This window comes from Lutjanus erythropterus, chromosome 4, assembly GCF_056507025.1.
Source record: "Lutjanus erythropterus isolate fLutEry1 chromosome 4, fLutEry1.hap2, whole genome shotgun sequence".
Classification (NCBI taxonomy): Eukaryota; Metazoa; Chordata; class Actinopteri; order Lutjaniformes; family Lutjanidae; genus Lutjanus; species Lutjanus erythropterus.
Window position 1 is genome coordinate 24,278,567 of NC_139320.1, and position 72,089 is coordinate 24,350,655.

Genomic DNA, 72,089 nt, shown 5'->3' on the forward strand with positions numbered 1-72,089 from the left:
AAGGGTTCTTCCTGAAGGGCTGAGGTTTTACCCAGAACCATCTGCTTCTACAGAACCCTCTTTTGGAGAAAGGGTTTATCAAGGGTTCTTTAGACTAAGGGCACCATTATATCCAAAGAACCCTTTTTGGAAGAAAGAGTTCTTCAAAGATTGTTGAAATTCTTGAATAACTCTTTCATCAAGGGTTCGGTAATGTAAAAGAGTTCTCAGTAGAACCCCCTGAGTGAGGTCTAAATTGAACCCTTGGAATATAAAAACATTCACGGTAGAACCCACTGAGTATTTCTAGATATCCTTGGAGTATAAAAGGTTCTCAAGAGAACCCCCTTGGTGGGTTCTAGATAAAACACTTGGGTTTGGTGTCTACATGAAACCTTTGGAATATAAAAAGATTCCTGATAGAAGCCTGCGAGTGTGTTCTAAATAAATATGAAAGGTTCTCAGTTGAACTCCCTGGGTGGGTTTTAGATAAAATCCTTGGAATATAAAAAGGCTCTTGGTAGAACCTTCTGGGTGTGTTCAGGATAAAACCCTTGGAATATCAAAAGGTTCTCAGTAGAACCCCCCCAGAACCCCTCCATATATGGCGTGCTCTTGCGCTTTCACTCCTCGGACCAGGAGATTTGTCTCCTCACTTTGAAAATCTTTTCTCTTTGTTTTCTCCTGGTAAATCCGCCGTCATGCTGCCACTGCTTGCGGTGCTGGCGCACCTGCGTCATGAAGGTGAGCTGACTTTCTGATTGGTTTATTGCATGTTCAGACAAGACTCACCTGTGAATTAATGAATTAATGTGTATCCTGCTTTGCGCTGGTGGCGCAAAGGGCGGGGCAGGGCAAAATATCACTCCCACCCCTGGTACAAGACGGCAAAGGTGGATTTGGACACACCTTGAATAAATTAAATCCATTGCGCCTTGCGCTTTCCACTTGTGCTTTAGATCAGCATAAGATAGGGCCCTCACAGGGTGTTCTGGGTGAAACCTTTCATAGATGGTCCTAAGTATAACCTGTTATGTTGGATTCTAGGTAGTAGTCTCTGAAAGGAGTCCTAGTGGAACCTTTATAAGAAGGGATGGGCCGAAGAACACTTGATGGTTCTTGCTAGTGTAAGATGAGACTTATTTTTGAGGACATATTCAGCAGATTGTCTTATTTTTCACTGTTCATTATTTTGAGTCCACATAATTTAATTAATTGTAATTACATTTGTATTCTGCTGTTTAAGTTTGATCTGGAACTATATAATATGGCGCACCGTACGTGCAGGTAATGTGAGTTATGATAAAGGTTGGCGGAGTGCTGTGTTAGATGTGAGATGTCACTTATTCAGTTGTCCTACGTTCCTTCGGACATTAAAAGTGGTTTGAGACACACAGTGGAAGCTCTTATTTTACCCACAGTTTTATTAAGTAATAAGTAAGGCAACAGCTAAAACATTAAGAGAACCCTGCCTTACACTAGAACCTTTGTTTATTACACACCGCGTAAAGAGTTTCATTCTGAGTATCTTAGTTCCCATAATGAAGACTTTCCGGAACTGAGTTGCGAATTCCCTCTAAATTTAGTTCAGTGAGTTTAGGAGTTTAATATGGTTGTCATCATACCGTACTTCTGTTTTTCGTTCCTTTGTGTATTTATTCAGGATATTTAAATTTTTAGATGATATCATAAATTCCCCCTTGTCATAAACAAACATTAACAGGTGATTTGTTCTGTTGTGTTCTGTTGACACACAAATGATCCGCATGATCAAATTATTTCTGGACTCAACAAACTCACCTTCTCATTAAATGTCCAGGGACTGGTTTCTGGTTTCAAAACTATCTCTCAGTTATTATTCACTTCAATTGCTTATTCCTCAAAATTTCCAAGGAAACCCAAAAATAAAATTGTGTGATCATACTCCGTCATGATGTGACTGCACAATAGCTGCGTGGTGAGATACTTTACTGTGGATAGAGGAAGCAGCAGCTCATGGAGAACAGGACAGGAATTGAGAGGTAAACCTTTGAAAATGTCGACATTAGCAGGAAAAACAATTCTAAGAAAATCTATGAAATCAGACAGATGATCTGGTTATTTGGTTCATATTATAGTCATATTTGTTGTGTCATGCGATACTTTTATGACTTTTGTGATGATATTTTGGAAGAAAAAGTTAAACACGCTTCAACTGACACAGAAGGAATTACAGGCCCATCTGGTGCTCTCAGGGACAGGATCATTTTCTCACGGGAGAAACCTGGACAATTAGTCCACTGTGTACCGCAAGACACAGACTGAAGGACACAAAACTTCATTCAAAGTCTAATGTTTTTGGCCAGAGGTGACAGAAGTACAAAAGAGGTCTCTGAAATGTCCTCAAAGTATAAAAGTATCTCTCTTAACCTCTCCTTTTCTCTGTTTGAGCCTCTCTTCGTTGTCTGTTTCATGTTGCTGCATGTTTTTCATCTTGATACATTGTTTTTGTCTTATATAATTTTTTGTCTTGTGTCTTTTACGTTGTTGTACATCTTGTTGCCTAATTTTTGTCTTGTTACATCATCTAAGTCTTTTTCATTCTGTTACATCTTTTACGTCTTATGTCTGTTACACTTTTTCTTCTTGTTACATCTTTTTTCTTGTTACATCTTTTACTTTGTTTTGTGTTTTTACGTCTTTGTTTTGTTACGCCTTTTATGTCGTTTTTCATCTTGTTACATCTTTTGCATCGTTTTCCATCTTGTTACTTTTTTTGTCTTGTTTCATCTTCTTTGTTTTGTTCCATTTTTTTCCGCCATTTTCCGCCTTGTTACATCTTTTTTGTTTCGTTATGTCTGTCTCGTCTTTTTACGTCTTTTGTGTCATTTTTTAAAAAATCTTGTTACATTCTTTTTGTTTGTTACGTCGTTTATATAATTATTGTTTGTTACATCTAGCATGCTTGACATGCAGTGATGGATGTACCAAGAAATCATTTTGCAAAACAAAAATAATCAATAATTCCCCTGAAATGCATTAAAACTAAAGTAATGAGCCTGTTTTTTAAAAAATGTAAGGAATTAATATTATAGATATTTATGTTGAAATGTATTAAGTTAATGTAAAAATAAATACTTAGTTTAGTTTTTGTACTAGTTATTTTCCCACTTCTGTAGCTGGCATTGAAAAGTTAGTTACTCAAGTATACTTGAGACTAATTTTACAAGTTTCTCAGGTGACGTGTCAAAATGTTGCTCACCACTGGAGCCAGTTCTGGATCTTAATATAAATACAGAATACAGAAATGTAGGTGGTGTCAAACCTGAGCTCTGCCCCTTTGTCCATCTTGGACATGAAGCGGACGGCATCCTGGCAGAGACCGTAACTCAAGAAGAGCACAGCGTTCTCAGTGATGTTGGCAACGATGGCCGGCGTCGAGCCTTTGTAGAAACCACGCAATCCTTCTTGTCTGAAGATTGACACAAAGCAGTGGGTGAAGCTGCGGTACATTTTGGGGAATGCCTGCATCTTCACCTTTGCGGTGTCAAATGGCTGACCGCTCAGCACACAAGCTGTTCCACCTGAGGAAAGATTTCAGCAGATCGAGCTTCAATAACAGAGATAAAACTAATGTCATACAGCTAATGTTGGCAAGTAGCTATAGGTGACGTTAGCAGTTGTTCTGTGTAGCTAACATCAGCAGTTGGTCTGTTTAGGTAACCCTAACTGTTGGTCTGTGGCAGCTGGTCTGTGTAGCTAAAGTTAGTGGTTGGTCTGTGTAGCTAACATTAGCTGTTGGTCTGTGTAACTAATGTTGGCAGTTGGTGTATGCAGCTAACATGAGAGCTTGGTGTTACCTGTAAATGCTTCTTTAAATTAGATTTTAAGACAAGATAATGGCAAAATTCGACCTAAGTGAAACATTTTTTTCAAGACATAGTGAATTGGTAACTGTCAAATTAGCTGGTTTCACTGAGACCAAAGTGGTGGTGTGAGACTTATGAGGTCTTGTAATGTTTGCACAGTGCACATGGAACGTAACTGTAATCTGATTGTCTTATTTTTTGTAACTATAATGGAATACAGTTTCCTTTTTTGTATTCTAATTGCATATGCCATTACATGTAATCTGTTCCTTCCCAAGCCTACAGAAATATAAATCCTCAAGTAAAATACAGATACCTGAAAAATCTACTCAAGTACAGTAACAAAGTATTTGTACATAGTTCCTTCCCATCTCTGGTCATGACTCTCTGACCAAAGCCAACACTTGATCTCACCCTTAAGTCGAAGGGGAAGGACACAAGAAACTTTTTGTTCCAGGAACAAAAAGTTGTCATGCAGACAAATTGTGTTAACTCGGACAATAGTTAAGTTTTGATGAATAATTTTACTTTTTAATAGGCTGGATTTTACCCCTGTTTTATCTGTTGTTAATGTTTGGTCTAGATAGACAGAAAGATACATTGTTTTTCCTTTTAACTTAAAGTGCTTCTGATAATAAAATAAGCCAGCCATGAGCAAAGCATGTGCAAAATTTGGCATTAATTGCCTTTGGTAATGAATGTTTCAATTATGAATGTACAGCTGCAAAATAAAAAGAATGCAGCAGTCAGCATAGCTTTTTATTTTGCTTGTCTAAAATTTGTTTTTCCTTTTACCTCAAAATGCTTCTGCTTTCCTTCTTTAACCAAATAAAATATAATAAAAGCAGCCAGTCATGACAATGCAGCATTTTTGATATTGTTCTATTGCTTATTAATATTTTGTTTCATTGTTTTAGCCATTGAGATGTAGTTTAATTATAACAATTATTAATAATAATCCGGAAATGTTTTCAGAAATATCTTTCAACCCTCATTTTATGATAAAATGTTGGATAGAAAGACAGATGGAGATTTCATACTTAATGTTCGTGGATAGTCTCTTTCCTTCAGGATTAATAAAGTTCTGTCTTACATCTTGTTATGAGATAAGATAAACTCACCTACTGCTCCGGCGGCGAAGTCAATAATAGCCTGGGTCACTGGATGTAGAGCCATGTTGATTTAAATTATGCTGAAAATAACAAAAACATTGGCATGATCTCTTCGCACACAAACACAAAATTTAAACTACTTTTAAAATGTGGAGTCATCTGCTAAAATATGAAGCTACAATAAAGTCCAGACAAATATCATGCTCACCTTTAGTGCTGTTAGTTCTGCTGATGTAAATCCTTATTTTTCCTCACAAACGGCAACAGTAGATCATTTATTTCACTGCTGTCAGTCAGCAAGTGTCTCCATGTGGCCACAGGTTCAGTTAAAAATGGTAAAATACGGAAACCCTCCTGCATCACACAGCGTCATAAGTTTCATTCTGAGCATCTCAGCTCGAAACTAAAACTTTCTGGAACTGAGGTGCTGAGTCCGTCTAAATTTGCGCGTGTTAAGGTTCGCCGTTTAAGTTTATAAGTTCAATATATTTGTCATCATACTATACTTCCGTTTTCTTCGAACCGTCTTGTGAAATGTATTGGCCGATTGCGTCAAGTTGTTTCTTGCATGTGTCAAGGTGCACATTTTACGCAGACCAGGCGCAGACGGAGGTGTATCATACCAAAATTAAAGCATTATAATTAGGATTATAATTACGTTCTTACTTTGACATTCTCGGTGGATCTTCTGTTGAGTGTTGACACTGATGATTAAAAAAAAATCCATGGTCTCTGTCTTTCTTTAGAATTGCTCTGCCTTGAAGCATTATTCAGTTAAACGGACTTGACAGTTTATTTTGAAACTATTAATTCATGTAGCTCAGACTCTTGTCTGGTTGGAATAAAAGTAGCTTAAAATTGACGAGTTACCGCACGGAGAAGCTGATGAGTAAAAAGAAACAAAAAGAACACTCTGGTGACAGAAAGCAACCATCACCGTAAGGCCAACCGTCTTCTTTAGTGTGTGTGATAACGCACGCTGATATGGAGCTAATTGCGGAAGAGATACGATGCAGCCGTGTCTGGTTGTAATACTCAACAATGGCCACAAGATGGCAGTAGAGTCCACAGTTGGATGAATCCACAGACGTCCTCTGGTCCAATAAACCAAACCTGCAGCTGAAAACACAAACTGCTTTCATTTTCAATCAAAAATATATTTAAAATTCCTCTTTCAAAAATGGCCTCTGTGTTTTAATTTTGGCAGTTATCATACAGTGGTCGCCCCATTTGTCAGTGTAGCACCACTAGTTTTGAGAAATTGCATTTAATTTAGTATTTGTTCTTAGGTTTTGCAAACACGCTGTAAACTCTGTACTTTAAATAATGTGATTATAATTGGCTGTTGCAGCAGTGGTATTATTTTTTTCTTGGGAGTGGGGGGTGAATAATTAATTTAGAAACTGTTAACACCTACTCATAAGCAGTTGCACTTGATAAAATATGATTTGTTATCAAATGACATAAATAGTCAATCTGATGGCAGATGGGTTATCCAAGAGAAATAAATAAATAAATGTAACACTAAATTATTAAGTGATTGCGCTGCTAAATGATTTTGACATTCATGTAATTTAATCAAGCAACAGCGTGAAAAGAAATAGCAGTTTCAGACAGTGAAACACTTAGAGATGTAGGGAAAATCTTATCTTGTTATAGCAAGAAACTTTTTTATCTTCTTTTAACATGAAAAGTTTCCTGATATAATGTAATAACATATTGTTATAACGTGGCATTATAAAGATATAGACCTAAGTTATCACATCATAACATTAAATGTTTCTCATTATAATAAAAGTTTATTGTTATAACAAGATGTTTTTGACATTATAATGACATACAAACTTATAATGTTATAACCAACCTTTATTGCTATAACATTATACTGTTTATCCTGTTATAACTGAAACATTTTGTTATAAGATTATATAACTATGTTGTTATAACTTAACGTTACAAAAGTCATGTTATAACATGAAATGTTTCACATTGTGTAATGTGAAAACATAATGTTACAACAACTATTCCTGTTGTAACGTGATAACTAACGTGACATCGTAAAGATATCAGTTATAATGCTATAAAATGAGAAACATCTCGTAACAATTAAATATTCGTCTTATAATGTGATAATATGTATTGTCGTAATGTGATGGTCATGTAATGACATGAAATGTTTCACTTCATAACAAGAAAAATCATATATTGTTAAAACCAGAAACGTTTTTTGTGTTATAACGTGAAAATACCTTGTCAGAACGTGAAAAACATCATGTTATAATGATAAACTTTTTATATTATAACGTGTGTTATATGCTGCCAAATACAATAATACTTTTTGATTTTAATTTTAAAGCATTATTTCCAGAGAGAAACACGGCTGTCAGAGAAGCGTCCCCAGATAAGATGTTTACTAGACGAAAGAATGAAAACAAAGACACTTTTTTTGGTCCAGCTCTTTGATTGGTGCTCGCGCGGTGTCAGTCACATGTGGGCGGTGTCAGCTGACAAATGATAGTTCCAGTAAGTCCTCACATGCTGCTCAACACACGGAGTCAACAGGCTGCTCGTTCAGGGCGCAGACGGAACATCACTACGACTGGATAACAAAAACAAACCAGCGGGTCAACACACCGAGGACACTTTGACTTAACTTTTATTTCTCTCTCTCTCATTTTTGTAGAAACACACTTTAAAAAAAAAAAAAAAAAAAATTGTTGTTAAGTCAGATTTTCACCGGATGGGGATGTGACTTTCAGTGTAGACTTTGCGCCCAGGCGGAGCTCAGTTTTCCTGGACAGATTTATCTCGTGCTCGCTCACATTTCAAGAGGCGAAGTTTTGAGGGTCCGTCACATTTACGTGACATCGTAACTCTTTGGCTCCGTCACCTCGCGACCATGGCGGAAGCGGCGCAGCAGCAGCAGCAGCAGCAGCAGCCACACCTGGTGGAGATCGACCCGGATTTTGAGCCCCTGTCGCGGCCCCGATCGTGCACTTGGCCCCTGCCCCGGCCGGAGTTCATCAACCCGGGCGACTCCAACACGTCCTCCCCGGTGCCCTCCGTGAAGCAGGAGCCGGCGGGGACCAACGACTTCATCAACAACCTGAGCCTGCTGGAGGAGAGCGAGGACTTCACGGAGCAGAAGCCGGCCATCCTCTGCACTGATTTCCCGTGTCAGGACAACTGTGTCCAGCAGCAACCTCCACAGCAGCAACATCAGCAACAGCAGCAACATCAGCAGCAGCAGCACCCGAACCCGCAACTCCCGCATCACCACCATCAGCAGCAGCAGCAGCAGCAGGTGCCTCTGCTCTCCTCCCCGGTCGGCTCGTCCTCCTCGGCGGCCGCAGCTGCAGCCGCTGCCCAGAGGAAGAGCAGCTCCTCCCGGCGGAACGCGTGGGGGAATATGTCATATGCAGACCTCATAACCAAAGCTATCGAAAGTTCTCCCGAGAACAGACTCACTCTGTCTCAGATTTATGACTGGATGGTGAAGAGTGTGCCTTACTTCAAGGACAAAGGAGACAGCAACAGCTCTGCAGGATGGAAGGTACGTTTATTTGTTTTATTTGTGTTTTTTTATTTATTTATTTATTTTTTTATCCCGTGTTTGTCTGATAAAGCATGTTGTCTGGTGCCAGCTGTTGTGCAAAGTTTTCCAGTGGGGCGTTTGTGGTCCTTACAGTAAGAGTGGCCAACTTCACAGGGACTTTATTGTGCTTTATGCTATGTTTTTTTTTTTTTTTTTAATCTCCTGTGGTATCTCTGTAACATCCCTCCAGGGATTTATGGCTTTTCTGTGGGGTTTAATAGTCAGTTTATTGTATCTTTATAATGCTTCTTGGTCAGGGTTGTTGTTTTTTTCATCCCTATCATCTACACTGTCAAACATCATCAGAAACTTAGTGGATCCAACCAACTTTTTCGTGTTGACTCAATATAAATCAATAGGTTTTAATACTCTGAAGTTAAATCAACTTAAAATTCCATTAGTCTTTATTTCCAGACCACTTTAGAGCTTGTAAACATGAGTTGTTCTGACTTGACTTTTGAGCCAAATTGGTGTACTGCTGTGAGTTCACTCTACTCATTAAATTAAGTTTAGAAAAACAGAGCTTCCTGGGGATTTCTGGCTTTTCTATGTCATTTAAATAGTCAGCTAATTGCGACTTTCCAATGCCTTTTGGTCAGGGTTGTTTATTTTTCATTGCCATCATCTAACACTGTCAAACATCAGTGGAAATTAGTGGATCCAACTAATCTTTTCTTGCTAGCATAATGTTAAGAAATACGTTTTAATGCTCTCAAGTTAAACAAACTTAAAATTCCTATTTCTATCAGTCTTTATTTTAAGACAACTTAAGAACATGAGTTGTTTTGACTTGACTTTTAAGTCAGATTAATGTACAGCTGTGAGTTCACTCAACTCTTCAAGTTAAGTTTTGAAAAACAGCACTTCTGTCTTCTTAAATGTTTTTCTTTGGTCAGGGTTGTTTATCAGAAATGTAAATTTCTACCGTTTTTTCCTCAGAACTTACAAACATGAGTTGTTCTGAGTCGATTGAGTTCGTTCACTCAACTTGTTAAATAAAGTTTTGAAAGCAGCATATTAGAAGACTTCCCAGCATGCAATGATTGAGAGTTGAACTTCTGTTCAGATGGAAACTTGTAGTGCATCTTTAATACATGTTTGGATAAATCATGGTTGTTTATCTTCAGAATAATGAAACAGTGCTAACATAAAACATCAAACAGAAATTTAGTGGAATCTTTTTCGTCAACTTGATGATGTAAATCAACTTAAATTTTTATTTTCAGACGACTAAAGAACTTAGAAACTAGAGTTGTTCTGACTTGAAGCATTTTTTTGTTGAATTGTTGTACTGCTGTGAGTTCACTCAACTCATTAAATTGAGTTTTGAAAGCAGCATGTTAACTGACTTCCCAAAATGCACTTGTTTGTTCTCTTCAGACCCTCTGTTTTGTAGTTTGAAGAAAACATACATAATGACAGCTTGCAGTGTGTTTAAGATGATTCATGGTTGTTTCTATTCATAATAAAGAAAACAATGTTAAACGTAAAACATCATAAAATTTAGTGGAATCAACTCATCTTTCTGGTTAACGTAACCCGTATAAGAGGACTTCCCAGCATGCAATTGTTAAAAATGTCTTCAGACCACCCTTTTTGGTAATTTGAAGTAGCGCTGCAACGAATAATCAACTATAAATCGATTATTAAATTAATCACCAACTTTATTGATAATCAGTGGATCAGTCATTTTTAAGAAAAAAAGTCAAAATTTTCTGATTTCAGCTGCTTAAATGTGAATATTTTATGTTTTTCACTCCTGGGAAACATTGATTTTTCACAATTTTCGCACATTTTATAGACCAAACAACTGATCGATTAACTCAATGATGATTACGTTTACGATTGATCTCATATCTTAAGCTTATTAAAGTTGAATGTTTTCTGTACTTAACTTTTACATTTTCAAACCTCACAAGACGACGCAGAACCAATCACTCAGCCCATGGTCAGTTAGCTCACATTTTAAAGGCAACAGGGAAACTTAGATTTTTAAGTTGAACCAGCTTAACTGATTTACTGTTACATCTCATGCTGGGACTTCTGCAAATATTTGCATAGCATACTCACTTTTTTCCACACAAGTTTCTATGTCGACAAAAGAGTGTGCATGAAAAGTTAAGTCACTGTTAAAGGGTTTATCATTTGCTTATGAGACCCCGTGTCCCTTCATTGTCATCCGTGCACTTAATGGCACTTCAGTAAACTGACCAATTGCTGCCATGACCTTAGACAGTCATCTGACTTCTCCCTGCAGTATGTGATTTATATGAGTCTGCTGACTCAACAGGGTTTTCTCTCTCTCTCTCTCTCTCTCTCTCTCTCTCTCTCTCTCTCTCTCTCTCTCTCTCTCTCTTTTTGCCCTATTGCTTCCCTCAGTGTGCTGTTCAAAAATGCTGTGAGTTCTGGCTCTGGTATGTTTGACAGGGTTTCTGCAGGTCCTTAAAGGGATAGTTTGAATTGTTTGGAATGGGGTAATATGAGGTACTTATCCACAGTCAGTGTGTGAGCTGCAGTAGTTGGTGGTCTACAAGCTCAACGTTAGGAGAAGCAGGGAGGAGTACCTGCAGGGAAGCTAAGCTATGAACTGCTGTGGACAGAAAAATGTATTTTAGCCACCGAAACAAAAGCCCATCTAAAAAAAAAAAATCAACATCAGTTTAAGTGTACGCTATATTTAGAATATTTTCATCGTTTAACGTCGGTGTCAGACAGCCTTTTCTGACAGGAAACTGATGTCATAGAACATAAATGTCACTCTCTCCAAACCAACCAACTTGTGTTATTGTGTGACTTTGGTGAATCAAAACTAATCTTTTGAAACACCAAAGTCACACAATCACACAAACAAACTAACAGATCAAGGCAGCCGTGGACCAGCAACTCCTGTGCTTTGTGACATAAAATGACTGATTTCGCTTACGGAGTCTGGTTAAGCGAGAGAGAGAGAGTGATATGTGGCTTTTATAACAGCAGTTTCTCATCTGAAAAGACCGTGACCGAGACGACAAAGTAAAGTGGTGAAAATATTTTTTTGAAATAATATAGATTTTTTTTAGTAGGCACTTATTTAAGTGACTGAAATAGCTTTTGTTACTGAGCCTGTCCACAGCAGTTTGTTGCTGTAGCTTCTGTACTGGTACTCTTCTCCATTCTTCAAACCCGAGATGTTCTGACCACCATCTACTGTAGATAAAACACTGACTATCGATAAGTACATCATTAAACGCCACTTTAAATAATCCACACTATCCCTTTAAGAAGTCCTAAAAAGTCTGAAATCCAATACTCTGTATTTTAGGACTTACACATTTACACATACATTTAGGATATTACTTTTATAAAGTTGGATTTAACTTCAGTTTTGTGTTTAAATGTGTTTTTACGATACATTTTATTGATCACCCTGTAAACACAATGACCAACCATGAACAAATAAACACTAATGCAAACTGTGCTTGCACTTTTTTTTGCCAGTATGGATGTGAAATACGTTGTAAATTACGTCCCCAATGGTCTTTAAAAGTCATAAGTTTAACTTGCTGAAACCTGCAGAAACCCTGGTTTGAGACAAGTCTCCTCTCTCTGCTGTGATTTTAAATTTTCTGACAGACATTCAGGCTAAATGACAAGTGTGTGTGTGCCTTGAATGAAGTGTGTGTCGTAAGGAGATACCAGAAGCATTCATGTGTCCTGGAGACTGTCCAAAACATTACACAAGAGGGGACTTAAAATTTCTGATGTGGTGTGACAGGCCCTCCCTCTGAACACTATTGAAGGGCGTAAACCTCACTTTGGAGACACATAGTTTCAGCGCTGTCTGACAATAAATTGATGACAGTCGACTCTCCCAGCGGGATTTCATACTGAGCCTGTCGTCACACTGTGAGAGATTTATGACGGCTTCCCTCTCTTATAGGCTGTCTGGGATCAAATTTAAAGCAGTCGTCGAGTTTTTTTTTTCTTTCTTCTTCTTCTTTTGTCAGAGGAGGCTCCCATGTTTGAGTCATGTGCTGAGAGATGACACACTCACGTCAGTCACTAATGCCAGCGAGAATTTCTTGTTTAGTTGTGAATCACATCAGACAAATAAGTCATATTTTGCCTTTAACCGTTTTCTGAAGTTGACTGAGCTCTTATTCAGTTTTCATTGCTTCATCCGTTTGACCTCAGTGTTTATAAAAAGAACAAACTCATGTTTAGCTGTCAAACGTAGTCGTGAGTGGAAAATCCCCCCTGAGTGTGGTGAAATGCACACAGTAAACAAAGCAGCACTGGGCAGATGTGTTGACAGGCTGGAGGGGATGTTGTCCAAGTAGGTTTGGTCTTTTAAAGGTATAGTTTACAGGAAATGAAAAATGTAGTCATTATCTATGACCCTTACCACTCATTCTGCAGCGTTGTTTCCCTGTGAAACCCCAGCAGTGTTTTGTGGACTAAAAAACAAACAAGTGCATTGGTACTTTAGCATCTATCTTGCACTGTGGATTTTATTATTTGTCTGTAAAATGTTCTTTTGTGATCACTCCGGTAACCTGAAAGGCACACAAATCAAACTTTGAACTTTGCACCAGTCTGCTTTCTTTCAGTTCCAGTCCAATTCAGATACTTGAATTATGATATCTGCTTTATTAGAGTCGGACAATGTCTACCAACTTAGTGTATGTGAAGATGTCCACAGAGAAACATCCCCAATGGACGATTATATTGTTTAGTTTTTGTTTTTGGGAGGGTTGGCTGTCCCCTAACAGTGTCCTGTAGTTACCTTTGCTTCCTACTGTTGCTCTGACTGCAGCCTCCCAGCTGTGGAGGACACGTGGAAACCAGCAGCAACAGATTTTTTACTTTTTATCAAGTAATCTGCATGTTCCAAACTCTTGCTTCGATACTGCTTTCAACATGAACTCCTGCAGACGCTTAAGTAAATTGGTTGTATTATATGGTGCAGCACAGATTTCACCTCTCAGAAGGTTGTTTTTGCACACATTAAAAGTTGCTGCCTTGCTTTTCTGTGTTTTTTTTTTGAGACTAAAACATTTCCAAACTAAGGACATGGCAATTTTTCCAACTGTTAGCAGCTCACTCAGCTGCTGATTGTCATGTGACGGCGGGTTCACGGTCCACTGCAAGCTCCACCTGTACATGTAACTAAAAAATATGGGGACTGTTGTGTATCTTTAATCATTATTACACGTCTTTATGAAATCCTTGATTCTCATTGGTCAGTTACAGAATTCTGTGGTCTCTTTATGAATAACAGATGTGTGATGGATGCAGTAATGATCATAGACTCTGGAGGAGCAATACAAACATTTTAAAATGGATATTTTGCGTATAATTATTAATTTTTTAATGTAAACTGCCATGTAATATTTTTTAGGATAATGTACAGTGAGCAGGTCATTATTGCAAAATAAACCCTGCAGTATTTATGTCGCCATAAGGACCCACTCACAGTACATTGTCACTTACCTAATTAAATTGTACTTCATCATTTTGGCTATCGTTATATATTTATAATTCATAAAAACATCAGACTATGGAATCTGGATCAGTAGCATCAGTCTGATATCCAATAAGTGAATTATGTCATATATATCGGCACCCAATACCAATATTGGATTGAACTGTAAAACAAGAATTTGCTTTCTTGCTTGAAAAGAGCAAAGATGATGTTACCAAATGAGCAAATCCCAAAAACCTTATGGTTAATAAAAAAAAAAAAAAAAATTTAGAGAGATGCATCAGTTTGAGAAATTAAAAGAGAATACATCTGTGAGGAGGCTAGGGGTGGGCGAAATGGCTAAAATCTGTAAATTTACATCCCGGTAACGCTTTTATTTATATATTCAATTAAGAAATGGTTGAAAATAACCGTACAGAATCCTACTTTATCACATTGGATTATTTTCTTCCATTTGGAACTTCAAAAACATCTATTTACTTGAGTTAAAAACAAAAGACTCAAAACAAAATATTCTAACAAAAATCTTTCAAAATCAAAGTGCCCAAATCATGTTGCATGGATCTGGGAGAATCACAAGATCACATGGGATCACAAAATCACATGAGAATTGTTCTTGTGGTGCAAACGGTATTGCCAAATCTCTATGCCATCTTATTGCCCAACCCTAATGAGGACCAAAGGAGAATATCTGGTAGGTTTGCAGAAGCCAGTAGAGATCCTGGATAAAGACGTTATCGGCAGAGAACAGGATCAGGACTGTGTTGACTTTAAAAGATTTCCCATTATTAGTGTTTATTTTAAAATGACTCTGTAAGCGTTTCTGATGAGAAAGTAGTACCAGCAGCACCACAGCAGTCAACAGTGTCAGTCGGTTACAGAGTAATTATGAAGTTATTATATAGAAGAGTGCAGTTCACAGCGAGTTAACGATCTCCAGCATCATTACCTTCAACAGTAGATCATTTACATTTCTGTAAAGCATAGTCACAGTGACTGTGAGCATGTCTTTGTGTCCTCATTAAGTAAAAAGTGAAGTTTCTCAGTGTCGTTCACTCCATCACAGAGTTACTGTGTGATTGGCGGCTGTGAGAGGGGCGTTCAGCAGCCACCGCCTGGGCCTACTGCTTATCCTGCCATGTTGGGGGTGTAGACTGAGTAATACTGTGGGAAAGCAAAGTGCCATTCACTGCTGCGAGGGGAGTTATTCATAGAGCTCCCCTCGGCTCCACACAGGGGGGCTATCACACATTGTCTGTTCAGAGCGAGCTTGCTTATGAGCCAGGGCGACGAGGAAACATGACAATGTAGAAGAGTAATTCTGTGCCCAGACATGTGGTTTCTCTTCTGTTGTTTCTTCTTCAGTGGCCTTTTGAATTTAAAAGTAACTCCCAAACAGCTGAACTAAGAAATCAGTATTTAACTGAACTATTTTTTGTAGTGATGAATCCTTTTTTTTGTTCTTGTGTAGCTTTTTAATCTTCGACTGCCTGTTTATAGTCTGTCTCGACTGAGGTGAAATGACTGATTGGAAACATGAATATATTTTAATTGTGTGGCAGACCACAATCCAAAGTCACCAGCTTTGCAAAATGTCTCTAGACACTCTAACAAACACACTCCAAACAAATAATCCTTGATTTTAAAGAGATCATTTGAAGAAGCAGAGAGGAGCATGGACACTAAACATTGTACTGCTGTGGACTGGGTCAGCAACAAAATGTATTTTAGCCACTTAGAGAAGGTTCACCCAAAAAAATCAATATCAGTTTAAGTGTACGCTATATTTAGAACATTTTCACTGCCGTCAGACAGCCTTTTCTGGCAGAAAACCACTGTTATACAAGCCAAAGATCGCCCTCCCCAAACCAACCAAACCCCATAGGAGAAATCACTAATTTTACCTCGCAGTACAGAAGAGTTGCTGGTCTACTGCTGCCTCAATCTGTTGTTTTTTTCTGTTTTTTGTGCAACTTCAGTGGTTTTAAAGGAAGGTTTGGTGTCATCAAAGTCACACAAGAACACAAAAAAACTAACTGATCAAGGCAGTGGTACACCAGCAACTCACCAGCTCCTATGGAGTTTGGTTGGTTTGGGGAGAGCAATATTTGGCTTTTATAACAGTGATCTCATCAAAGGCTGTCTGACAGCAAAGTAAGGAGGGGGTATATTTTAGACTGACATAGCATACACTTTTTTTTTTACCAACCAAACTCCATAGGCAAACCAGTCAGTCATTTTGAAAATTTCCCCACTGTGGGACTAATAAAGGAATATCTTATCTTATCTTATTTTACCCCACAAAACATAGGAGTTGCTGGTCTACCACTGCCTTGATCTGATTGTTTGTTTGGGTTATTGTGTTACCTTGGCATTTTGCAAGCATAGTTTGGATTCACCAAAGTCACACAGTAACATGAACAAACTAACAGATTGAGCCAGCAATAGTCACGTAACTTCCATACTCTGTAAAAGTAAAATAAGTGATTCCTCCTATGGAGTTTGGTTGGTTTGGAGAGGGTGATATTTGGCTTATATAACGGCAGTTTCCTGTCAGAAAAGCCTGTCTGACGGCAAAGTAAATCACTGTAAATATTCCAAATATAGTACACGTTCAAAAAAATATGGACTTTTTTAGGTTGATGCTTTTTTAATTGGCTAAAATACCTTTCGTTGCACAGCAGTACATGGCATAGCTTCCATGCTGGTACTCCTCTCTGCTTCTCCAAACCGAAGAACTCACTGACTATCAGTAAGTACCTCATACGACCCCAATTCAAATAATCCGTTTTCTCCCCTTACCCAGGGATCATTTCTCCATGTGACTGGTCTGTCTGAGCAGACGGAGCTCACCTGAAGTGAACGGGCCGCAGCACATGAAGTTTTCATTAATCTGTGATTAAAGCTGTCTGCTCTGTAATTGTTTGAGGCCGAGCTCGTTCCTCTCAGCGCTGCTGCTGATCCTCCACAGTCGGTCGTGTCTGATCTGAGTCACGACAGCCTCCACACTTCTCAGGCCGTCTGCGACAGTGTGAGCTTTGAGGACAGTTGTGCCAGGTGGGACCAGCTTGGAGGAGCTCACTGAGTGGACGGCATGGACACTGGCCCTGGCACAGGACACCATCCAACAGGAAGATGAACAGATGGCACAAATTATGTATCACCAAACCTCTCTGCAGGGCTGCTTATTTATTCCTAATATTCTTGTTATCTCACTACAAGGCTGGGTTCAACTAACAAGGATTAATTTTTAAACCCACTTAGATGATGAAGATTCAATTTAAACCTTTTTACTTTTACTTTTGGTGACTTTTTTACTGTAGACCCAGATTAAATTTAATTCTTCGATCTAGTATTTACTTACAAATAGCTGAATTTTTTTAGATGGATTAAGAAAAGTAATGAAGTTCTTTTGAAGAAAGACTCAACCCAAATGATTGATTGCGTCTCTCTTTCTCTCCAGTTGATAATTCATCCAACAAGTTTATTTCGAACGAGAAATTAGATCTTCTCTGCTGAGCCATCATGAGTATGCTAAGTAGGCTAACTAACTTTTTAGCTAGCTAGCAAACAATATAAGATTTTGTTAATGTTTTAGCTTGTCTAGCTTGTAAACAATACATTTCTTTTTTTAAAAAAGAAAACAACACCTTTTTTGCTAGGTTTGGAACCATGTAATCTTTTGTTACCTTTTTAGCTAGCTAGCAAACAATACAACATTTTGTTAACTTTTTGTTAATGAGCACACAATATAATGTTTTGTTATTTTTTTTAGCGAGCTAGCAAACAAGGCCATTTTGTTTTTTATTTTTAGCTAGTTAGTAAAGAATGTAACAACAAAACTGAGATTAGTTTTTAATTGTGAAACAGAGCTCTGCTTGATTTTAAATCTGGATTTTCTAATTTAAACCTAGTGTTGCTAAACTCTGATTAGAACTAATCTTAAAGTAAATTAATCTTTGTCAATGCAGCCCAGTCCTTATGTTATTAATGTATGGATTTCAAGTATTACAAACAGTTTTTCAGGCTGCAGCACACATGCATCAATACAGCAGAATATATACAGTACACACTCATCCTTGCATACCAGCCAAAACTCTGTCCTTTCATGTGTTTCTTTACTACTTGTACGTCACCACAGGATAAATATTTGGTTTCAGCCAGTGGAGCTGGATGGCTCAGGTGCTCTTTGATGTCAGTATCGGGATCAATTCAGTCGCAGGATTTCTCTGTACGCGGCGCTCTCTTGACCTTAAATTCCTCAGCCTACGCTGGTAAACACTCCCACGGATCTCAAAACAAACTGTGCCGGAGCTGACAAACACGCAGGTCAGAGCAGATTGTACAGCAAGTGACACGAGGGTCATTACCACGTAAATGCACCCATTGACTCCGATCCCTCTCAGTCTTACAGTAAACACTGTGGGTATCAAACTAAGTCGGTGACACTTGCGAAGGCCTCAAAGCTAGTTTCCTGTACTGCAGTTTCAACAGCGATAATCTACAATAATATCAGCTGGTGTATCAGCCTGTACCGGCAGCACAAGTGACACCAAGATGGTCAGCAGGTTTGAGAGAAGAAGGCACACGCAATGTGATTCACCTGATCCTCGTGGTAATCACTTGATTTTTTTTTCAGATAGTCATTTTGAAACAGTGGTTTGAAAAAAAAACAAAAAACAAATAATTGCTGCCAAAGCTTCAAGACCCCTAAAAGAACCCTACAGGAGTTCAATCTCACCAAGTCACCGATGATAAATACATGCAGTAGAACAGGGCTGGATGGGGCTGGGCATCATTTAAAAAGTTAAGACTCCAGGACCAATACCAGCACAGATACCAATAGAGTAGGGCTGAAACGATTCCTCGAATAATTCGAGTAACTCGATTACAAAAAATGATCGAGGAATTTTCTCTGCCTCGAGGAATCGTTTAATTTTGCCAGCTCAAAGCATGGTATTTCGCCCAGACTACTTTTAATGCGGCACAACGCGCTGACGTCACGCACGTAAAAGAAGAAGAAAGAGGCGGCGGATATGTTCGGTTTTAACCATGGATGTAGAGGTAACGACGAAGAAGGCGACGAAAGCGAAGAGAAAGGCACAAAGAAAAGGCAGAAAATGTCAAAAGTGTGGGAGCATTTCAAGCTGGACACGTTGCGCTAATTAATGAGATTAACTTTACTGTACCTTGCTAACATAACGTTAGCCCTGCGGAGGACTAGGTTTCTATTAATTATGACTACTGTCGATGCGTGGCTAACGTGCCTTTCATACAGGCTTTATTTAATCTGTAAAAACACAGCGCTGTAGAGTGATGAGGGTGAAAAATAAAAACATAATAAAGCTAACTGGGTAGTTGTCCATTTTAGCTCAGTATGGATAAAACATCAAGTAGCACTGGTGCCTAATGTGCTCCAATACAGCAGGTATCATAATTTTATTTTGAACACTGCAAAAACTCAAAATCTTATCAAGACTTTAACTTAAAACTTAACTAGAACTTAAGATTTGCTTGACACAAATGAAAGTTCAATTGAAACACGGGGGAAAAACACCTAACCTTTTAAGTGATGTGTGTTATCAGGTGTAATGACATTTTCAGGTTAGAAATAAGAAAATTTCTTGGTAAGATCCTTAGTTTTTTGAGTGAAGGCAGTGAATTTGGTCAGCTGGTGTAAGTTCAGGGTTTTTAAACAATGTGCATCTAAAAATAAAGACATTGATTGTCTAAAAAAGGAAACCAATGGTTCATTATTAGGTGAAATGTCTTATTTTCTCATGTATATTTATAATTGCTCTTTAACTAAACAAAAATATGTTTTATCCGATTACTCGATTAATCGATGGAATTTTCAGTAGAATACTCGATTACTAAAATATTCGATAGCTGCAGCCCTACAATAGAGTACTTCATCAGGTACCTTTGTGAATATCCCTCTGTATTTAATGCTTTTATTTTTATCAGACACCACAGACGTGTAGTTTATCCACACTTTAGAACGTTTTGTTGGCATCTTGACACACTGAACTGCCGAGTCCGTCAAGTACACCACGCTCAGACTGTATGGGCTGTAGAGCCAATCACACGTCACATTATATCAGAGAATGCTTGTGGTGATTGGCTATAAGCAAAACCATAAAACAAAAACATACATGAAAAAGTTTCAGGTGCCTTTACCTGTAGGATGCAATGAGACGTGTAGCTGACAGAGCAATTACATCAAATTATGCAACAATCTTTCAACTAAGATTACATATTATAAATAAAATGAGGCAATATAGTTGCAGTCTTATGTTGTGGTTGTTTTATGCCGTTTTATATCACAACATCATGTAGAAAACTTGACTCAACAGTCAAGTTTCAAAGACAGAATAACCAAGTTGTAACATCTGTATTTGGATATCCCAGTGAGTTGAACAGCCTTAAATAAACCTGAGGAACTTCATGCAAAAATACTGTAAATGTAGCACTTTTGCATCATTTTTCAATTATTATTTTTTGCATAAAGCAATCTGGGTCATTGATTTGCATCATAGTTAGAGGAGTGCCACATCGGTGTCATTGGTGTAGCATAATCTCCATGGTTGACAGATTTCTATTGTATTGTGGTATGTGTTGCCCAACCCTACTTACACACCCACGTTACAAGTAATTTTATCTGATTCACACTGAATAACTGATTGATAATTACGTCTTTGAGTCATGTTTTACACTTGTTTTGTTTTATTAGCTGTAATAGACGTTTTAAATGTTCCTGGCAGATGGTTCTTGAATGAGGATGCAGAGGTTAATGTAACATCTGTGTTAAGTGTTTAAGTGTACTCTATATTTAAAATATTTTCACTGCTGTAATTTGCTGTCAGGTAGTCTTCTCCAACAGGAAACTGCTGTTATATGAATTTAATGTTACTCTATGCAGACCACCCAAACTCCTTTGGCAAAATTAGCAATTTCACATTGCTGAACACAAAAGTTGCTGGTCAACTGCGATACTCAATCAGTTTATTTAATTTTGTAGTTTGTTTGCATTCTTGTCTGACTTCTGTCAAACAAAACTAATCTTTTAATCCACTGAAGTCACAGAATAACATAAAAAACTAACTGACTGAGGCAGCTGTAGAAGAGCAACTCCTGTGTTCTGTGAGATTAAATTAGTGATTTTGCCTATGGACTTTGGTTGCTTTTGAGAGTGTGATCTTTGGCTCAAAGAATAGCGGTTTCCCATCAGAAAAGGCTGTGTGGTGGCAAAGTAAAGTGGTGAAAATATTCTAAATATAGTATACACTTAAACTGATATTGATTTTTTTTTTGTTTGATGTTTTTAAGTGGCTAAAGCACCTTTTGTTGCTGAGCCTGTCTGCAGCAGATCAGTGCTTAGCTTGCATGCTGGTGCTCCCTTCTGTTTCTTCAAACTACAACATCTACTGAAGGTAATGCACTGACTATTGACAAGTACCTCATATAACCCTACATAAAATAATATGAACTATCACTTTAAGGCATTCAAATCCTGAGTGAGCACAAAGCCGGTTGTACTTTATCTCAAACTGCGTGTTTCTGTGGGTCTGAATGTGTATTAGTAGGACAGGGAGCTGGATAGAACAGCAGTCCTCCTGTTTCTACTGGTTCAACACACACACACACACACACACACACACACACACACACACACACACTGAAAGACACACACCTCTCACCCCCCTGAGGCAGTCGAGGAGTCCAACCTTGGCATCGCCTCAAGACATGAGGGGCAGCTGTGTTTCTCAGGCACAGAGCTGAAGGAGCTCTCCTCGCCCTCCTCCCTATTTCCTGCCTGCGCCGCCTGCCTCTCCAGCCCTGCTTCTCTGCCTCTGCTGCACAAAGCAGGGCACACTTAGAGAGCTTTGAAGGGTTACTGAACCCGCCACCACCCACCCCCCTCCACCCCTCGGTCAAACGAACCGAACCACTTACTGTCTTCAGAGAAAAATTAAGAGATAAAGGGAGAGCCGGAGACAGGGAGCAGAAAGCTTTAAGTTCAGACTGGGTGACACTTGTTAGGAGTTGCATAACAAGACATTTACTGGAATCAGGGAGCCGCAGGCCAAAGTCTGGTGCCACTGGTTAGTCAGCGGAACTGTGAGGCACTGTGTTAGAGATATGTGGGACGCTGCACGGCTCCTGTGTGTGTGTGTGTGTGTGTGTGTGTCCACACATAACCTGGGCCTCATAATTAAAGCCCTGCTGCTGGCAGATGCACAGACACGATGGCAGACAGACAGACAGGCCGACACAGGGAACATTCCAGCGCAGGCTTTTATATCTGTTTTATTGTGGCGAGATATTCTGACTTTTCTCCTCTCCCCAGATGATTTTAATCCAGTATCTCCTTACAACTGTCTTTCTTTTCCTCTTAGCTGTTCATAACACTCACTGCTTTGATGTGCTGAGTCACTGTAGCTGGCACGCTGGAGGTGTTGAGACGTAGCTCTGAGTGTTGATGAAGACTACCTGTTCGTCTTTGATCCGCTCCGTGTAGAGCCGCCATAATTAGTCGATTAATCGTTTCATTTGAAAGACAATTAACAGCCAAATATTGTGATTATTGATTAATTGTTTCATGCAAAAATATCAAAACATTTGCTGGTTTCAGTTTCTTAAATGTAAAGATTTGCTGCTTTTCTTTGGTTTTGGACTGCTGTGGACAGGGTCAGCAACAAAATCTATTTTAGCCACTTAAAAAAGGTCCGCCTAAAAGTAAGAAATCAATACCAGTGTAAGTGTACACCATATTTTGCTTTACTTTGCCATCAGACGGCATTTTCTAATGGGAAACCGCTTTTGCATAAGCCAAATTCAACTTTTCCCAAATCCACCAAACTTCACAGGCAAAATGAGTAATTTTACCTCGCTGAACACAGGAGTTGCTGGTCTACCGCTGCCTCAGTCTGTTACTTTGTTTGTGTTACGGTGTGACTTCAGTATTCCCAAAGAATAAATCAGATTCACCAAAGTCACACCGTAATACAAACAAACTAACCAGTCTAGACAGCGGTAGACCAGCAGCTCCTGTGTTCTGCAAGGTAAAATTACTGATTTCATCTATGGAGTTTGGTTGATTTGAGAAGAGTGATATTTGTATGTTGTATTTATATAACAGCAGTTTCCAGTCAGAAAAGTCTGTCTGAAGGCAAAGTAAAGCAGTAAAAACATTCTAAACATAGTTCACACTTTAATGTAGGTGGATCTGTTTTTCAGTGGCTAAAATGCCTTTTGTTAATGGCTGCATGCCTCCTGTAGCTAATACAGTGTCTATGGATAAGTACCTCATGCAACCCCATTTCAAATAACCTGGACTATTCCTTTCAATTATCTAATTTTTCTGTTTCTACTTCATGAGGTAATTGTTTCAGCACAAGCAGAACAAGTTTAAGTTTAAGGAGTTTTTGGCTCAGCATGATATAAAAATGTGATGTGATTAGTGAAAAATACTGTCATGTTCAAAGTGATGTAACTGTTCCCATCCACGCTGATCGGATTGAGCAACAGAGTGAAACTAGTAGCCTCACAGATGATTTCACAACCTCGTGTTTTTCCTTCTGTCCCGCTCCACATTTGTTTACCTCTCAGCCCCGGCATCAGTACGCTCTGTTATTGTCTGTCTGTCATTCCCCTGTGCTCAGAAATATTTAGGGATATTAATCACTGACTGACATTAAAAAAAAAAGCAGGTCAGTGTGGCGCGGCAGGGATATCGGATGGTGTTTATGTCTGTGTGTGGCACATGTGTGTTTATTTAAGGATGCAGCCATGCTGCAGCTATGAAGTCACATCACTTCAACCTCAGATGAGTATTGATGATTTACTCCATGTGGCGGGACAGTCTGGGTCGTTGTTTGTCAGTAAACCTTTAACAGCATGCCCAGAACGCCATGGGAGGAAGCCGACGGGCAACGACAGAAGCTGTGAGACAGATACCACACAGGAGATCACGTCTGCCTGTCTGTCTGAGTTGAGGAAGCTGCACAGTTTGTTTGGTCTGCAGATGCAATGATTTTCATCACTGAAATGTTTCCAAAATAATGCAACATGTAAATAAGTTTTACTTTAAATCAGCAGCAGTTTAGATTTATGTTGCTCCATACAAGAAAACTCTTTTATCTGGATGGCTGATATGCTTTTGGATGCTCCAGTTGGTTTCTTAGTTGCTGTTATTCTTGCTCTGATGAGAAAGTTTTAGACAGCAGAGAAAAACATTCTTCAAATCCTTCACTAATACATTTTATGATTGTTAGAAATCATCTGTAATGATTTTTCAGCACTTGTAATAAAAAGAAAAGGTCCATTATACAGCTGCTGAATTTGAATCGGAGCCAGAGATATCAGATGTTCCTGAAAAAGACTGTTGCTGTCTGGATGGCGATGTATGTTGCTCCAAAACCCAAATGCACCTTTTAGCATTAATGGTACCTTCACAGATGTGACAGTTTACAGAACAAAATACAGACTGTTTTCATTTTAATATGCAGGGCCTTGACATAAAGCGAACCCAGAAGGGGTTTATTTCACAACTACCCGCTCACTGTACATTATCCCACTTATTACATGGTTACTTACCAAAATAAATCAATAAATTGACACAAAATGTTGATTTTAAAAAGATTTTGTTGATTTAAAAATTATTTTATTGCTCCTCCAGAGTCTATGATCGGAACTGTGTCCATAGCAACAGCCTGTTCTTCATAGCAACAGTTTGCTATAAAGACATAATAGTCCTTAGAATAATGCAATTGACCAATCAGAATCGAGTACTTAACAAAGCATGTAATAAATATAAATAAAGAATATCAGCTGATATATTGATATCAGAATTTTTTTACTCCCGAGTATCGATATTGTAATCGTCCCCAAAAATCCAGTATCAGTCGGTGCAGATTCAGATTTTAAGAATATTTCATGCAAGTTTTTCTTGTTTGATGCTCAGTCAATGCAGATATTTTGCCAGCTTGGAACCAGATCCAAAATGCAGCCGACCATCAGCTCCCAACACTATTTAAAAGACATAAAACAAGTTAAACATACTTATTTGAGCAGGTCTATTAAAACTGCATGTTTCCTAAGCTGTAGAATAATGTCTAACTGTATTATAAGTGATATCCAGCCTCAGTTTAGTGCCACAGCTGGTGCTCCAGCTGGTAACTTCACACTTACAGAGCCTTTATCTCCCTGGAAAAGACCCAGGAAAATCCCCGTAAAGTGCCCCTTTCATTTAGTGAATTCAAACAAATCACGCCGCATGTGTACACGGGCGTTTCCACCCACCTCAGACGCTGGCATCATATAACCCCGCGGCACCGCTGCCAGAGTTTTGTTTTGTCAGTTCTTTTTCTGGCCATAGACCAGAGGACAGATCATTCAGTGAGTGCAGCAGTATCAGTAACTGCACAGAGATGTATAAAAAGATACCAGCAGAGCCTCATTCAACAGGACAGAGCCCACAGGTGCCCACGCAGGCTGCTGCTTTACTCCGGAGTCGAAAAAATAGAGTCGACATCCAGCAGCATGGTCAGGTAAACAGTCATTTAGGATGAGTCAGATTGTTTTGTTTTTCTCCTTGCGGGTTTGGTAGTAGCAGGCCAAGAGCACGTGATCGTCTGTTTTGGCAGTGCCAGTTTGTTTCACAGAATATGCTGCCGCTCTGTCTGCCTGCCTTCACAACTTGTCCTCAGATCAGTCAGAAATATTGGGAAAATCTCCAGCGGGGTTAACAGGAAGACCTCAGCATTGTTTCACGGTGTGAGAAGAGGAACTTGGTGTATGGATTTTGAATAATTTCACCATTCAAATGAGAAGTGAAAGCCCACAGCGCTTCTTCACACAAGAAAAGTGTAGTGTCCCATCAATTTCTCATAGCTTGTGTGTGTGTGTGTGTGTTACCCTACGAGGACTCGTCTTCCTTATGGGGACCAAATGGATGTGAGGGTGAAGACTGTGGTTAGGGTTAGATTTAGGTTATGGTAAGGCAAGTAGTCTTTACGTAATGTCCTCTGAAGTGACGACTGTGTGTGTGGACGTGTATTACTCATGTTATGGGGACATAAATCTGATTGCACACTCACATTGTGGGGACTCGCCTTCCTTATGGGGACCAAATGGAATTTGATGTAAAGTTAAGCCTGTTATCCTGAAAACAAAAGCCCACTGCTCTGAAAGTAGACACTCTGGAGTTGGTCTTCAGTGACTGCCTGTCTTCTACCTGCCAAACTCCATTTGCAAAAATGTAACCATTACAAACATCTACTCCTCTGAAAGGTTATTAATAATTTCCCATGACTCACACATAGACACTTACTTATTCTGCAAACATTCTGCATTAATTTTGATCTCAAATAAACATGAAATGGGCAAACAATAGCACTGTGATTTGAATTCAATGACTGCCTGCCAGACTCCATTAACATGCTCAGTTCAAACCATGTAAAAATGGACTCATTTGGCAAGATTATTCATGATTTCTTACGACCCATAAAGACACTTACCCCTTTGGTTAACATTCTGCTCTAATTTTACCTTGAATAAATGTGAAATGGCCGAACAATAACACTTAGGATCAGTTCATTGACTGTCTGCCTTACTGCCTGCCAGACTCCATTAACAAATTGCTCAATTTAACCGTTCCAAACATCTACTCCTTCTGAAAGGTTATTAATAATTTCTTATTGCTCATAAACAGACGCTTACTTATTTGGCACATTCGGCATTAATTTGAACTCAAATAAACATGAAATGAGCAAACAGTAACACTCTGGAGTTCAGTGACTGCCTGTCTTCTACCTGCCAAACTCTGTTGCAAAATGCTCAATTTGACTGTTATAAACATCTACTCCTTCTAAAAGATTATTAATGATTTCTTACAACTCATAAACAGACACTTACACATTTGGCCAACATTCGGCATAAATGTTAACCCTGATAAATGTGAAACGAGACAACAACAACTGTAACTGTCTGCCAAACTCCATTAACATGTTGCTCAATTTAACTGTTGTGCACATCTACTCCTTCTAAAAGATCATTAATGATTACTTACCAATCATGAACAGACACCAACTTATTCAACAACATTTCGGCATTAATTTGAACTCTAATATGCAGAAAACAGGCGAACAATAACACAAGTTACAAACGGAATAGAAATTTAGAAGGAGGCTGCAGCACTGTTGTCAGTATTTCAACTTAGCATGTTTCCTTAATTTCTGTTGACATATCATGGTCATTTTATGATTTATTACAGTAAATATATTACAGATTTCTCCTTTAAAGTCAGGGTAAGGGTTAGGGTTAGGCAAGTTGTCAGGGAAGAGTTAAAGTAAGTCTCCAGGAAATGAATGTAAGTCAGTGTAGTGTCCTCTGAAGTGATGGTAACACGACTCTGTGTGTGTGTGTGTGTGTGTGTGTGTGTGTCTGCTGCATACACACACAGGGAGCGAGCAGAGCAATACTTTTACGGGACCGCTCACTGCTGAGGGCCCCAAACCACAGGCATTACCCAGACCCACATTGTTGTGCAATTCCCGCCCTAAAGCGATTATGCACGGTGCCTGTCAGACTGGCCCGGCATTATCACACAATCACACATGCATTGGGGCATGTGTGACTGTGTTCACATACATGAACGCTCACCGGAGCTGGGTGGAAATTTAAGTGCACACTTAAATCACAAGCGCTGCTATGACTGTGCATCAGGCAGCAGGTTCAGGAACTAATAGCCTGTTTCGAGGTCAAAGCGTGTAACCGAACCGCCCACAGGTGTGTTCATTTTAGGTTTGCATTGGTGTTGCAACATTGCAGCACTATTGTTTGTGTTGTATAGCGCGGCACTTGGCTGACGTAGTGTTTATAAAGGAAACACCTCACAGGGAGAGGAGAGGTTACCAGCAGTTAGGTTTCACTTGACATTAGCTTTGACTCGCACATGATGCATGGACTTTAACTGATTTTTAAAGAACTGTTTTGACTCCAAAATAGATTTGTGTTGGCAATTTTTAAAGCAAGTGTGGGCTGTTATTAGTGCTGCAAGTAATGAGTTTTTTCATTATCGATTAATCAATCATTTTCTTGATTAATAGATTAGTTTGGTTCATAAAATGTCAGAAAATGGTTAAAAATATTGATCACTCTCCCCCAAAGCACAAGATGTCATCCTCAAATGTCTTGTTTTCAAAACAAGACAAAGATATTTAGCTTCCTGTCCTAAAGGACTACAGAAAGCAGAAAATATTCACATTTTAGAAACAATAAATCTGTGAATTTGGACATTTTTCTTAAAAAATAAATCAAAACAATTAACGGATTGTCCACCAATAGTTGGTGATTAATGAAATAGTTGACAGCTAATAATATTATCATTTTATCACCATGACTAATAGCTGAGACAGACAAAACTGCGTTTTTTTATGAGTGTTTATGTAATTCTGGGGTCCTACTGTATTTAAACCCTGATGTAATGTTTTTGAGGGTAAATGTACTGTACGCTTTGAGGGAGGCGTCTCTAGTTTCCATTCAGGGTTCCTGTGTTGGATTCAAGGAAATGCAGCTCCGCCAGTCAGTCAGGCAGATTAGACGTGTAACCACATGTGGACTCATTTTTCTCTCAATGAATCATTCATGTTGTGGTTGAAGTAATTGATGAGAGAGATACCAAAGAAAAAAAGGAATCCTGATCTGCTGACGTCACGTTAAGACGCCACAATCTTTTGTTTGAAGAGACTATGATTTGGAATTTTATTCTGATTTATCTTGACGTGCATTAATTGTTTCACCTTCACCTAAAGCGTAAAACCAGAGAAAAAAAACTTTGTTTATAGTTCTTTGCCATTTTTCTTGTTGATGAGTTTATATCATCTGTCTTTTGAATCTTTATGTCTCTCTGTGTTCCTTATAGGGCTGAACGATTTTGAAAAAATATCTCATTACGATTATTCTGTTATTGCAATTGCGATATGATTTGTGATATTAGAAGGAATGCTAATTTTTACTTCATTATTCTTATTTTCATTTAAAACATATTATTATTGGTGTGATTTTTTGCAAGGATCTGTACCAGACAAAGATGTTTTCTTAAGTCTGTAAAAATATGATGTGTAGGCCAGGATATTTCTGCAGCACAATATTTATTTAAAAATGGTGTAGGCCATATTGCGATTTTGATAAAAGTTTGATCAACTGTTCAGCCGTACTTCCTTAAGGACAAAAAAATCTGAATTCTCAAAACACTTATTTATTGTTGCACATACAGTTTATCACTCAACTATTTTACTGTTGATATTTCCAAGCGGCAACTCCAGAGTGTGGAAAACGCAGCTCCTTGACTGACCATTTGAGGCTGGCTCCAAAAGCAGGTCGATGATTAAGGACACGGCCTCTTTGAGTGACAGATGCGTACCATTACCGGTGGCTAGCAGTTAGGTGGCTGCGTCAGGTCTGCCCATCCTCTTGGTTTAGCCATGAGTAGGGCCACAAAATATAGTAAGAAAAATCCTAATAATAACAACAGATATTATTATCAACAGATGTCATTGCATTATAATGTTTGTTTAGTAGTAAAGAGAATTTTTTGCGTCACAATTTTAATTTAAAAAAAAGCAAAACATTGTGACATTTGTTGGGGTCTGTATCAAACACATGATTTCATACATCTGGAAAAAAAGATTTGTGAGTCAGAGGATCTCTGCAGCACTTCAGTACTTCATTATAATGCTGTTTTGTCACACATTTTATCTTTATCGAAACAAACTGCAGTTTCTGGATATTGCACAAGGCCACATTGTGTATCAGACCTGAGTTAGGCCGATGCAGGCACTGCTAAGACAGCAGGAGCCGCCACACTGAGCTTCAAGCTTGGATACTTCCTGTGTCAGCACACGTCCTTGGCTGAAGTGATTCCACGATTTACCTCTTTTCTAGAACCTATTAGCTCTCTCTTCCTCCACCTTTGAGTAGTGCAGATTTCCTCCCATGCCTGTCAGGAAGTGGGCGCTTTGAAAGCAGCACCAGGGTAGTGATGTCATGAGAAGAGGAAGCAGCACTGAACGTGACGCCAGATTCTGTGGCTTCTTCCTCTTCCAGTGTTTTCTTCATTTTTGTCGTTCTTCCTCTTAGCTCCGCTCAGAGCTGGAAATGAATCAGTGCTTTTGCTTACTGGCTGGTGAATGGTTAGGCTGGGTTGCACCAACAAGGATTAAGTTTTAAACCTGATTAAATCATGACTTAATTTTGAATTATGTTGCACCAAACTATCTTAAAATGACAAAGGATTGAACTTAAACCTCTGTTTAGACATCAGTTTAGTTTCTACTCCAAACCTTAATTAAATTTATTTCTTTGACTTTTAAAGTCAAATTTAAAATGTGATCCAGTATTAACTTTAAACTTACACTTGAGAAGGCTTAACTTTTCAAATAGTATTTGAGATGGATCGAGAACAATAATAAAGTTTCTCAAAGAAAGTTAAGAGACAACCTCAACTCACACAGTGTTATGATGCATCTTTTCTTTCTTTTATTCCAGCTAATTCAGCCAACAAGTTTTTCTCGAAAGAGAAATTAGAGCTTCTCTGCTGAGTCATCATGAGGAGGTTAACTAGGCTAACTGACTTTTTAGCTAGCTAGCAAGCAATATAATGTTTGGTTAAAGTATTAGCTAGTTAGCAAACAATTTAATGTTTCATTAACTTATTAGCTAGCTAGCAAACAATATAAACAAACAAACAATATAACATAACTACTTAGCAACCATATAAAATTTTGTTAACCTTTCAGCTAGCTAGCATACATTGACGTGTTTTGTTGACTTGTTAGCTAGCTAGCAGCCATAGAACATTTTGTTACTTTTTTAGTTAGCAAAAAAGCAGCATTATGAGCAGCCGAAACTTACTGTCCCTTGTCCATATTGATTACATTTAATCTTATTTTGGTTTACATCACTAAATTTCGGATTTACTAAACTGAGATTAATTTTTAGTTAGGTCATTTTAAATCTGGATTTAGTCCTATTTTTGTTAAACCATGATTAGAATTAATCTAAGATTGAATTAATCTTTATTGGTGTAACTCAGTATTAGAACTGTAAAGATTCTCACATTGAGATACTGTGGTTCACACTTTGATATAACGAGCTAAATGACACCATGTGGACTTCAGTTAAGTAGAGCGAGAGTAAATCCTGCAGTGAGGCTTTGGTTTAATCATGTGCAGCTGCTGTCCTGAGTCCTGACCTGCACTGGTGCCAGCTTGATAATGGTCCCTCTGACTGGGATGCCAAGTCCAGGTCTTGGTGCCCTGTTTTAATGTCAAACCTACCGTCTACTGTCCCTCTTAAAAATGTGATCCCTCACCACCACTGATAAAGTTTCACTGGAGGGGATTTTGAATGCTGGGCAGCTTCCTTGTAGTCGTTCACATTGATCTACTGGTTCCAGAGGAAAAACAGCGGTTTTTCAGCAAATTTTTCCATTTTTCAATCACTGGACTTTTTCCGAGCACAAAATGACACATGGCAGCACAATGTAGCTGTCCTCATGAGACATTCGCACAGCAATACATTTATATACTGAATCATCTAATAGCACCGGTGTAGGCCAAATTCACAAGGACGCTGCTGGCAATTTAAAAAAAAAACTTCACACAAGGGTTAAACAGAGTTTAAACAGAACATCTTTATGTTAAAGTAACTGTGTTTTGACTTTCAAAACACTTGAGGATATCTTTTAAAGATGACCATGAAAAATAGAACCGAGTCAGAACCTACTCATCAGTTCCTGTTAAAATACTTGAAAAAAGGCCCTCAGCATTCTTTCTGTGAGATTCATATATATATTTATTTATTTTGTGATGTGTCACTGTTATTTCCTTTTCATAACGAGCCCAATGAAAAAAAAAACTTTGTGACAAAAGCACTATAATGCCTCTGCTACATCTCATACGGCAGTTTTTTGTTTTTTTTTGTTTTTTTTTTTGTCAGAGCATGAGAGCTGGTAAGCAGGTAAGTGTATTACAGCTCAACATATACAGACGCACAGACAGACAGACAGACAGCTTCATGGATGTGCAAATCCAAACAGTTAAAAGAGTTAAAAGCACCAGGGGCTGGCAGCTCAGTCATTTAGCCCCATGATGATACAAAAATCCTTCAACCAAAGGCACTTGTGGCCCATTACTCACTCAGTTTCATACAATGGAAGCAAATTACCTCTTCAAACGAAAGGAAGTTAAGAAGAAGAAATCTTTTTCCTCTTCCAGACACATAACTAGGGCTGTTGATCTTATTGTGACCGCTTTGAAAACGCAGCGTGTTCCAGCAGGATGGTGGTTTGCAACTACTGCCCAAATTACCTAGTTTCATAGGACTTTATTAAGGGATACTGTCATAAGCATAATGTAGCTTCTTTAAGGAATAGGTTGGTGTGTGAGTTTGTGTGTGCAGCGTGCATGTGAAGGAGACCGAGCAGCAGACGGACACCGACTGCTGCTAGCAGAGTAGAAGAAAAGGAAAAAAGTAAGTTGTCAGTGTGGTAGTAAATGTACAGTTCAGGTTAGTGTGTCAATTAATAAGCCCTACATCTTCAACGCAAAGACGCTGCAGAAACATAATTTCAGCGTAACCCTTGCAACATGTGATGTTGTAGCTAACCAAGTTAAATTCCAGTGTTGGCCCCAGACTAAGTTTAGCAGGAATGGATAAAGTAATGCTAATGCTAACACTAGCATCTTACTGCAGTGTGTTTTAGGAAGCATCCATGAGGATAAATCCAACACTGAATGACTTCTGGATTATTTATCCATTGTTTTGTATTGAAAACAGTCGTTGTTGTTGTTGGCGTTTTGTTAGCCACCCACTGGCAATCCCATGATGCCTTGGGTTAAGTCTGTCACCCATCAGAGGCTTTGACACTGATCCATACTGCCATCCAAAGGATAACTGCTGTAACTACATTTTTGGTTGAAATCGAGTTGTAACTAAAGAATATTTTTTCTTGACATCTGTTTTATCTTCTGATCAATTTTCAGAGTTTAATTTTGCTTTGTTTTAGAGAAAATGCACTTTGTTTCGGAGATGCACTTTTCAGAAAACAGACATATTCAGTCGCCCACAGTTGTATTCAGTGTTGGTGGTTGTTTTTCTCTATTTTCCTACTGTAGCGCATTAAAAAATTGTTGGTATACGCTCTTTTTCATGAAGCCATAATTCTATCAGTGCTTTAATAAAAGACAGCACAGAAAAGCAGTGTACCAATGAGAAATCCTCTCAGCTTTGTAACCAAGTTGAGATTTATAGCTGGAATCAACATCCAGCCATAAAAACAGCTCGGGGATATCCCCGTGTTTGCTAGGTTGAACTGGGGTAACGAGCGTATAAATATAAACCCCCCAAACACTCCCCACCCCACCCTGACCCCCTCACACCCACCGTCCCTCCCATGGTGGGTCAGGCCGATGGACGCAGGCCGCCACACAGGCACCCAGCAGTGGTCCACACACTGCATCTTTATCCAGGCAGAGCAGGCAGCGGCCCAGCCCAGCCGCTCTGCTGATCAGAGGCGAAAAATATCCGCGCTCCACAGACACAGCTCTGTGCATTTACAGACTCACATTGTGTTGCACGTAGCAACACATGCACATATTTTAGCATGGTAAGCTTAGCCAGCACAACCCGGTCCCTGTCTGTACACATGAGCTGCGTGCTGCTTAAGTCTGAGTCAGGAAATCAGCGAGCACAAGAGAGAAAGAGCTCAGCATGTAAACACACATCTCTGACTGCTGCTCACATGCTGCTCGGACATGAGACTTAAAACTACATGTTGCACCTATCATAAACAACATATAAACAGTCAGAAAGAGTTGTCACAATGCCACAATTTTAATCTTCCGTACAATACTAGTTTTAGTAGTGTAATTGTATTAAAAAAAAAAAAAAAACAGTACTCGATACCTCTTTCAGTGCCACAGCAAAAGGAAAAAGAAGTCCTTGGCACAGAAAATGGATAAAAAGTAGAAGAAAAGTCAATGAATACAGTCTGGTTTTGCTGCTTAAAGCCAAATTTCTGGCAGGATAAGTCTTGAATGAGCACTTAGATCATTCTTTTTATAGCTTTTTCACTTTCAGTACTATGAAATGTTAGTATTGTGCTGTTTTTAAATGTGGTATCAATACAACCTTTGTTAGAAAGAAATACAAAATGTAATGTGAATCATTAATTCAGTCACTCTCTCACCAACATCTTCCAGGTCGTGGCAGCACAGTTAAATCAATGTAACACCATTAATGAGATTTGAATACAGGTACATGTGCCTGCTTTTGCTCCATAATTTGAAACATTTGTCTGGGTCTGTCTTAAGATTTAGATTTATTTAGCTTTTAAACACTAAACAGGTTAAAATGTTTTATGATGCTCATTATCTTCAGAAAGGATTGAGGCGTCAGTTAAAAACAGTCGATGTGTGTAAGTTGATGGTCATAAAGCAAAACCTTCATAATTAAATTATTATTATTATTTTTACAGTTTGACTTGTGAAATGATAACGTGATATGGTTGTATCATTGCAGTGCAATAGCAGTCGACATGCCCACAGTTTGGAGAAGCAGAGAGGAGAACCAGCATGGAAGCTAAGTACTGCTGGTGATATGATCAGTAACTAAAGCAACTTTAGCCACTTAAAAAAAAGAAATCCACCTAAAACAAATCTATATTTTCTATTATATATAGATCTATATTTAGAATATTTTCACTGCTTTACTTTGCCACAGGTCAGTCTTTTTCTGACTGGAAACTGTCATTATAAAAGCCAAATGTCACTCTCTCCATACAAACCAAACTCCACAGGCAAAATCACGAATTTTACCTTGCAGAACACAGGAGTGGCTGGTATACTGCTGCTTCAATTGTTAAGTTTATTAGTATAGTATTATTTTGTGACTTAAGTGTCTTAAAAGGATAGTACAATTCACCAAAGTCGCACAGTAACACAAGCAAACACAGCAGACCAGCAACCTCTGTTTCCTGCAAAGTAAAATTGCTGATTTCACCTATGGAGTTTGGTTGGTTTGCACAGAGTGATATTTGACTTGAATAACTGAGGTTTCCTGTCAGAGAAGGCTGTCTGACTGCAAAGTAAAGTGGTGAAAATATTCAAAATATAGCCTTCAATTAAACTGGTTCTCATTTTTAGGTTTCATAAGTTGAAAAAAAAGCCAGCTATCCCTTTAAATTGACCGTTTTTATAATTTCTTTTTTAGCTTAACTGAGCTGAAACAGAGCAGATTGAGAAGAGGAATTAGCAGCAAATATAAGTTAGGTATTAATTTTAGAAATAAGTTAATGGCTTACCATTACCAGCAGTTCTTCTGCATCATTCTCTTACATAATTAATTAATTGTCATAGAGTTTGTATTTCGTGATTGTGTCAACTTCTCATCCTCTTGTTATTGGCCTTGTGAAATGAAAACCAGAGTGGATTTTAAGGTTTGAAGCCAACAAACACAAAAAGTTCTCAAAGTTTCTCAATCAACAACCTTTTGAGCATTTGTCTTGTTGATGTGCGGACACTCACTCGCCCATTCAGCCAGCGTCTCTTTTGGAGCGATTTGTGTAAAAGTCCGACCCGGCTCGACCAGAGGAAACAGCAGAAATGATTTATTATTCTCACACTAACTTCTGTTTATTTGGATCCATAATGAGGCCAAATCATAAGTGGGGGAGCTGCTTCTAAGATGTACAGTAAGAGCTTTATTCCTCATTGTAATCCTGCTGGAAAGGCCTACCTGGACGAGGGCCCCCTCTTTCCTTTTTCCTCTTGTTTTGCCCAGTCAGACTACAGAGTTTTGATTAGGAAGTAGCGGCTCTTGAACCCACTGTTTGCTCCGGCATTGCACCTAGCAGGGCCTTTAGAAAGCAGAGGCATCAGTGGGATCAGTATCAGGACCGGCCAGCGCTTCCTGTGTGGACACAATGCAGCAGGAAGTTCTCTAATAGCTCCGTCCACTCAGCCGCTCGTCTCACACACGGTTGCACGGCGATGAAAGATCCCGGAGTGTCAGTGGCTTTTCTGCTTCTCACCGTACGAGCACCAAACCACTCACAGGCTATTTATCATTTGTCTGCAGTGTCTGTGAGACCGATCAATCTTTAGCTTAACCAATCATCATCCGCTCAGGCCTCCAAGTTTATCTGTGTGTGTGTGTGTGTGTGTGTGTGTGTGTGTGTTTGTGTGTGTGTGTGTGTGTGTGTGCGTGTGTGTGTGTTTGGGGGGAGGGCGGTTGCACTCAGATTCCTTGCAGAGGATTGTGAACAGCAGATCCTGCCAAGAGGCCGTCAGTAAATACATTTGCAGACAGATTTGCCTCTGCATGACTTGCGTTTTCTGCCTTTCCATCTGCGCTTTACGACGCTCATATAACTCAGCATCTGACAATGAGCATTCTGAAGAGGTACTTTTCCTGGAAGTCATCGGCTGCTACTTGGGCTCATAGAACTCTAAAGTGAATTTAAGGAGCTCCACACTGAGCGCTCTGTGTCCGGGCCTCCGCTCTCCCCTCTTTCTGCCAAATTGAATTATTGGAGGTTGACGTCAGCCGAGTGAGAAAGGGACCCTTTTTTCCTGCAGCACGAGTGTGCGATCAGCTGTGGCCAGTTGTGTCCGTGCCATTTGACAGTAAATTAGTGGACAGAGGCACCATGACGTCACCTCAGGTTGGGCGATGTCCACAGGCGCCTAGTGACAGTAGAAATTTTCATTAACACCTGACAGGGCCATGTCTTGCAATACAGAGCCACTATACAGCTCAGTTTATATATATTTTAAAAAGTATTTTTACAGTGTAGTCTGTACTTTCTGCAGTGAGTGGTACATAAACGCACACTAAGAGCAACTATTTCCTCTTACAGTTAGAAACTGAATACAACTAGGTGCTTATTAGCCTGATCAGCCACCATCAGTAATCAATACACACATTATTAAACCATTAAACCAAACCAATAACTAATGGCTGTCAAAGTCAGACAACATTATCATATTTTAGCAGTTAGTGTTTCTGTTGTCATGACAAAATATTTTAAAAAATAACCATATTAGCAGCTTGAAATAAACTAAACGTACCTGTGCTTTCAGGGGGAAATATTACACCAAACCCCATTAAAAAATATGAAATATTAACAATATCTTACATGATGAAAAAATCATTTAACTCTAGAAACACAACATAAAAGGTGTCATATGGCGACAGTATTCTTGATAATTCAGCATCAATATAATACATAAAGATAAACTGTATTTCCATATAAACTTCACATTTTTGATTTTGTCGCCTACCAGACTCCATTTGTCAGCTGCACTGTTTTAGTCGGGAATGAATTGTGAACTGTTTAAAAATTAAGATTTCTTACTAAAATACTTTCTGGTTGGTGGATCAGATACACACTGAATTCAACACCAGCTTATCACACTGTTAATTCACCACTGATCGTGTGTGTACAGATGATTGATTACAGAAAGTTTGTTTTATTTTGTGTGATGAGTCTCGTGAGAGTTTTCCAGATCTTGGGTTCCCTTCTAGACAGGACCTGGCCTCAGACTTTCTTGCTCCTTATACTTACTCTCATACTTATGACCCCCTCTAGAAGTCATCGCATAACAATAAATGGAAAAATTAGTTGAAATGAGCTGTTTGCACATTTGAGTAATAGTTTGATCTAAACTTTGGACTGAACTGGACAGAATCACTTAGAATGACTTGTCAATCACATGGTAGCCCCGCCCTAAAGCATACCCTGCTTTATCATCTGTTTTACTCTAAATTGGACCAGATTTTACCAAGTGAACATCATGATGTATTGAAGAAGATTTTAAACTAGTGATTGGGATCTTGAACTCATTAGAAAACTGTTCCCTGAAGTAATAAATGAAGTGAGAAGTAGTTCATTTTCTTATAAGAGTTCATACAGTCAGATTTCTTTTTGCAACCAGCAGAGTCGCGCCCTGCTGGCCATTAGCATGCATTTTAAGGCGTTTCACCCCAGAAGCTTGTGCACTTTTTCTTCTACTGTTTGTGGTGTGTTCATGGTGTCCCAGAGGAGCGAGTGAAAAGGACAAGGGAGGAATAGAAGATCTTAAGAAGGAGGGGTGGGGGGGCAGGATGGAAGGAAAGGACAGAGATGACCTATTTCTGGATCAAATCATATCCTAAGGGTCAGTGTCCATTTTTAATCTGAGACCTTTTTTAAAAACAGAAAATGTGGCAAAACAGATTTATTTTTAATGTCTCTGCTAACAGTGACACATTTATCCTGTGCCGACCAGTCAAACCTGAGGCGCTGTGCTGTGTTGCTTCGCTGCTACGCAACATTAATGACAACAATCATTTCCTTTTCTTTGGACTATTTTAATAAAACTGAGGGTATAAATAATGAAAAAGGCCCCAGGCTTTACATTTCCTCTGCTCCGCTTTTTATTTCCACTGCCTTTTATGATCATCGCTGTATTGACTTTGGTAAATAGGTCAGTGATTATCACTGGTCAGTTCAATATTGGTGCTGATGATAACCTATCAAACTGCAAACACACAAAGTCATCACAGGCTATTCAGATTGCTTTGTGAATGTGGTAATGTGAGGGTGTATTGCTTTATTTTTTACACGTGAGTGTGAGTGTGTGTGTGTGTGTGTGTGTGTGTGTGTGTGTGTGTGTGTGAGAGAGAGACAGAGATTCCTGGTGTGTGTAAAGATCAAAACGCCCGGACTGTTTCCTTTAATTTTCCATAAAACACAACACTAAAACAATCACCCTGTATATAAATACTATAACGCTCCATGTACCAGTTTAAACTACAGTATTACACACATGACTAATGAAGCCACCCAACAAATTACTGAAAAATTTATTGGCTGTTAATGTTCAATAAATCACAAATTACACAGATTAAAGAACCAGGCGGAAAAAACCCCAAATGAAGCAAAAATCCCCCAAATAACAAATTAAATTTGATTTATGGCTTTTTGATGTAATTTGGTTTCTCAGTATTTAATGTAAAAGCTCTGTTAGAGTCATGCATTCTTTGAAATTATTTGCTACTAGTGCCAATATCTGAGAACTCTTTGCAAAACCTGACTTTGAGGGACAAAAAAAACATTATTTTCTATCCTTTCAAGAACAAAATACACTCATATGGTGTGGAGTTGTTTGAGAGAGAGTTTGAAACTGTCTGTTTGTCTGTCATCTTTGACTGCTCTGCATCATGTCTTTTTTCATTGTTGAATCGATGACATTAACGCTTCAACAATGATGAGTATGGCTGGCGGGCAGAACAGCAGTCAAAAACATGATCGCTCCACGTTGGCAGGACCTGCCTTCTTTGCACAGACAGCACCGGTTACTTATTAATACTGATACCAGCATCAAAAAATGCCTCTCATACTGCCAAAAATTCAGCATCGGGCATCATGAGTACGCAAGTCTGATACTGAAACACCAGCTTTAACTTCATGTTGCAAAGTCCGCATTACTGTAGCCTGCTGACGCTGCAAACTTGACCATCGGCGCTGTTATTTCAATCTTTACTTCCTGATTTGGTTTGTTTTTGCTTTTTAAGAATCTAAAATAAAAAAGACTCTTGCACACACTCTTCTGCACTCACAATCAAAGATTTATTAACATTGTTGTTAAATCTTTGATTTCATGTGCAGAAGACAGTGTTTGTGAGAGTCTTTTTTGCTTTTTATTGTGAATCCATGCTGTTGTCCTACGCGTCTGTCGATCTACAAGTGTACAAAAGTTTTTGCTCTTTGATATTTTAGATTCTTCAACTAGGTGTTTCGGTGTTTGCAAACTTTTGACTGGTACTGTTTATTTCTGTCTGTATGCATTTTTTTCCTTTTATAATAAATTTAAAAATTGTAACAAAGCAAGTAATACTGCAAATCATTTGATGCCAGTGTTGTTACATGATTGTTTTTGTTGCTCCAGACACATTTCTTTTTGTTGAAGCTGGTTCAACTCATTGTATCTTTATCAAAGAAAAACTGACTCTATAAAAATGACTACTGTCTCTTCCCTCTTGCTCATGTCTGCTCTGCTCTGTCCCTGCGTGGCTGCGGATTCTTTAACTTTGATCAGCCAGTTAACCACAATGCATCCCCTTCAGCGAAGCTGCTTTCATGATCTGATGGAATCGATTGTAATCGCACTCTGGATCACACAATACTGAGCAAAAATCTGACCCCAAGGGGAAAAACCTGCCGTGAGTCGTGTCTTTTGATGACGTTGTGATCCCGGTGAGTGGTGGTTCCCCCGTCCACTCGCCGCCCCGCCGCCTCACCGCCTCACCTGGAGCTGTGTGCTCAGCCGCACACTGTTGTTATGCGGGCAGACCTGCTGAGCTGGTGTTAGACTAATAACAGGCTGACACGTTTTCTGCTCGAGCTCAGCCAGACTCAGCACAAAGCTCCAGACATGACCAGGCTGCAGCTTTAGGGCTGCTTACTGTGGCGGTCAGAAATGTACTCCATAGGTCACCCTCCTCTCAGCCGCAGACATGACACAGAAAATAGCAGGTTACACTACAGGAGCACACCTACTGTTAAAGCTGAAAATGGGTGACAAAAGGTGAAGACGCCTGTTGAGGACAGCACCGTTTCTCTAATGAGTTCAGTGGAAATGGTGCAGAGAAACCACATTTTTTCACTTTCTTGGTTCCATATCTGTGTTAATGCATGTGAAACTGTTCAGAGAAGTGCTGGCGTGTGAGTTCACGTACCTGCTGCACGCTTTCAGTCTCAGCAAGGACGGAGCGGTGCAGCAGTTTGAACCTTCAGCTGTATGAGCTCTGCAGCTGAGGTTTCACTTGTGGCTTCACTTGATTCAAAGCAGTCTTGAGAGTAGGAGGTGTTTCGCTCCTGCGGGGATTTTTTCATTAGACGAGTTGACATTTGAGCGGCTCTTGAGAGCGTCAGCACCTCGGTCAGTGTGCCAGCTTCTGTCTGGCACACTGTCGCAGTTCATCTGCAGGTAGTTGGCTGCTGTCTGGAGGAGCAGGAGAGGAGAGGAGGTGAGAAAGAAGGAGAAGACAGGCAAGAAAACAAAATGAAGGATAAGGAGAGAAAGAAAGAGGTGAGAGGAGAAGAGAACAGATGTAGGAGTGGGAAGGAGGTGATAGAGGACAGGCCAAGAAGTAGAGGAGAGGAGAAGAGGAGAAATTAAATTTGAGAAGGACAGAAAGCAAGAGATGAGATGAGATGACATGAGAAGGAAGGAGAAGATAGCTAAGGAAACGAGATGAGGAGAGGAGGAAGAAGGTAAATAGAGGAGAAGATAAGGAGAGAATGAAGAGAGATAATTGGCAAGACAGTGGATGAGGAGAGGAGCACAGATGTAGGAGTGTGACAGACGTGACAGAGGACAAGGACAGGGGAGGAGAAGAAGAGAAGAAAGGAAACAAAATGAGGAGAGGAAAAGGAAGTAAAACAGGAGAGGAGGTGAGAAGGAAGGAAAACAGTAACATTTATCTGCAGGCACTTGGCTACTGTCTGCAAGAGAAGGTAGGAGGTGAGAGGAGAAGGAAGGAAAGTTAGGAAGTAGAACAGAGGAGAGGAGGTGACATGAGAGGGAAGGAAAAGATAGGCAAGGAAACAAGATGAGGAGTAGACAGAATAGAAGAGAGGAGACAGAAGAAGTAGAAAACACACATGGGGACAAACTTGACTTGGACTTTTTGGGACCCATTAACAACCTTTATGTTATTTTTTGGCACATTAATATTAAGGAAATGATGAGCTGAATGTCACTCCATCCTTTATTATCACATGTAAACTTGCAGATCTGGTGCACGCAGCACAGATGACTGTCAGCTCATAACGGCATGGCGAACACACCTGAGGCCGCTGTGCCATTTGTCATAATAACCTCTGGCTATAACTTCACCCATGACACAAACAAAAGACTCGCTAAATGCAACAGAGACGATGCTTACCGACCACATCAAACTTTATCAGGCACCTGATGCAGCTGGACACATGAATCACTCTGTAAATTAATGTGAAAGTTAATGTTAGCACCTCTAGATGGTTAGCAGACATGTTTAGCTCAGCTGCATGACATTAGATTACTTGCTTGATTAGATTGCCATTGGCTGGATATTGTGAAAAGTTGAGTGAGCGTTTGTCACATTTTGTCACGGCTGTAAAATAATTTAATCTTCCCCAGCTTTGCACGGAGGAGTGACAGCAGCTTTTTTGCCTTTGCATTGCTCTTTCATCAGTTTTTATTCGCGGGATGTCTCAGTTTTTCTATGACTCACTCTTTACTGAGTGTTTTGTGATTAATATCAGGTGATTCGGTTGTGCACTCTCCCTCCTGCATGCTCATGCATAGAGATCTGCCTTTTTTTCCTACTCTGCTCCTCACTGGTCTGTTACAGAGTGTAACCTTCATCTTAGTCTCCTCTTCCTCGCAGCAGTAGACTGTACTTGTTCCCAGCCTTGATCCCCTGATCAAGGAGGAAGTTAAATATTATACTGTGCTTTCTGTGCCACGTCAATGCGCATGACGCTGTGGTTGGACATGATTTCATACTGCACTGCAATAACCTGTTTAAAGTGATTATATACTAATCACTGCTGATAGTGTATGCTTATAGATAAAGAAGGGATGATAATGCAGTACATGTTTTGAATTCCTTAGATGTAGTTACTCAGTATTGTACAGTGAGCAGGTCATTATCGGAAAATAAACCTCAACAGGGTGATGCAGGAGCCGAATGTGAGATTATTTAGCAATAAAAACATGCTCATTGTACATTATCCTGCTTATTACATGGCTACTTACAATAAAAAATCAACAATTTGACACAAAATATTAATTAAAAAATAATTTTATTGCTTCTCCAGAACTATGTCCATAGCAACAGCCTGTTCTACATAGCAACGGTCTGTTATACTGAAATAACAGACTTTAGAATGGAAATTATTGCAAAATAAACTCTGAAAGGGTGATGCAGGGTTTATTTGGTAATAAGAACCACACACTGTATATTATCCCGCTTATTACGCCACTGCATACTTTTAAAAAATGAACAATTTAATTTAAAAATTATTTTTGCACTCCTCCATTGTCTGTGATCAGAACTGCATGCATAGCAACCGCCTGTTATACAGAAATAACAGACTTTAGAATGCTGTAACTGACCAATGAGAGTAAAGGGACAAAGCTGTGTAATAAGTAATTATTTGCAGTGAGCACATCATCATGATGAAACAAATGATTCAGTCTTGAATCATCTTGAAGGGGTTTATTTCATAATAATGACCTGCTCACTGTACATTATCCTGCTTATTACATGGCCACTTACCAAAAAAAAAACTCAACAATTTGACACAAAGTATTCATTTTTATATGATTTTATTGCTCCCTCAGTGACTACGATCAGATCTGTCTCCATAGCAACGGTCTGTTATACAGAAATAACAGACCTGAGAATGCCGTAATTGACCAATCAGAATCAAGTGTCTAACAAAGACATGAAACATGATGACTGAACGCTCATTACAACCATATGAGAAGTGAGAGACGACACGGAGAGAAGGAGGGAGAAGGGAGGAGAAGGAGAGGAGGAGAAGGAGAGTTGTACTGAACACTGTGGCCTTTCAGTAGTTCTGCCAGTGAGGAGTTTAAACCAGCACAGTGTGTTCTTTACTGATCCATGCCCACTCTGTGACACACACACACACACACACACACACACACACACACACACACACACACACACACACACACACACACACAACCCCTCTGTCTCTATTTCTTAAATAGCCTACACTGAAAACACATTCTCCTGCTCCCTCACACACACACACACACACACACACACCACCCTGACGGCCACACTGCAGCCACTTGTTGAGTCATGACGTATCCACTCGTGTAATTCAGTTTGAGCAGTCACACGACGCAGCGAACATTACTTTCATTTAATAAATATAGTGTGACATCAGGGATTAGTGCTTGTTGCTAAACATAAACTCCCTGGCGGTGGGGTGGTGTGTGTGGGGGGGGGGCAGGGGGTGGGAGGGCAAAGGAGGGGGCTAGAAAGCTAAATTTTGCGGTGTCCACTTGGCTCACGGCGCTGTGGCTTCGCATTCCATGCCTTTTTCTCTGCCTCACGACCGCCGTGTTTCCTGTGAGGCAGGAAGTCAGCTCTGTTTCCTGTCACAGTCCTCTTTCATGTGGTCACTTCCTCGTGTTTTGCCAGCGCTGCTCTGTTCTGTTGACTCAGAGGACGACGGTGGAGCTGGTGGTGGTGGTGGTGCTCCTCGCGGTGGGCTCAGGCATAACAGAGAGAGGTCTTTTTATTATGATCTCTGGCTACAGCAGCGAGCCGTCAGAGACGTGCAGTAACGTCAGCTTACTCGCTCCGTTTAGTGTCATTGCATTCCTCAGTGCATAAATAAAGGTTTTCATTTGTTTACTCAATGAAAATATAAACACGACTGTTTTGTTTTTGCTCCCATTTTTCATGAGTTGAAGTAAAAAAAAAATTAAAGACTTCCTCTGTGCACACAAAAGGTTTATTTCTCTTAAATTTTGTTCCCGAATTCGTTAAAATCTGTGCTAGTATCACTTCTTGTTTGCCAAGATAATCCATCCACCTGACATAAAGAGGCACTGATTAAACAGCAGGGTTATTACACAGGTGTGTCTTGGACCTGTCACAATAAACGGACACTCTAAAAGCAGTTTTTTTTTTCCCAGGAGAGCAAAGTCATGACCTGCCCTTAGGGCTATTACTGATTAATCATTAATTGATAGTCTAGAAATTTCAATAATTGGTCCTCATCTGACATTGTTTTGTCCGGCAGAACCATTTGTTGAACAAGGAAACTTAGAATTAAACTTGAAATGAGAAGAAAAGGAGAAAATTAGAAAAAGAAAATCGAAAAAAACTTGTTTTGTATCTTAATTATTAATGATAAATTGATTGTTACCATTTTAAACAATCAGTTAAGGAAAATACCCTACCCAGCCTACTCTGCCTCTCCATTTCCATCTTAACATCTCATTTTGTCTCATTTTCTTGCTGGGTATAAAAATGTGGAGGTGCTGAAATTGAAATCAAAAGCAGATTTTTTTTTCTTTCCACCCTCACCTGCTTGGGGAATCAAACACAGGCCCAGAGAAAAAAACAACGCACAAGCCGTTTTATCACACCTGATACCATACAGACTCTTTATAAGGAAGACTTGAAAAATGTGAATGACAGTTGTCGAAGCATAAAACCAATGATCTGTTGCTCTTTACATCATCTGTCATCTTCTGGTACCTTATCAAGGTTTTGATTGGGTGTTGTGTGAAACCAGTTTCACAAAGTTGAGAGTTTTGCAACTGTTGGTGCTGAGTTTCAGACAAGTTTCAACTGTGCTGCAGAGGCATTCACACCGTGCAACGTAGTTTCACCTGAGTTTCAACCGACTACAGTTGCATGAAAGTTTCCATGTAAAGCCAGCCTCCACGTTAACTCTAACTGATCAGTCGAGTACGAACCAATCACAGGCGGAGTAGAGCGCATCATGACTTTGTCCTCCTGGGAAATAAGGTATCTGTTTCCCTATCTGAAGTAGTCATAGTAGAGTGCCAAATAAATGTCTTTTTTCAAGATAAATAGTTGTTTGGTCTCTAAAATGTCAGAAAATTGTGAAAAATATCTCAAATATCTTGTTTTGTCCACAACCCAAAGATATTTAGTTTACTGTCCCAGAGGAGTTGACAGAAACTATTCAAATTTAAGAAGCTGAAATCAGATAACTTTGTCAGTTTTTTCTTAAAAAATGACTCGGTGTCCATCATTCTGGTGCAGTTTTTGTGGGAAGAACTGGAAAATTCCACTTTCAACAAGAGACAGCATTATTGTCATATTTTTTTTTGTTCATACAACACCAGAGAGGCGCGTCCTCAAACAAGCGGTAATCAGAGTTGAGTGAAATCGTGGGTTTTGTAACCTTGCTGAGGAATGTTGATTGTGACGGCTGCCTGGCTGGGAATCCTGCCTTTACTGTTTCCTAAGAGATACTAACACGTTGGCTCTGATTACGATTGAACTTTGCACACAGTGATTATCTGGAATGTTAAGATTCCTGTGTACTGCAGCCAGAGATAAATTAACAGTGTCACATACGGTCGCAGGATCCAAGAGGAACACTCTGAAAGGTCCAGTGTGTAAGATTTACACAGGTTATTGGCAAAAGTGTTGCAGAAATGTAATATTAATATCACATTTAGAAGTATGAATAATCACCTGAAAGTAAGAACAGTTTGTTAACTTAGAATAAGCTGTTTAAATCTACAGAGGGTGCAGGTCATCTTTCATGAAGGCCACCATGTTCCTATGGTAGCCTAGACTGGACAAACTAATCAGAGGCCATAGGAGCCTGTTCAGACCGCTTGTGATCGGATCTCATGTCTCAGCTCTATATGCATAAACAGTGAGGATATTTTGTCACTTGACTGTCAATCACTGTCCATTTGGCTGTTTAATACAAAGATTCCACTATTCATTCCTTATTTTTTTATTTCTGCGCAACAGTAAACTCCTCTGACAGCCCACAATGAGCCGCAATTTTACCTACAGTGTCAAAGACGCTCTGCGTGGTTTTTTTTAAACGAGAGAAACAAGTAAATGTATTGCACTCTATGCCAAATTTACAAGTAGGTGTAAATGATGAAGTTTTCAGTGTTTTATGTTTTGTCATTTCTCTTCCCCGCTCTATAAGTAAGTAAGCATGTTTGCAAAATTCAGTAGCCATTAACACGCTGGGACAAATGGACAGAATGTTTTTCCTGCATAGAAAGAAGTCATTTAATGTGCAACAGCGGCCAAATTTACAAGAAGGACCAAATAATTACGAACTTGTCTTAGACAGTGTTCCACAAGGTTTATGAAGCTTCTCCTCATTCAACAGTTCTCAGAATAGTACATTTTTTGAAGGGAGTCTGGGGTTATTGTGGTTACTAGAATTAGAATTCCTTTTATCGCCATTACGCAGAGTACGAAGAAATGAAGTGGCAATCTGGATGATGCTTTTACACATGATAAACACCATTTAAAAACAGGCAATAAGTAACAAGAAATGACAAAATATAAATGTGTAAAATTATTAGAAATATAATGGTGTAACCTATAAAAACAGTAAAGATAGCTTATCAATGGTAGGATTGACTGTAAGATAGAAAAAACTGTACGCACCGCCATCTGCTGAAGGTAAAAAGACAAACATATCATTTCCATCACAGTGAACCAAATGATGGACTTTCAGGACGTGTCCTGAAATGTGGCCATGGACACGCTGCTAAAGTCCATGCTGCTAAAAGCACGTGGTCACACGCAGATCTGAGAGACTGGATCTCAAACACATCCTTGGTGTATTCACACACCCAAAAGTGAAAATTCAGTCATTATTTACTCACTTTCATGACAATTGAAGGGTGGGTTTAAGTTCTTTTTAGCCCACAAAATACTGCTGGAGTTTCACAGGAAAACAGAATCTCCCAAACAATGTAAGTGAATGATGATCAGTTTTCAAAGATAAAAAAAAACAACTGAACACCATGATTCTAGCCTAAATCTTCACTGTAGATCTTTAGCTGGGAGCTGCGTTCATGTGCACACGCACACCGTCTGAACTGGGTGTGTGGTGTATTGGTGTGAACACACAACCGAACTTAATGTCAATGCTTTAGAAGACTTGGATTACACCAGACGAGCGGCATGGATGTATTGCTGTGGAACTCCAGCAGTGTTTTGTGGACTAAAAAACTAAACCGGACCTTCAATCGGCATGAGGGTGAGTAGATAATGACTGAATTTTCATTTTTGAGTGAACTGTCCCTTTAATACCAGGTCTGATTGAAACCTAGATGATGCCACTAAATCCTACACACTGGTCCTTTACTTTGCAGAAAGTCAGATATATACTTTTAATTCATATACGCATGTCTGTGCGTGTGTTATGACTGTGCGTTCCTGTGCGTGTGTTCATCTTGAATCGCGTGTGTTTTCAAACCGCCATATCACTGACTGCAGCAGAGTGAGCAACAAAATCAAAACCATACTGTGCTGCTGCTGTTTGTCGGACTGCCATTCCACTAAAAACATGAGCTGGCACACACACACTCACACACACGCAGTGGGAGACGAGGCTTTTCCATTGGCCCCAGCAGACACCCTCAGCCACACTCCCCACACGGCACACCGAGTTCTGCAGAGTTCTGGTATTTCCCATCAGAGTGGCTTTTATGACCCCTTCACTCGTGCTCTCTTCCCTCTGCTGCATCAAACTGGTTTGAAACTGGTTTGAAAATGTTCCCCAGCATCATCAGAACACGCAGCGTCCAGACTGTGACATCAGCCCAAATATAAACCAGAGCCTGCGAGGTGGAGACTTGAGCTGTGAGTTTCTCCTTCCTGTCATCAGGATGATATAAGGCTGTAACAGGACATCCCGGCGTCTGCGCTCACATTGCAGTCATTCCTCGTTGCAGCACAGCTGAAATTACCAGCACTGTGAGTGGTCATGGGAAACGGAGGCTCATGACCAGACTTTACTCTTTACTCGCTTTTTGTCATAGCTACCGATGTGCAGGGGCAGGAGGAGGAGGAGGAGGAGGAGGAGGGGGGAGAAAAGCATTTGCTAGGCTAATCAGAGAAGGGCTGTCACGTCCCTCAAATCATGCAAACTAGCTCGAGACGATTGGCTGAGGCTCATCGGGTCATTTGATTTGGAATTTCATTCATTTGTGGAGAAGGACCGGTGTTCAGGAGGGGCCCCATGTGAGAGCCTGAGGTCCTCCGGAGAGGAGAGGAGAGGAGAGGAGAGGAGAGGAAAGGAAAGCAAAGGAGAGGAGATACAGGGAGGAAAAGGAAAATAAAAGAGGGTGTTGTGGTTGAAAAGGAGGGTAATAACTGATCATTTGATTGTTTGAAAATTAGTTAACCGCACGTCTGTTAATTGATCAAAGGGGAACTCCGACGCTTTTTTACACATGGAGATCAGTTTCATGACTCAGCCTGTGAAAACAGTTGTTAAAAGTTTGTGGAGGATGTGGAAGGAGCTTTCCAAAGTCTGAACAAAAAAAAACAGGAAACTTACAGGAACCAATCTTCACTTGAACTGCAAATTCTAAACTCTAATACACTCCAGTTTATAGTGTCAGGATACATCTGTCTAACTCCACAGTTCACTCACATGCTCACTATACCCAATAAAAAAATAAACTCACAAAGTGTAAAGATATTTAATGTTCTCACAGGTATTTTTCTTTTTTTTGTTAGTCTGTCCACTCCTCCAACAATCACCAACTCTGGTTTGGTTGAACTAAATCTTTAATTCAACACATGAAAAGAGTCTGCTGCTCTTCAGGCTCTCACTCCTCACCCAGCTCAGTGCACTCGGCTCTGGCTGATTGATTGATTGATTGATTGATTGATTGATTGACTGATTGATTGATTGACCACTGGTACCATGTATATATTGTACATAATCTTTGTTATTGAACTATAAATACAGATGCTGTTTTTTCGGTGTTTATTTCCTAATTTGGTTTGTTTTGGTGAGGATCTGTGGTAAAACCTGGAGTGGAATTTATGAGTGGCCTTTCTTTTGTGACTGTGAACCGGACTGAACTGTTTCAGGGTTGTAGGGAAAACAAAATGGACTCTTTGCCGAGTGGATTGAACTCTGAGAATTTTTCGTTTTTAACACGCTAGTATCGGATGAGTTTTCAATATCTGCCACTATGCAAAGTTCAGGTTTTGAAATTGGTGTCAGGAAGGAAAAAAATGGCATCGAAACATCTCTACCTTCCCCTGCTCTCTGTCTGTGAGAGCTATAGTGACAGATTCACACACATACACACACATAAACACACACAGGCAGAGCAGAGTCAGAGGACACTGTGACAGAATGATGGATATTCACACAAGATCTGGCGTGTTACAGAGGCGTGCACATGTTCATTTGTGCTTTCGAACATAAACGCTGTGAAAGAGTCTCTGATTCACTATTTTGTCCTGTTCCCTCGCTTCATTCACTCTCTCTCCGACAAATCCTACCTGTTCTACCTTTAAAGTCAGGACATCTCTCCTTCTGCTTCAGTTGTGACCACTCTTTTGTAATATTTGTCTCTCGCTAGTCCTGCAGCTTATGAAAGTGCATCACTAAGTGACTGAACTACCCCTTTAATAACAGCAGTCATTTATAAAGCACAAATGCTATTTGTAGCCTTGTAAATGCAACACTTTGATCACTGTCTCTGTTTTACATCATTGTAAATTGGAGTTTTCTGACATTTTGTAGACTAAGCAAATCATTGATGGCTGAGTCGAGAAATTAATCAATGAAAACAATAATAGCGGTGCTGTGGGTCAGAGTGGGACGAGATTTCACAGTTGAGAAGGTGGAGAGATGAGGAGAGGCAGAGGTGAAGGCAGAGCAGAGGGCAGACTGTGAACCAGATGTGAAGCAATGAGTCACAGCAGGAACAGGCTTGATGACGTTAGCCACTATGCACGCTAAGCTGTGTGTGTGTGTGTGTGTGTGTGTGTGTGTGTGTGCGCGCATGCACCGGGAGTTCCAGCCTCTCTTCCAAAACAACAAGCTTTACGCATGCACAGTATGTCTGGCCAAGGCTCATTACTTCATGTTATGGCCCGGACACAAAGCGACACAGAGCCTGAGTGTAACTTCTTCTCTGAGGATCGTTTAAACAACAGTTTAACAGACTGCACTGTAAAACGTCACACTGTCAAATCAACTCACCTTCTCTCATTAACTGACAGGGTTCCCCCTAAAGGGCTGAGGTTCCACACAGAACAATTTTCTCCTCCATTTTTTGAGGAAAGGGTTCATGAAGGGTTCTCTATCACTTTTCATCCAGAGAAAAGTTCTTCAGGATTGTTGAAATAGTTGAAGTATTTTGTCAAAGGCTTGCCAAGAGTTCTCTGTACATTGCATTCTCGGTAGAACCCCTTGAGTCTGGATTACGCTCCTGGAATATATAAAGGTTCTTGGTAAAACTCCTTGGGTGGGTTCTGGATATAATCCCTGGAATATAAAAGGGTTCTCAGTAGAACCCCTTGGGTAGGTTTTAGATAAAACTCTTGGAATTTATAGAGGTTCTTTGTAGAATCCCCTGTGTGTTCTGAATAAAATTCTTGGAATATGTAAAGGTTTTTGTTAGAACACCATGGGTGGGTTCACAATTAAACTCTTGGAATATATAAAAGTTCTCGCTGGGTTGGTTCTCCATAAAACTCTTGGAATATAAAAAGTTTCTCAGTAGAATTCCCTGGTTGGGCTCTAGATAAAAGCCTTGGGTTTCCTCTTGTTAGCACCCTTAAAGGAGGAAAGGTTCTGGATAGAACCCTGGAGAGGATCCTGGGTGTACCAATTACACTATAAAATGGTTCTCTGTAGAACCTCTCATAGGGTTCTGGGTTAAGGCTTTTGCAGATTTTTCTAACACTTTATGTTGGGTTCTAGGTAGAAGTGTCTGAAAGGGTTCCAAGTGGAACCTTTATAAAAAGGTTCTACCAACAACTAAGAACTAAGAACCATTTTATTTTTTAAAGTTGCTAAGAGTTTTCTTAATGTTAATCAAAATACACAGCTTTGATTGAGAAGGGTGTCGGTGCCAGAGCAATGTTCCCACCTTTTTTAAAACAGGAAGTGAGACAGGGGTCCTTGGGGCATAAACCTAAACCTTTTTATGCCTGATTAAATTGTATGTTTGTAAAACTCTGACAGAGCTGATGGAAATCTGGGACACAACAAAAAAATCAATTTTAAAACAGAGATGATTATAACACCACGTTTACACCACTGTTATCAGTAGTTAGTTTAAGATTTGAAACCCTTAAACACATTTTTAATGTGTTGAAAATGTGTTTTCTGGCATAAAGCAGGTTTATAAATGAAAAAATGAAAGCAGACCAAAAATCACATGTATGTCATATATATGTATTAAATCCTTTTCACCCCAAAATGTGTTGTTGTATGTATGTTGGTATTACTATTACTATTTTTTTTTTTTAAGTTTTTTGGTAGGATATGATTTGTCCCAGTTCTCAAGAATGGGTGAAATCTATCTGTCACCACAAACTGTTTCCTCACCCTGTGTTACAGTCTGATCTATCCCCATCTCTCATTTTGTAATATAGTTTGGTTGAGTACTTTTCCAACTACTTTCCACAAATTTTGTCCCAGTGCAGTAAAGCAGGACGGCGATGGCGTCTCACTCTCTGTGGTTTGCTCAGCAGACGTTTGTCCAATATTCTCCCTCTTGTTTGCCGTGTTTTAACAATGCTTCACTAGCTTCCTGCTCAAAAATTAGTTTTTCCACTGGGGGTGTCACTAAGCAACGTTCGAGCGCACTATTAATGTGTCTGTAAGGAGGAAAGATTAGTGTGTTTCCTCCCTTTGATTCTGTGCTGGTTCAGACAAGACACGTAGTCAGGTGGAATGTGAGTGTGTGTTTAATGCTGGGTTTTTCTTTTTCTTTTTTTTTTTTTTTACAATGGGCCCCTGTGTTTTTGTGAAGGAAATAAAGGCCCACATGTACAGTATGTTTGGAGATAAGAGAGTCTGCAGTTTAATCCTCACTCTGTGCAGGATGTATTGCTCATGCGGTGACACCTATTGTGCGTGTGTTTGTGCACATGTGTGTCTTTGAATCGCAAATGGCATTTGATTGTTGAGTCGCCTTTCTGCTCTGTAAGTCAGCTGTAAAGCTGAGTGCGGTTTTAACAGCGAGCCACCTGTACGGATGGATTTGCGCTTGTGTGCTGAAGCAGATCTGTGCTGTTTTGGGAAAAGGGCACAAATCTCTCTTGTTTGTCTGCTCCTCACACAGATTTTCTCTTTTTTTCTTCCTGCAGAACTCCATTAGACACAACCTGTCGCTGCACAGCCGCTTTGTCCGTGTCCAGAATGAGGGGACGGGAAAGAGCTCGTGGTGGATGTTAAACCCAGAGGGCGGGAAGAGTGGCAAGTCCCCGCGACGCAGGGCAGCCTCCATGGACAACAACAGCAAGTACACCAAGAGCAGAGGACGAGCGGCTAAGAAAAAGGTACATAAATAATAAAGAATCCAGCAAATACTGAAGAGCTGAACCTTGGCAACATCTTCTTTTATCTGGGCTGTCTCTACATAAGGACATAAGAATCGGGGTCATGTCCTGGAGGGAACCCAAGAAACTCCTGCAAGATTTGTACTTGTAGCCTACTATGCTGTGATTGGCTAGTTCGCATTGCCTCATCAACACGTCCATGTGATTTCCTTTCAAATGGGTCTATTTTTTTTTTTACCATAAATCACAATCCACCCAAATAATTTTGCTTCTAAACCTATTCAAGTAGTTTTTATGCCAAATCTGCCAAAAATAAGGTTGAAAACTGAAAATATTTTTCCTAAAAAGTGAAAATAATAAGCCAACAATTCCAAAAACTGTGTTACTGTGCCAAATCAAGTGCGTATGGACAGGTTTCACAAATCTCATGGTCCTGTCTAGACACGACCACAAAACAATTATTGATTGTGTTTTGCATGTATGCATATATTATTAGTTACTTTGTGTGCTAAAAATGCTGGTCAATATGTTTGTGATAATAAAAATAAACCCCAGCAGGTTTGTGCAGAACTGAACCCTGACAGGGTTTATTTTTCAATAATGAACCACTCACTGTACATTATCCCACATATTATACGGCTACTTACGATTGAAAAGATCAATAATTTCACAATTTTAAACAGTTTATATTGATTTAAAAATTATGTTATTGCTCCTCCAGAATCTAGGATCAGACTTACACCGTAACAATTATGTGTTATTCAGAAGTAACAGACCGTAAAATGTTGTAACTGACCGATCAGAATCAAGTATTTAACAAAGCTGTACAATAAATAAACACAATCCTGTGGGATTTTAGTTATATTGTTAGTCTTAATGGTTACATTATAATTAACACATACAGTTATCTGGACTTATTATCCAAGTAGAGGTGAATGTTTTTGATAATCATATATCCACACTTTTTATTTTATTGTTTTTTAAAGTCATCATATCTGTAAACATCCTTTGCACAGTCATTCTATTCAAGATATTGTCAGATTATTGATAAAGTATTTAGCAAGTAGAGATATTATCCTATTATCCCTTTTCTTAATTCAAGTTGTTCTATCTTTTTAAAATTTATTTAAAGTTATTTGTAATTACATATTAAAAACACCAGCCAAAGTTTACTGTTTCAGTGCCCTGATGTAATTTTGGATTTTTTTATACATAAGGAATATCTATAGATATCTCAATTTTGGATTTTTTTAAAATTCCCTAATATCACCTTCAGCCTCAGCTCCAAAAATCCTGTATTGGTCAGGTTTTATTGGCTAGAATATGTTTTTATTATGTATTTTTAGCACCATCCAGCCCTGTGTTTTATTGCCAGCTGTTTCTGTCTGAAACATATGTTCCACTGACTGTCTCTGGCACGTACAGTCTGTCGATTGGTGCACTGAGTCTCCTTGTCTCTTCACAGCTGTCCATGCAGGGCGGCCCCGACGGCGGTGCAGACAGCCCCGGCTCGTACTCCAAGTGGCCTGGCAGCCCCAACTCCCACAGCAACGACGACTTTGATGCGTGGAACAGCTTCAGGCCTCGGACCAGCTCCAACGCCAGCACTCTGAGCGGACGCCTCTCGCCCTTCATGCCCGAGGACGACCTCGGGGAGGCAGACGTGCACATGGGCTACCCAGGAGCCCCCGGGACCAAGATGACGGCCACGCTGCCCAGCCTCACGGAGATGACGGGTTCTCTGGGACACAGCTCTGAGAACGTCATGGAGAACCTTTTGGACAACCTGAACTTGCTGTCGCCCAACAACTCTCAGGTTGGAGGTGGGGCGACAACGCCCGGCTCCTCCCAGTCCTCGCCGTCTCCCATGATGCAGCCAAGCCCGGGGTACCCGGCGTACAGCTCTCCCAGCATGGTGTCGCAGCCGCAGCAGGAGTACCGCAAGTGTGGGTACGGCCAGTCAGGGATGAACAGCCTGTCGTCGATGCCGCTGCAGACGCTGCCGGAGACTAAGCCCGGCTTCGGGCCCTCGATGGGTCAGTACAGTTGCCCCGCCGGGCTCCTGAAGGAGCTGCTGACCACAGACACTGACCAGCACAGCGAGCTGATGCCATCAGTGGACACTGTGGTGTCTCAGTCCAGTGGAAGCTGCATGCTGCCGCCATACAGCAGCAGCCAGCATGCTGCCAAACTGATGGGTGGAGGGAACGGTCACCCTCACGGTCTGTCTCACACTCACCCTCACAACGTGCACAGCCAGGCGCCGACCACATCGCCCGCCATGAACGGCCGCTTGCTCATGCCCCTGGGCCACAGCGGGGGCTCCGCTGCACGTTTACCTGCAGCCAAAAGCCAGATGCAGATGTCTTACGGCCTCTCTGGCCACCTGAGCGGCGGCGGCATGCCCGGCAGCTTCTGCCCTCTCAACACCAATGGATATGGCCGACCGGGCCTGCCGCCGCCCTCGCACCCGGAGAAGCTGCCCAGCGACCTGGATGACATGTCCATCGAGAAGTTCGAGTTTGACATGGAGACGGTCCTCCATGACACGCTGATGGACGGGGACTCGCTGGACTTCAACTTTGAGCCGATGGTGACCCAGCAGGGTTTCCCTCATGGCGTGAAGACGACCACACACAGCTGGGTGTCGGGGTAGAGAAACACTCAGTTTAATGGACGCGTTGCTGTTGCTGTTTGGTAAAAAAAAAGACATAATCAGAACTCAACCGAGACTAAAAAGTGTAACTCAACCTGCAGTTTCTCTACCATCAACATTTCAAAAAACTACTTCTTCAGATCACTTCAGGGGACAGAAACTGTTCGCGATCTGCTCGGAGCATTTGTTTCCATCAGCGTCCCTGAACTGCTGAATTGTTTTTGAAATATCAAATCTTCTGTACAAACTAAGTGCCAAACATTTTGCCTTAACATAAGAGCCAAACTGACACACACAGTCTCTCTGGTTTACTCATCGAGGTTACAGATAGCAGCAGCACAATCTGTAGATGTGCTCACACTCACACACAACATGCTGTTTACTGTGTTTCCACAATCAAACTTTTTGTATGTACAGCGTAGTGATAATTTGATTACCACTACGGGAGAATTATGAAGGTAATCCGGCTCATGGGTTTTAAATGAGAGACTTCTCAAGGGATCCTCGGACGATGTTACATAATAACTCACTTTGTTATTGCCTGAATGTACATAATGTCACCACACGGTTTGTAAAATCAGGTCTCGTAGTGTATTTTCTAAGACTGTAAATAGTGTTTACAGAGCGAAAGCAAAAATCAAGGCAGCAGAAATAAAAAAAAAAACTGGATCAGATTCTTTCAGTCTCAGTCTCAATCAGGCTGTTGAAACGATAACACAACTTCAGATTTCTTGTACATACATTCAGAATGTATATTAAAATGATGTAGTAGATGTTTACTAGAGTTAGTATATATTTGAGACCTAAATTATTTGTGGTTATATAGATTTATGCTGGTGCATAACCTGCACTCAGATGTCAGAAACTGTTCTGAGTCGTTCGTCACTCTGAACCTTAATACCACAGGGGCCTATTTATTGTGCCTAACAGATAGAGACTACAGGAGAGTGTTAGAGCCAGACATAAGAAGAAAAATGAGAAGAGGATGGTGTTTTTTTTCATCTTTTGTTTTGAGAAAAAAGTCAAAATGTTGAGAATAAAGTAAAATTTAATCAGAGAAGATTATTTTTTAAATTTGCATTTAGAGAATAAAGTTTAATTGTTGAGAATAAACTTGAAATTTCAAGATTAAGGTTGAACTTTTGAGAATATATCAAACTACTAACTTTAGTGCACTTAACCTGCTTCTATAAAATGCCTTGTGCAGATGAACTGGTGAAGTTGTGCTTCAGAATCAGTTTTAGTAACAAGGAAATTCTTTCTCTTTAAGTGCATAAACACAGTGTGGTCAGCAGTATTAGGACTTTGAAGAGATTTTGGCTGCGTCTCTTCTGAAGGGAACAAAGAGGAGGTTGCATTCATGCTAACTGAAATAGCTGCTAATGGACAAATGTGAGGATATCAATGGTTACACCTGCGTGCAGTTCAGAGAGGACATGTTGCATCACCAGATTTAATAAAACAATTGATCAAGTTGTTTGATCCTGAAGGTGTGGAACTCAGGCAGGAAATGAAGGTCCTAAGAAAAGCCCCAACGCATGGTGGCGTATGGATTTGTACAATAAGCTGAAGCTGTTGGTCCTTTGTTGCAGCTATCTCAGTTTGCATGGATGTAGCCACCTCTTCCAAGCTTGTGGGTTTCTCCATCAGAACAAGTCCAGCTCACTGGATGCACTGCAGGTATCAGTCTGACACTGGTCGCTTGTTTCAAGCAGCATTGTGGCGTCTGCCATATATCGCCGCATTCAGCCCCGATAAAATATAGCAAAACGTATATTATATTACGGTGGTGTTTACACACACGTTGCTGATTGGGTAACACCTGTGGCACACGCAACAAATGAGAGAAAATACATCTCAAGGCCTGTTGCACACTGTTGCGTGCCGTTCGATCCGGAAACCGAAGCAAATGTGCCCTTAGTCCCCAGGAAACAAGAACAACCTCCGAGCTGCAATCTACACGCTTAGTGGCAAATTAGCACCTGGGGCGCTAACGGTATGAATGTAAACAAGCTAACAGCGGTTACATTTCCTTTTGCAGTGATTTACTCATTTTAATGCCAGAGTGCGCCTCCCAATGCGCAAATGTTCCTCCAAAACAAGTTCTCCCTCAGCATTATTTTTGCAGCAGCACCGTCGCTACATCCTGAGCTTAGCGCCACCCAAGACATTTGTGATTGGTTTAAAGAAATGCAAACAAGTCATTCCTTCTTGCCTTCATAGCAGAATGTCTATGCATTGAGCCACGCCTTTCTGTTTTCGACAATCTCTCAAAAGTCCTAATACCTTTGACCATACTGTGTTTATGGGTTGAAGAGGACAGAATTTCCTTGTTTCTAAAACAAATTCTTAAGTAAAACTTCACCCAGTCATCTACACAAGGCGTTTTGTAGAGGCAGTCATATGCACTTATATTAGTAGGTTGATTATTCTCAAAAGTCCAACTTTAATTTTGAAAATTTAACTCTATTCTCCAAATCCGCAAAGACAAAAGACCACCCTCATCTCATTTTTTTCTTATGCGTGGCCTTAACACACCTCCGTAAGATACCGACTGCAGGCTTGAAGGGTTTACTTTTTATTGTACATTAAATGTCTACGGTCCAGAAGATAATCAAATCCAGCAGCCTTGAAGAAAAGTACAGTGAATTCTTTATTTTCAGTCCTCTGCTTTCACTTCTTCGTGATGAAAGGAGTGACAGTGGATTGTTGTTATCGTTGAGGTTTCCTGAACGCATCGCAGTGCTGTGAATGTTAAAGAGGTCAAGGCGGGTTGGTGGATAAAAGATATTCTCAGTGCTGCTGTTGTTTTCACACCGAGGCTGAGTCCGAGACTTGCCAGAGATTGTCATTAAAAGACACTGTGAGTAACCAGCCTGTCCCCCTGTTGAGTTTCAGACCTTTATTTTTTATTCTCTTTGTCTCAGAAGGTTAGTATGACTGATTTAAATTTGTACAGTCCAAAAGAGCCCTTTGATGCTGTCAATAGGATCAGCTTTACTGCTTTTGATGAGACTCCACTTTCACTCTACCCCTCCTACCTCTGCCTATCTCTGTGTCTTTTTAAACATTTGATATAAAAGTGACTTGATAACTCCGATCGTCTTTTAAATAACAAGTCTTGTTTTAATTCTTTTTTTAAAAGTTGCCCCTGACAAGCGCCACTAAGTGTTAAGTATCCTATCTAAGCTTGTATATTTGCATTTTTCTGACTTGCTTTTTTCACTTATTGCTGTACTAACAATGAGCTTGTCAGCCTGTCGGTGACTCATTATTCTGAGTCACAAATAGTGTACAAGGTCAACGCTGCCTTTGTGAAGATGGTGTCTGTAAACATGACTGCTTCTCATGAAGTTCAGTGGCTTACAGGTAAAACTAGAAACTGCCTTTTTGACATTAATGTTTATTGTGAGATTTGTCCAGATACAACATATGTCAGCGTGTGTCTGATCATGTGTCCTCAATGGCAACGGAGTATACAGGTTTTTATTGAAGTCATACTATTATTGACTTCACCTCCAACCAGGGCTGAACAATTTTAAAAGAGATATCTAATTGAAATTATTTTATTGTTTTGGAGTTGAGCCTTCTGAAGTCCCGCCCCTTTTGTCTCTGTGTTCCAATAACAATCAAGCGAGCTCAATAACTTTTCCTGTTTCCCGTACTTAGATAGATGGTTGCAAATGTTTCGGGGGGACCTGGAAAAACACATAAATCACATTTTAGTTTGCTAATGTCAGCAAAATGCTCGCTAACTGGCTAGCTACTGATTGGTATAGATTAGCTAGCCTGTAAGCAACTATTTTTCTAACACTGGCTATCAGATGTAATTAGCTAGCTAACAGCTAATGTAGATCAGATAGCTAGTTAGCCAGAGTTTAGCTACAGAACCAAATATATAACTAGCTAGCTAACAATTATGGTTGCAAATTTTGTGCATTTTTCTTAACTGATTAATAAAGACACAAAACACACCTTTTCACGGTTTAAGTTTTATTTATACAATTCTGCTGGCATGTTAGTTATATGAAATATTAATTTCTGAAGCACAAACTATTAAAACAAACAATAATAATAGACAAGGTTTGTCTGTTTGTCTTCAACAAGTGAGTGTGCGAAACAAAATAATGTCAAATGGGGTGCAATTACTTTAATTTCCAGACCAACATGAGAGACCAAAACAAACCACAACAAAACCTGTGAGCTCCAGAAAAATGGTACATAAAAGATATTTTGTTAGTAAATACATTTTTAATCAGTTAAATTCTTAAGGGTGATTATTTGAGGATAAATCATTAACATCCCTACTAACTGTTGGTGTAGCTAGCTAGTTAGCTGGAGTTCTGCTACAGAACAAAACACTGACTAACTAGCTAGCTAACAATTGATGTAGATAAGATAGCCAGCTAACTAGCTTAAAAAACAACAACAACAACAACAACAAAAATGATAGCTATCTTAAGATGTTATTATATATGTTGCTTAAACAAGTCCCCCAGCAGCATCTTTTAAACATTTTCAGATTTTGGTTTTGATGTATATAAGCTAGCTAGTTAACTTAAGTTTTGCTACAGAACAAAACACTAGCTAACTAGCTAGCTAATAAAAAATGTAGATTAGTTAGTTTGTGTTTTCCTAATATTGACTATCAGATGTAACTAGCTAGCTAACAATTGATGTAGATAAGCTAACTATTTAACTAGTGTTTTTATACATTAGTTAACTTAAGATGTGATTATATACGTCACTTTGACAGGTCACCCATCAACATCCTTTGAAATCTTCAAATTTTTGTTTTCTTTTTAACATAGCTGAGCCTAGCACATAGCATATCTAAGAGCAGGAAGCAGGAAAAGGAGAAAGTTGAGCAAGGTTCAAAAAATTGCAAGGGATTTAGCAAGAGTGCACTGCCATATGATTTGCAATATTAGAGAAAACTGAACTGAAAAACATTTAAATGATTATGGTGTGATTTTTGTGGAGATGTTTACCAAACAAATATGTTTTCTTAAGTTAGAATATGATGTGTAGGCCAGAATGTTTCTGCAGCATAGTAATATTTTATTGATTTTTTTTTTACACACGTTTCTCCTTAAGCAAATATTGCCACTTTTGTAAAATATAATTAAATTTTTCAGCCTGACCTTTGACCAGAGGAGAAAGTGTTTGGTTGAAATAAAAACTTGCAGACTCCAGACCAGTAATGGGACATGATCTGACAACGCTGACATAGATTCTTTCAGAACGCTGGGGAGCGGGGCAGATTTAAGAAGAGTAAAAATTTTAATTCTTAACATTTCAAAAGGCCCTGCAGAGAAGCCGTTAAAGAAGCTGCTGTTTGGCTCTGGTGCCAGGTGTTGCCTTTTCTTACCCAAACATGCCATAGTGTACTATAGCCAAATTTGCCTTTTTGAAGTTAAAGTGATATATTTAGCATTTTTATCATGTGATATGTTCAGAATTATATATATATTTGTGCCGGTCACTCAAGTCAGGATAAACTGTAATGAATCCATGTAGTCAGTGTCACAGGGTTCACTCTAAAAGTTAAAGAGCTGTACTAAGTAAATTATATCTCTACATTTTTAAATGATTGAATCTATGCATTGTATTCCTTAATTTTATGTTGCTATTGTTATATTTTCTTTTTTCTTTGAACTTATGACAGAGATATTTTATTGTAACATAGCGCTGTGAGATATTATGGTGTTGTTGTTGTCAAAACTCTATGTTCCAGATAGTTATATGGGAAAAAAAATGAAGTTTATTTAGAAAATAGATGATGCAGTGATTAATATGCTAAGCTTTTGTAAACTGACAATGTTGTATTTCTTGTATTTAGCTACAGTTTTTAGAAAATAGTATCAAAAAGCAAATTACTGAAAAAAAAAGTAAAGATATATTGCATTTTTAAAATGAAAAACACAATATTTAGTCTGCCAGGAAATCCTGTGCAGAATGCAGATTCTGGACCAATTTTTGTAATTTTATGAGTAGAAAGATATTGCACTTTTACTTACATTTTATAACAAAGTGCTCCTCTTAACAAGAGGAAGAGTTCCCATTACATATTTTAAAATAAAAATCTGTTACATTTAACTTATATACAGGAATAAATTGGACTTGTGCTGTGTGATTTGCAATCAATAAGAATATGTAACTTGTTCAATATTAATGTATTAAGACCTGAATAAATGTACTTCTGTGTTAAAGATGTGTCAGATGTGTTTATTCTTCAGGTGAAGTGCTCATTGTACGGGTCTCAGTAAAAAATCAAAAATGCAAGGCTCCTTCAAAAACACACCAAGGTAAGGTTTGTATAAAATAAAAAATAAATATGTCAGTAGAGAGCGAGACAGTGTGCAGGAGTTTCTCTCATTACCTTTCAGTTGCATCTTCCTCTGACGCACCTGTGACACATTTTTTAATATCTAGTTTAAAGGTGAAACATGAATCACACCCTGCTGTTCAAACATGGGTACTGCAGTCTAAATTCAAAATACTGGAGCGAGTTGTTTTCCTCATCTCCTCCTCCCCCGACTCGAGGGTCAGGCAGGTTGGCTGCAAGCTGCAGGGACGCAGACCTCCAAGTGGACTCCAGAAACTATAAACTGAACCAGCAGGTGTCCGCAGCTGTACCTGCACATGTCTTTTTGTCAGTATAATCGAGCCCTGAACATATACAAGCTTTAAGATGAGTGCAGCATTATGTTATGTATTATATGTTATGTTATGTATGTTATGTATGTTATGTATGTTATGTATGTTATTATGCAGCTGTTTATAACCATCAGTTGTCTGTCAATGTTAAATTAAGCCTGTTATTCTGAAAACTAAAACTCACTTCTCTGAAAATACAAACTTGGAAATAGGGCAGCACAATATGATTAAAAAAAAAAAAAAAGCATATTGTAATTATTTTGACAGAAATTGTGATTGCAAAATGCAATACGATTAGTTGGTATGATAATTTTTGCACCACAATTTTCATTTTTACTGAAAAAAGCAATTAAAATCATGATGATGTGATATTTCTTGGGGTCTGAGCCAGACAAACATGTTTTCTTTTATCTGGAGAACAAGATCTTTTATGCCAGTGCATCACTCATTCACTCCAATATTTTATTATAATGCAGGTTTCTCACACATTTCTTATTTAAAAATAAATAAATAAATAAATGAGATTTGGTTCTGGTTCTGCAATTTGGATATTGCACTTGGTCATATTGTAATTAACTGTGCAGCCCTACTCTGGAGTCTAAATTCAGCTTTACTACTTTACAGGATCCGTTAACATGTTGCTCAATTTAATCTCCTAAAAGATAATTAATGATTTCTAAACAGACAGCTAATTTGTCAAACCATCAGTATGAATTTTAGCTCATGGTAAAGTGAATAAACATGAAACTGATGCATGAGAAGTTGTTATTTCAACAGCATACTTCCTTGAACTCTGATGGTATAATGGTCGTTTTATGATTATTACAGTAAATATATCACAGATTTCTCCTTTAAACTCAGAAACTCTGCATTAAACTCAGAGGCTTCATAATATTGGTAATGTTTCCTGCCTCCACTGCCGTCAGTCTCTGATTTATATATTGTTGTTGACCAAAAACTCCACCCTGGTGTTACATGTTTCTTGTTTAGTCTTGTTTGTTGCACTTTAACACATAAACTGGTATTTGCAGGAGATGACTGTCTGTGTTTGTCTGGCCTGGGGTCACATTTTCATCCCAGCTAATAAGCCAGCTGACATTTTCAGGTCAAAGTGACTCATGGAGTGTTATAAGACCCGCAGTACCTGACAAGACAGCTTGTGAAGCCGCAGACATCGATCAGCAACGTGCAGCAGAAAGTGACATAATGTAGCGCTGGCTATAAATGGAATAACTTTGTAATAACCATCATTAATAAATTGGAAATGGTTAGTTAATGAAACTTTAGTAAACACAATATTTTCTCAATTATGGTGCAATACTTAAAAAAAGAGGCGGGACCCTGAGAAAACTACTAATAGCAGTGTTTTTTCAAATTTCAAACAATAATTCTCCTTTTTCATTCCTTACCATTATGGCATTTTAGTGATTTGTTTACAACTTTTTATTGGTATATTTTATGACCAAAAAAAAAAAAAAAATTGAAAAATGCTTATAATATTACATCATGTGTACTAAAGAGGGTTACAGTTTTTCTCATTTGTTTTGGCTCACTTCTTGAAACAGTCTTAACTTTCTCAGAACATTACAGCCTTTTTTCATCGTAGCAAAAGGCCGCAAATGTTTCTTCAATAGACGAATCCCGCGAAGTTAACAGGTCGTCATTGCTGCGGTGGAGTCGCCCTACAGTATGAGCAGGAATGCTTACTTATTTTTTGTGTAACGTTACGTCTGACAACAGTGTCAAGGAAGTTGGGAAGAACCTGTACAATTTGGCTGCTACAACAGCCGTGTCAAACTTCAACTTTGAAAAAAAAAAAAAAAACAGAGTGCATCATACAGAAACCTTCATGAAGAGTGTCGCTGTCTGAGAGCAGAGACTCTACAGAGGTTCACTGAGTGTACAGAGGATCATGATGTGACCTAGTGGATCAAAAATATTAACAGAATGGAACCTTGTTCCTGAAAATACCAGATGAAAAATGTGAATACATGTATATTTTTTTTAATGCACTTTTCACGGTACTTCATCATTTAAACGTAGTCGAGAGGTCCATTTTTCTCTCTTCTCCATTATCCACTTCTGACTGTTGTAACAACCAACGTCTAACTACTATGAAAATATGAAGAACATTAATATCGCCATCCTAAAAGGAACCTTCATCAGTGCCTGAGGACCAGTGTTTAACGTTGTCAATCCAATAATCCAGTCTGTTGGTGCCAGCAGGCAACAGGAGACACGGTGTCCAGAAGGGAACCCCAGACCCACAAGATCCCTCTGGTGGAACACAAAATGCAGTTGTCAGATTCATCTGTACAAAACTCTTTTTTGTTGACACTGATCATTTACTACACTGTGCAAGAATATCAGTTTTGTGCAGCTGAATGATGTTGTGTGTCACATTGAGCTTTAGATTCTCAATAATGACAAAACTGTAGTGCACAGAAAACGAATATGCACATTTGTATGTATACAGTAAATTTGTTTTGTGTTGCATATGGGGGTGTAGTGCTAAATGCACCTTTTTTCCCCTCGCTGACTGATACAGTTGATATGAAAATGGATGAGTAAATTCTCAGTGATACTTCAAAGAGGTGCCAAACTCAGTTCACTTGTGTTCGCCTGCAGCTACACCCCTGCTTTACTGTAAACAGAAAATTCACCTTTGATCTTTCATGTAAAGTCATATACAGACAATTTGCTGCAGAATGCAGAATCTCCATATGATTCATAGTTCATTAGCCACCTAGCAGCTCGTTTGTCATCACAAACATTACATGTCACAGATATTTATGATGCATACACGCACGTCTGACGGGTTTTTATAACTGAATGGATCATCTTGCATGTGACGATTTGTAGAAGCTGTGAAGAGTTTGAGAGTTTCACTGAGAATGAGCTCATCAGTTTTGATCAGCAGCCATATGCAAGTGGTTATTGTGCAAATTTGTTGACAATTATACTTAATCTTGTGAACACATGTGTGAGTGTGAAAACGTGTGAAAACTGCTTGAATGAATCGGAAATTCCAATCTGTTGTGAACAACAAGCTAACTGTTCAGAGATTTGAACTTAATGTTCTGAAAAATGTAATTCTGATTTGAGAATTGAGCCAAAGCAAATGAGAAAATAACTGTAATAATCATTTTACTGTTAACAAACAATGAAATGTTAATTAATAATATTTAATAATTATTAGCAATGTTATGAATGACATTGTTTGAGATGTGTTTGTTATGTATGCAACAATAATTTGTGTAATTTTTGCACAAATTACACAAACTGATAAAATAATAGATAACAGCTTAGTAAACATTATGTATTATAATTTAAGGTTTTCTTAACTGTAAAATAAATATTAATTAGGTTCAATTAACAATCAATTCATCATTTGTTATTGACGGGTCTTCAGAAGTGTTACTGAAAATATGAACAAAGTCAGGAGTTAGATGGTAAAAGTCATTATAAACTGTCAGCTGTACTCATTTCCTGAAAGTTAAAGTAGTATTGTCTCTATTTTGTCCTCTATTTGGTGTTAAAAATTTGAGTGTTAACATTGTCACAGTGGGATAAATGATCAGGAACAGGAGATTTAAGCCATGTGCAGAGGCTTGTTTTATAAAAAGACAAAAAAAAAAAAAAGTTCTCTACTCCCAGTTCTGGCGTCTCATTTCTTCCCTATAATGATTCTTCCTGGCTTTTCCTTACAGCCACATTCCACACCATGCACCCCCTACCACTGAACCCAGTCACCCCAGACAGACAGCAAACTGCACAGCCTCCCGTGGCCCCAGTGTCTTTGACTTTGAGTTGTAAGTAAAAGATAACCTTTAACTAGACAAGCCACTGGGGACTAGTCTCATAAAAAAGATGTCCTGCATGCTAAGAAGTGTCCTCCAGAGGTTGTCGAAACTGTTTTTCTCCCCCTGCTTGTATCTACAGGGCTGATTTCACACCGAAGAAAATTGTACAAAACGAGCGTCAGGCTGAAATCAGTCTCATCATCCACATGCAGTTTTTTCGCCTGTGACATGTTGAGCAGAGTTTGGGACTTGTTGCAAACTTTATGTTTCACCTCCCCTTGTGTCCAGGAAAAAAAAAAAAAAAAACTTCAGTGTTTGCATACAGTGCACAGCAATGTGGGCCAAGGTTTTGGTGTCAGAGCGAAGTGGGAGGGAGCAGGAGAGGGGGGCAGTGAGGACGCTTGTGTGAGCACATAGCTGAGGAATGTGGGTGTGGACTTCTGCCAAAGGCATATGCGATCCTTATGTTCCCCTGAGTGCGAGAAGGCAAATGCGGTTAGACGGTTGGGGCCATGTCAGGACACAGATGCAGTGTGAGGACGTAGTACTATGTCAGGGAGTTCACAGTCTTGCTGCATTTGTTTTGACGTTTCCACCTCTGTTTCCAAGTGCTTCCTTGTGCCCAAACTTTGAACTGAAAACAACAAGTTAAAGGAAATTAAAAGGGCAGCATTTTAACAAGAGAGACAGAGATTAAACCTTTAAAAAAAAAAAAAAGAACTCCTTAAATCTTAAATTCTTGTCATTCCCTTAGTGGGACAGTTGAGTCAATATTTGCAAACACGCTCTCAATACTAGAATACTGAGGCCGATAGTCAAATCTGTCATCAATGCAACTTCCTGGTACTTTCCCATGAACAATATGCTTGTTTGAGATTTTACAATCTAATGACATTCCTTAAAATAAGAAAAGCATTTATTACGTAGGTGTTTAGAGAGAGATGCATCAGCAAAGATTAATTTTAAAAAGATTAGTTTGATCAGAGTTTAGCAAAAAGGGGTTTAAAATGAGTAAATTTAGATTTTAAATGAAGCAAAGGTCCGTTGCACAATCAAAAACTAATCTCAGTTTAGTAAATTCAAGTTTAGTTATGTAAACCTAAAGTAAATAGAGTTTATCAATAAAAATAAATATAAAAATCAAACGCTGTGAGGATCTTTAAAAGAGGCGAGAAAACTTTTGTCTGCTCTTAACAAAACACAATATTGTTTGCTAGCTAGCTAAAAAGTTAATCAACTAATACATTGTTTGCTACCTAGCTTAAAAGTTTCCTAGCTAGCTAAAAAGTTAACAAATTATAGCATTGGTTGCCAGCAAACTAAAAAGTCACCTTGCCAGCTAAAAAGTAAAAAAAAAAAAAGAACATTGTTTCCTAGGTGACTAAAAAGTTTTAAAAAATACATTGTTTGATAGCTAGCTAAAAAGTTTCCTAGCTAGCTAAGAAGTTAAGAAAACATTAAATTTTTTGCTGATAGTTACTTAGTTAGTTAAAACGTTAGTTAGCCTAGTTAGCCTTGTTAATCTAATCTACTCATCATGGCTTTACAAAGAAGCTCTACATTCTCTTCCTTTGAGGAAAAACTTGATGGCTGAATTAGACTGCGTGGCAGCAACTGGCAAATTGATTTACCAGTGAGATGCATCATAAAAGTCAATTGGATTGACTCTGTCCATTAACTTTTCCCCAAGAATCTTGATTATTTTGTTTAGTCCATCAAAAAAAAAATAAAAAATAAAAAATTCAAGTTTAGTGAAAGTAAATACAGTTTAATCAATTAAAGTTTTAAAAGTTTAAACTAGATCACAGTTTAAATTGGAGCTTAAAGTATTGGTGCAAGAGAATTTAGGTTTAGAGTTAAAACTAAACTGAAGTTTAAAAAGAGGCATAAATCAAACTTTTTAAATTTTAAGCTGGTTTTAATGTTAGATGCAACATAATTATAAATCAAGCCATGATTTAGTCAAGTTTTTAAATCTGTTGTTTGCTCAATCCAGCCTTGGAGTATGATAAAAGTTATGTTTACTATTGACTGACAGCAAACTGAAGGAAAATGCACAACTGTTGGCAGGAGGTACTGGCTCATCAAGATCATTAACTGATAATTACAAAAAAAAAGGAACAACAATAAAGGACAAATGTGAAGGGACAGGTGTGTGTAGTCATGAAACTTTGGTCATTTAAAGTGAAAAGTGTTGTGTTCTAAATACTTTGCACTACTTTAACATACTTTGAAAACAGGAAAATGAATCGTTAGACTGAATCAAAAAGCTCATCCAAACAGAATCAATCACATTCTGGCCCAAACACAAATGTCAGAGCCCAGTAATACATCCAGATTAGTCTGCCATTTAGATCGAAGTTCCTAAGAGCTTTATTGTACAACATATCTTTGAACCATCTGAACACTGTTGGACTCTGTGTAATTGGGCTTGGAAATAACATTCTTAAGGATCGGATTAACCTATTTCAAAGGGACTCAGCTGAACCAATTTAAAATGGAAAATGGGAAACACAAAATAACACTTCAGATTTATTGTATCTACTGTACTTATCTTTTCCAGCTATCATGCAAGCCTGAACATGCACGATAGTGTGTGTGTGTGGGTGTTGGAGGTGTGTCTCCAGGGCTCTGTGGGTGACACAAATGAGTCTCAGAGAGACTTTGGACCCAAAAGACACCAGGCAATGGGGCCTGTAACTAGTGAAGTGCCGACGTGGATGACAGAACCCATGGGTGGTCACCAGCATCAGCTGAGCCTGTGTGCTGCACACTGGGAATTTACCCAGCAGAATTTAATATATTATTTAGCTGCTTCTTTTACCAACATTCATAATGATGACAAATTACTCTTTCATTTTGCTCGAAGGCTCTCTAAACGAAAAACAATGTTTATGAATTCATGAGACAAAACTCTTTCATATCACATGGAGCGCTATGAGTGTGCCAGTGCCCTAAAAAGGATTAAATTACAATATGTTTGTGCCCTCACCAGATAGTTCCAGAGTTCATTTTTGCCCTGGAGCTCAAAAATGACTATTCAGTCACTGTAACGCACTCTAGTTTTACATGCTCCTTTTCCTTCAGCCCACATATCTGTCTGGTCACTATTGTTGGCCCAAGTGCCCCTCTGCCCCATTTCATCAGCCTAGGTGGCTTTCTAGCTTACCCAGATGCCCCTCTGGTTATCCAAAATGCCATTAGTTGGACCCTTCTAGTTGGACCAAATGTTCTCCTGGTTGGTTCAAGTACACTTCTGGTTGCTCTAAATGCCCCTCTTATCTGAAGTGGCCTTCTAGTTGTTCCAAATGCCCTCCTCGTTGGCTCATGCAACCTTCAGGTGGCCCGAAATGGTGATCTTGGCCGCAGTGACCTTCTGGTGGGCTGGAACACCTTTCTGGGTGCCCTAAATGCCCCTTTGGTTTGCCTAAGTGGCGTTCTGGTTGGCCCAAATACCCCTCTGGTAATCCAAAGTGCCTTTAGTTGGTCCAAGTGCTCCTCTAGTTTTCCCAAATGTCCCCCTGGTGGCCAAAATGACCTTCTAGTTGGTCCAAACGTTATTCTGGTTGGCTCAAACATCCCTCTGGTTGGTGAAGATGCCCTTGCAGTTGGCCCAAGCACGACTAGTTTGCCGCCATGACCCTTTGTTCAGCCAAAGTGCCCCTCTTACTGGCCCAAAACCTCTGCAGGTTCAGCTCAGTGGTATACTGGCTGCTCAAACTGCTTCTTTGGTAAGCCCGAGTGCTTTTTCAGTGACTGCTCTGGTCAGCACTTGTGGTTGACCCAAGTGTCCTTGATTGGTCCAAGTGCCCCTCTAGTAAGCCCACATGCTTATATTCATCACAAATGGCCACAGTTTATCAACACGCCTCCACATGCCTCTCTGGTCTCTCTCTGGTTAGCCCAAGTATCTTTCTTGTCGGCTTTCATTCCTCTGTGGTTGGCTAAAGTGCCCTTTTTATTGCTCCAAGTGCTCCTTTGGTGAGCCCAAGTGACCTTTTGGTGGCCCTAATGCCCCTCTGGTGAGTCCAAGTGCTTCTGTGGTTGGTTCAAGGGCTGATCTAACGTGACTCTGGGGCCAAACAAACCATGAACTGAAACACAAGCCTGCCCCTGTGCACCGTGGAGGTACTACTCCTTTTTTCCCCTCCCTGCCTGTGCATGCCACTGATCAGATGATCAGTTGCGCTCCATTGCACTACATCACATCATCCTGTACCAATGCAGTTCCAACTTTGGGCCAACACTATGAATACACTCCAGGAGTGAGAAGCTGGGCGAAGAGAGAAGGATGCAGAGAGACAGAGAGAGTAAAAGAGAAACAGATGTAGCTCAACTGTTGTGTAAGTTGAGAGGAGACTGAGAGGAGTCTGGGGGTGTGATTTGTGTCCTGACTTGACCTCTCCAGCAGCACTGATAAGACACTCAACAGGCATCTGATTCTTTCTCTCTCTTTCTTTTTTATCTTCACTCTTTCTGACCATGCTGCTGACCATCACTGGTCCTCCCTTTGTAATTTATGCATCGCTGGAACCGATTAGTCCCATATGACTTTAGCTTCCAGGTTAGTTACATTCCACATCAGTCTTTGCTCCTTGCAGCCTTTGTACTGTCACACTTTCTTGCTCAAAGAGCCCTCATTAACCACCTCTGACATTATTTTAGTATCTTTCATCGCAGCAGTAGATATATATCCCTGAGAGCTCCATTTGTGTCATGTGATGTAAGCAATCTTGGGAAATGGAGCTAGACAGAGCAGAGTCTGTAAGTGTTTTGTTGGAAGACCAAAGTGTGTCAGCGCTGCCGGTTGCTGACATCTCAAGTGAGGTTCATTAAGGGAGTTTTCTGTCATACTGTTAAGCCCACTGATGCTGGGAGGAGAGGACTTAAGTAACTGAAATTCAGGGCATTTCAAGCATTCAAAACAGATTCAAAAGTTTGCTCCTGATGCTTCATGGGCTGAATTTGACAGCCTGTTAATACCTTATGACCAGTGGTGGACAAAGTACTCAACCCCAGTACTTGAGTCAAAGTACAGATATTCCTGGTCAAATATTACTCAACTACAAGTGAAAGTTGCTCAGTCAAAACTTTACTAAAGTTAAAGTATTAGAGTACTTGCTTTTAAAAATACTTAAGTATTCACAAGTACATGTTTTTAAAAATACTTAAGTATTCAAAAGTACAAATTACAAAGTACATTTTCTAATATCAATACACGCTGTATTGTTTTCATGATGCATTTACAGAAGCTTGTAACTCTCTGAAACCATCTAATGATGCACTGATGCTTGTAGAATCACTCTGCTACACAAAGTCTATAGAAACACCTATAAAAACTTTAACATAGAAATACAATCAAAAATTTAAATAACTGAGATTTCTTTCTGTCTTCAGAGGCAGTATATATACATGAATTATGCTGTATTTTTCACCCCGATAAAAACAATCCAACTTTAAAAGCTACCTGGAATAATGAATAATTATAATAACATCTTGAGATTTAATTTTGTCTTTCTCCTGCCGTCACCATTACAGCTTTTTGTTTGAATGAAAGAAAGAGAGCTTGCTTGTTATTGTTACAGAGTGCGCCTGGACATATTTCCACTTTTACATCAGTCCCATTTGAGAGGAGCTACTGTGATTGGTTTCCTTCTGTGAGGAACACAGCATGTGACCAATTGCATTTTAGAAAAGAAAAAACAGCAACAGCTGACTTCAAAGCTCAGTCGAAAAGTAAAAACAACCTTCCTACAAATGTAGTGGAGTCAAAAGTACAATATTTGTCTTTGAAATGTAGTGGAGTGAAAGTCATAAATTTCCAAAAA

General features: G+C 39.4%; 2 protein-coding genes across 2 annotated transcripts in view; one reads left to right on the forward strand and one right to left on the reverse strand.

The window, feature by feature from the left end:
* slc25a15a (solute carrier family 25 member 15a) overlaps positions 1 to 5,035 on the reverse strand; it is a 9,470-nt gene extending 4,435 nt beyond the window's left edge. Inside the window, exons 1-2 of the mRNA XM_084717400.1 lie at positions 4,949 to 5,035; positions 3,284 to 3,542 (exon numbers count right to left, since the gene is read on the reverse strand). Coding sequence (XP_084573526.1) covers positions 3,284 to 3,542; positions 4,949 to 5,003 — 314 coding nt within the window. The 5' untranslated portion in view covers positions 5,004 to 5,035. The remainder of the gene's footprint in view (positions 1 to 3,283; positions 3,543 to 4,948) is intronic.
* Positions 5,036 to 7,641: 2,606 nt separating this feature from the next.
* foxo1a (forkhead box O1 a) lies at positions 7,642 to 57,379 on the forward strand. The gene is made up of 3 exons (XM_084717401.1): positions 7,642 to 8,492; positions 52,951 to 53,142; positions 54,608 to 57,379. The coding sequence occupies exons 1-3, from the start codon at positions 7,839 to 7,841 to the stop codon at positions 55,796 to 55,798; spliced, it is 2,037 nt and encodes a 678-aa protein (XP_084573527.1). The 5' UTR covers positions 7,642 to 7,838; the 3' UTR covers positions 55,799 to 57,379.
* The last annotated feature ends 14,710 nt before the right edge of the window (positions 57,380 to 72,089 follow it).

Coding starts and splice junctions, on each gene's coding strand:
- foxo1a (XM_084717401.1), top strand. CDS start 7,839: ATGGCGGAAGCGGCGCAGCAGCAGCAGCAGCAGCAGCAGCCACACCTG. Junction 8,493..52,950: donor ACAGCTCTGCAGGATGGAAG/GTACGTTTATTT, acceptor TTCTTCCTGCAG/AACTCCATTAGACACAACCT. Junction 53,143..54,607: donor GACGAGCGGCTAAGAAAAAG/GTACATAAATAA, acceptor GTCTCTTCACAG/CTGTCCATGCAGGGCGGCCC.